The sequence below is a fragment of the Astatotilapia calliptera genome, chromosome 19, assembly GCF_900246225.1.
Source record: "Astatotilapia calliptera chromosome 19, fAstCal1.2, whole genome shotgun sequence".
NCBI classification, from domain to species: domain Eukaryota; kingdom Metazoa; phylum Chordata; class Actinopteri; order Cichliformes; family Cichlidae; genus Astatotilapia; species Astatotilapia calliptera.
Window position 1 is genome coordinate 29,795,949 of NC_039320.1, and position 62,722 is coordinate 29,858,670.

Sequence of the window (62,722 nt, forward strand, 5' to 3'; positions counted from 1 at the left end):
TTAACATAAATTGTATTGCACCATCAGTATTATGAAAATACATCTTCTGTAGAAATTTACATACCTTGTTGGGAGGAATGAAATCAAAATGTTCCCACACAGGGGAGGACATCCTCCTCTTCTTAGCTGGCTCCATTCTCTCCTGACTTTCTCTCCTCACTCTCATAAACCTCCAAACTCTCTCTAACTCTCACTAACCGCAACTCTCCATCAAACACCCACATTTTGAATGAAGTCTGAGGGGTTTATATCTGTCATAGCTCGCAGCAAAGTTCGAACCACTTCATGAACCAGTCACGTGGTACAGTCGGGCAGCGAGGCTTCAGACGTCATCATTTACTCGACACAAGCTTCGAAGCCTCGATACAGAACGTCCCATCACTAGTCTCTACTGTTGTTTACTGGGTGCAGCTGGGTTGGGAAAGGGTCGCCATGGCCATGAGCCAGGGACGCTTCTGGGACCATTGTTCTGGCCCCTATTTGTTTGTTACAGGACACCGACGCAAGGGGAGCTGTGGCGGTGGTCGCATGATGGATTCGGGTGCAGAGCGCAAGCTGGGCTGGGATATGATGGGCCCGTGGAAGGACAAGAAGATGGGAGGCTCTTCCTTGTCTGCCGAAGATGGGGCTGGCGTGGACTCTGCTCTAAAGCCGGAATTCCTGGCCTGCTGATAGACCCATAATGAACATGTGGCGTAATTATAGCAGGGGGTTTTTAGTGAATGTAGAAAATGGTAGTTTTACGGGTTTTAGAATTGCTTTATTTTGTTTTAGTAGATTGACAACATTTTATTACGTACATTTTAAGGGTATTTTTAAAATTGTTGTATTTGTGCTCCCTGGCCTAGTAATAAACTGTTTCTGATCAGACCTGCTTTATCTCTGTGCCCGTGGTAGCTGACTCGCTTGCTCCCCCTTGTATTTTAAAGAATCTTTCTTTTTAGCATGACATTCTGGCACGATTGCTTTAGTGTCCCCATGTGTTACATCAGCACACTTTCAATGGAGCAGAGGTAGAAGATGATCAGCAGCTCCTTCGTCAGGTCCATTTTTCTGAGGATTCTCAGAAAGTGATGCCATGGAAAAAGACTTTCGGACTGCCTCGAAGAGATTCTGCCAAACCATCAGGCGTCTCAGGAGGGGAAAGCGGTGCTCTACCTGCACTGTGTATAGTGCTGGCGGAGCGCTGCTGACGTCGACTGAGAAAATTGTCAGGTGGTGGAAGGAATACTTCGAGGACCTCCTTAAGCCCACTGACACGTCTTCCGAGGAGGAAGCAGAGTCTGGGGATGAGGGGAATGACCCGCCAATTTCCGGGGGCGAGGTCACTGAGGCAGTTAAACAACTCCTTGGTGGCAGAGCTCCTGGTGTTGATGAGGTCCGCCCCGAGTTCCTGAAGGCTCTGGACGTTGTGGGGCTGTCCTGGTTGACACGCCTCTACAATGTTGCGTGGAGATCAGGGGCAGTACCCCTGGACTGGCAGACCGGGGTGGTGGTCCCCATCTTTAAGAAGGGGGACCGGAGGGTGTGTTCCAACTACAGGGGGATCACACTCCTCAGCCTCCCTGGGAAAGTCTAAGATAAGATAAGATAAGATAAGACTTTATTGATCCCACAATGGGGAAATTTTTTGCGTCACCTCAGCTCAGGTACAGATACAGTGGGGCAAAAAAGTATTTAGTCAGCCACCGATTGTGCAAGTTCCCCCACCTAAAATGATGACAGAGGTCAGTAATTTGCACCAGAGGTAAAAGTGTAAAAGCGAAGCTCTCAATTTACCGGTCGATCTACGTCCCTACCCTCACCTATGGCCACGAGCTGTGGGTAGTGACCGAAAGAACGAGATCGCGGATACAAGCGGCAGAAATGAGCTTCCTCCGAAGGGTGGCTGGCCTCTCCCTTAGAGATAGGGTGAGAAGTTCGGCCATCCGGGAGGGGCTCAGAGTAGAGCAGCTGCTGCTCCACATCGAAAGGAGCCAGCTGAGGTGGTTCGGGCATCTGACAAGGATGCCTCCTGGGCGCCTCCTGGGTGAGGTGTTCCGGGCATGTCCCACCGGGAGGAGGCCCTGGGGCAGACCCAGGACACGCTGGAGAGATTATATCTCTTGGCTGGCCTGGGAACGCCTTGGTATTCCCCCGGCCAGCCGAGAGATATAAGCTGGAGGAGGTGGCTGGGGAGAGGGAGGTCTGGGCCTCTCTGCTTAGGCTGCTGCCCCCGCGACCCGGCCTCGGATAAAGTGGATGAAGATGGATGGATGGAATTGGAAATGAGAGCACATAGATTAGCAATTTTCACTGTGATATCAAAATGAAATCTTACCTTCAAACAATCCAAATCACGAACCTTTCCAATCTTTATATCTTTATATCCTAATTCTTAAGCCTTCCAAGTTTACCATTCCTACTAAATATGATAAATTAGTCAGTGTTCCTGCTGTGTATATGTTTAGTTTAGTTCTGTGTCTTTGTTCCTCTATTTAGTTATTGCTTCTCATTTCCTGACATTGCTTCTCACTGTGCCATTTATCTCTTGTCCAGTCTGTTTGGTTTTACTTCCTCCCCTGCTTCTTTGTGTTGTCTGCACCTGTGTTAGTTTGCCCCAGCTGTCTGCACTTCCCTCCTACCTTATGTGCATAAGCAGTCTGCTGGTTAATTACAGAACAATCACCTACTAAAGAAGTACAGGTGAATGAGCTTGTCCCTTACTGCCTCGCTTCAAACCAAGACATTCTGCTCGAAAAGGTAGTTGAGCTCAATGCAATGACGCAATTCATTTGTTGTCAAAATGAGTTTTCATCTGCAGCTCCTCACACTGTAGAGGGCCCAGATGTCCCCTCTGCTCACTCTATCTCCTCCACACAGAGCCCTCTGAAACAGCTCTGCCTTCACCTGAAATCTTCGCCGCTGAGCTGGAAAAAATTCAAGGTTTTTTAACGAATGTATGTTAGTTTCCAAGCAGCTTCACTGAACGTGTGAACCTCAGATTTTGCTAAACTAACCTATAACCTATACAATCTCTTGACAGGCAGAATCCTACAATGAGCACAGGTTGTCATAAACTCAAATTCTGAGTTGTCGTATGCCAAATTTATTAACAAAGGGTGTGTTTGTTAAAACACCTACTTTGATGTAACTGCTCACTGCATGTACAATTTGCTGCAGCAAAAGCAAATTGTGGTGCATTATTCAGTGGACTGAAGGGTGGAAGGAAAAAACACTTGTGATGCTTTCTTCCATGGCCTGAGTAACCTGCAAAACATTTACCTGTTGCCCTTGATTAGCTTGTTTCTTTGTATGTCAGGCTTGATGACAACCTCCGAGAACTGCTGCTCCCAAGCCGCTTCCTTAAGAGCAACGAGCCAGTAGAGACCACCCGGTGGATGCCTTTAATTGTCTATGTTAGATATATTGCTAAGATTTGCAACTGATAACAAATGAGTGTTCTATGTCTTGTGTTTATTATTATTATTACTTACTATTAGTTACTGTTGCCTTTCTATCATATCAAAGCAATTTGACTATTCTCCTCTGACCTCGGGCATCAATAAGGCCCAGAGAACTACTATTCAGTGAATATTTTTCTTTACTTTGGTGATTCTCTGTAAACCTGAAAGAAATCCCAGTTTCTGAAATATTTAGACCATTTAGCACCAGCAACCATGACACACTGAAAGTCACTTAAATCACCTTCCCTCCCATTACGGAGCTTGGTGTGAACTTCAGCAGGTGGTTTTGATGTAAAACATTTCTTAAAATGTATTTTCACTTTTGTTACATTTTAGATACCAAATGTAGATTAGTAATGTGTGAATATGGGAGTGCCAATTTCATGAAAAATGAAATTAAACAGACTGTAAAATACACATAAAAGTGAAAATTTCCCTCTTGAAGGGAAAACTAGTTTATCTCTACTTTGGATTTACATGTCAGTTAATACTGCTGCTAAAATCAATAAACACCACTTAATTCAACAGTACAAAATGCAAAATAAACATTTATTGAACATGGTGCAAAAAACTAAAAACAAAAGGAAAACAAAGTGTAGGTATCCAACTGCTCCAGCACATGACGGAACATTCATCACATCATTATGGCTGGAACCTACAGGACCCTGTCCAAAATATGGGAGCTCCTCTTTCACACACTTGAGGAACATAATATTCCTCCTCTGGATGCTCTGTGGTCTTCAAGGAGATTAGTAATCCACAATTTTTCCATCATTTCAGCTGCAACACTACCTGCAAGACATGAAGACCATTAAATCATTACGACTGGGTTGGGGACTTTGTGTCAACTTTCCCTGTGCCTGGGTGCGTTCTTCTTGGTTTGTCCCACAGGCCAAAGACAAGCGTGTTATGTTAACTAATGATCCTAAACTGGCAGTAGATGTGAATGTGAACACAAACTGACCACATGTCGAGGGTGTATCTGGCCTTGTGAGCTGTGTGAGGCTCTAGCCCTCTCGTGACACTGAATTCGATCAAGCAGTTAAGGAAATGGATGAACGAATGGAAGTGCAAATATTTACTGTTTGCACAAATACTTTGGAAATAATTTCACACCCAAGATACTTGCATATGTTTAAATAGATGCTGCAAAGGGCTATACTACCATATGCGCTCCTAAGAAAACTGTATATAGTAGTGTTATAGTAGTGTGTATATATCTCTAATGCATTTAATATGTTTTACCTTATTAGCAGACTCTAATGAACTGATGAGCATGCCTAGCTCATCTCTGTTCATCTCCAAAGTGACAGGCCGGAGGACTCCATTTTCTCGCACATCTAGACTGAGACTGAGCAGAGGCGTGTGGAGAGATGATATCTTATCACTGGACAGAGCTAACTGAAGGAATAGACGAGAAAAACAACATAGAAGAGATGAAATGTCTGTGCTTACAAGGAAATCTGACAATGAGTATGATCTTTGTCAAACCGATGCTACCAGAATAAACAACAATGTTAAGAATTCAGCTCACTGACTCATGCGGCTGTCTTTGACCAGTCAGTGGGATAAAAATTGCCTTCTACAAACACAAATGAAACATGAGCTACAAATGATCCCAGTGTTGCTGACAGGTCGACAGGCCACTGTGCTCTGCCAATGTTTGTTTAGAATTATTTTTGCTTGCCTGAATATGTGATTGCATAAAATTATCCATATAATCCCTTATCAGTAAAGTTTTATATGGTGGTAGTCATGAACAAGAACAACTATCTGGAAAGGTTAAGATTTCATATTATCATTTGAAATAGTGATAACCACCTCTGCGAGAAAAAAAACTTCTGATTTCTATATGATCGAAAACCTCAAAGCAAAACTACTAAAGTTTGGACACACCTACTCAATCAAAACTAAGATGTCAAAACTACAAAATAAAGACAAAACATTTAGCTGATTTATTTGAAACGTAATATTTCAGATTCTAGATGACCCGGTTCACGAGGCTGGGTTTTTTCAGTAACTAAAACATGTTAAGTTTTAGAGCCTCTGCCATTTTCAGTGTAGTTAAGGCTATCACTTGTGTTTTGTAGAGGGAGTGTTGGTACACATCACTAACAACAACTACTACAGAAAGCCATGACTACACTACCAGTAACATGTTTGTTGGAATTTAACAAATATTTTATACAATCTGTAGAAGAATTAATGCAAAATTTCAGCTCTCCAGTTGTAACTATTAAAAATAGCCCTATCGATTCATCAGACTCATTTTTTATTGAAGAGGTTAATGAAGCAGAGGTCACAGAGGCTATTAAGAAATTATCAGATTCTAGGGCAAAGGATGTTTATGGCTTGGATACTTGTTTTATTAAAAAATATAGAGATTTCATGACAAAACCATTGACACATCTTATAAATTTATCAATAAGAAATAGGACATCCCCAACTGACTGGAAAAGGGCTGCAGTTACTCCGGTCTTTAAAGGAGGCGAGCGTGATTTGATATGTAATTATCGTCCAATTTCCATACTCCCTGTTCTTTCGAAGGTGCTTGAGAAGGTTGTGGCAGCACAGTTAATTGATTACTTAGAGACTAATCAACTGCTTCATCCAATGCAGTTTGGTTTTAGACAAATTTTCCACAGAAATGGCAAATTGCTGTTTTGTTGAAAATATTAAGTGTAATCTGGATAATGGTAGTGTTGTGGGTGCAGTGTTCAACCATGACATACTTCTTTCTAAGTTGATAAAATTTGACTTTTCAAAGAAAGCAGTTGATTGGTTTGAGTCCTATCTCCACAAAAGAGAGCAGTGTGTGAGGGCTGATAAAGAAGAGTCGTCCATGTTGGAAAACAGAATGGGTATTCCCCAAGGATCTGTTCTTGGCCCGTTGCTGTTTAGTTTGTTTATAAATGATTTGCCTACCAGCTGCCCAAAAGCCAACTGCCAACTTTATGCAGATGATGCAGTTATACACGTAGCACCTGGTGAAGCAGCAGACACCTTAACGGTACATCTAAATGGTGTCCAGCAATGGCTGGAACAAAATCATCTTGTGTTTTTCGATTAGGAAACGAAATTCATCTGATGATTTTAAAATCAACCCAGGGAACGAAGAAATAAAGGAGGTCAAAGATTTTAAGTTTTTAGGAATAATTTTAGATTCACATCTTAAACTTGACAAGCATGTAAAGAAGATCTCTAAGACGGTCAACGCTAATCTGAATTGTTTCAAGTTAATTCGGCACTATATACCCACTTCAGCAGCTCAGTTATTCATGCATTCTATGATATTTTCGCATTTTTCATATTGTATGACAGTTTGGACCCAAGCAGCACCATCTACACTTCAGCCTGTGGTGTCCTTATATAATCAAACCTTAAAAATAATGGATAAAAAAAAATCGGTTCGGTGGCATCACTGTCACATTTTACAGAAATATAACTTACTTAGTTTTAAGAGTTTTAATCATTGGTGTTATCTTAAATTAGTTTTTAAATGTATAAATAGGATGGCCCCAGAGTGTCTCAGTAGATACATTCAGAGACAAGACAGTAATCGTGTTACTAGGAGTAAGGTGAACGGCAACTGCAAGATATTATATCGCAGATCTACATTCGGTCAGTCAGCTTTTTCTATAAAGGCTTGCCACCCGTGGAACACACTTCCAACCAATATCAAACTGATTACAGACATTAGATCCTTTACATTGAAGGTCAAAGTGTGGTTAAAGGGAAACCAAAGTTGTAGTCATTTTATCTGATGATTTTAATTTTATTTTAAATTATTGTCTATCAATTGTAATTGTATTTGATGTAATTTGGTTTTATGAAAATATATGTTTTATTGTAATATGTATTTATTTAGATTGTGAGCCCAACAGGGGACAACTGTTGTAAATTAGCAGTAGCTATAAACCTGTGTGCGGTACATCAGTCTCATGTCTTGCACTTGAACTATGTATAACTGCACTGTCCCTTTTAAATAAATAAATTCTAAACTATGAATGAACACATATGGAAATATGTAGTAAAAGTGTGAAATAACTCAAAAAATGTTTTATATTTTAGACTGAGAAGCAGTTACAGCTGAACGAGTCTCCTCCTCCTCTACTGCGTAGTACTCACAGGAATCAGACTTTTTAAGCTGATTCCAGACATTCCTGTGCTGGGAGTGCCAGGTCGAGATCCACAGCTGTAAATATTCAGATGCTTTTGCTTCTTTTCATTCAGTTTTGAATGTTAAGCTACGATGTGATATTTAAATTAGAACGATATCTGCAGTAAACAGTAAGTCAGTTTCACTAGCTGGCACCACATCCTGGCTAACGATGGGCGATGAGGAAGTGTGACTGGTGCTGTGGTTTGGGGAAGGCCTCGAAGGGGACTGGCGACGGCTCTCGGGCCGGGCAGATCCCCATGTACTAACGAGAAATGAATGAAGGAAAGGAAGAGAGGAGAAGACAGGGAAAAATGGGGGGGCAGGGTGGGGCATGAAAATGAGAACAGCAGGTATTGGAGAAGGGGGGCTTTTATAGCCTGAGGCCGGAGGGGGCGTGAAGGAGGAGTGGTCCCGCTCCTGAAATTCAGATGATATCTCCACTACATGCTGAAAAATAACGAGTCACCTTAAGTTGCCAATCAAAGTCCTGCAGAGTAGCAGAGGAGATGGAGTTGGTTCTGTCCAGCAGGGCGCAGCGGATCTCCTCTTCTCTTGCTCTGAGCACACTCAACACAACCTCAGCTTGGCTGCTGCTCACATCTGACAACTGGGACAGCACCTGCAACACAATCGGCCAGAGAAGACCTGAAAATCTCACCTAAAAGAACCCCACTCACCATGCATCGAGCTGGACTGTACCTATTATTAAAAGTAAAGACAATTTCTTCCTATATTAAACTAGGGTCACGCTGATGGTTGAAACCAAACATTCAAAGTCTCCGTTTCATAAAAGCTGACTCGTGACATGTAACATTTGTAAAATCTGAACAGAACCAGCTGTTTAAAATAGATTAGTTCTGACATAGTGCTTGTCTAACCTACATGAGCTTTATACAACATGCTTCAATTTCATATTCACCTTTCTCGCTTTTGATCCAGTGACTGCATCAGAGAGAGCAACTTGGGGTTCAGCACCTTCCCCAAGGATACTTTAGCACGTAGACCGAAGCAGCCAATCACCAACCTTCTCTACTTCCTGACTACAGCTCACTCCCACACCTGCTATTCCCACCTGGTCATTCGTCATGTTTTTTTAGCAGCAACTTTGATCACAAATGGCTGTATTATCATGTTGGATGGATGGTAATGCTGAGTGAATGACCAATCGACTGCATGCAGCAAACTGTGGCTAGTTTGTTCAGTCCCTATGTACTCAGAAACTATCATTGCACCAGAAACCACACACTCCAGTTCATATCCTTTCCAACCTGTTTCACTTTCTCACCACTTCATCAGAGATGTTGTTGACCACTGCCAAACGGAACAGAGCTGTCAGCGAGTCCAGCAGCTGCAGCCACTCCTGCAGGCTCCAGGTGGCGCTGTAATCCCCCCTGTGAGGAGGCTCCCGCCCACACAGACTATCCACCACCCTGTGGCACAGCTAAACACAAGGAAATACTGTGAGGATCCTAGTTTGGCGCTTGGTAGTGCGACACATGAAACATTCTACTAGGCCTATTAATTTACATATTTGACATTATTGTGTTGTTCTTTTGACTGCTTCCCTGTAGGGGATCATGTGCCTCGGTTTCACCCCATCCCTAACCTAATCCTGTCCTCTGAGGTCTTTCTGTTTGGTAGTGTGTCATCAGTCACAGTAAGTAGGAAGGATGGAAATGCCCTTCATTTTCTTTGCACTAATAAACACTGCCATCTGTAAGCTGCAACCACCAACGAGTTTTATTTTTTTATATTCAGACATATCATCATTATTGCAAATTTCTTTGAAATATTGCGATATGATTTTGTGGCTGTATTGCCAACCCTTATATAACAACCCTCATGTAATAATAATAATAATAATATTACTTTGTACTTTCTTACTTTGAGCCTGCACTTTTTCACTTTTACTTTAAAGTAAAAACGTTGTTCAAGTACTTTAGGTCTTACTGAGTGTTTTTTCACCCAGGCATCTGCACTTCTGCTGAAGTAAAGAAAGTTTGTACTTTTGTCACCTCTGGTGATGACGAGCCAAAAACATTAACAGCACCAAAGAGCCTCCTCTGTTCCTCTCAGCTCGGATGCAAATGAGTCGAAAGTTGCACTTCCCCATAAATATAATTTGACACCTTATCACCAGCTACATCAGTCATGTGACTTTTCCTCCAGCAATCCACCCACGGGCTTTCACCCTTTGTGCTTGATACACGCACCAACGCTTCGGTATCATCTGACCCATCACTACTCAAAGCGCTCTTCACACAAACACATTTTTTTCCTACGACCAACCCTTTGATCAGTATATGACAGATGTCGTGCCAAGGTAGGTTGCTTCCCCGGCGTCGGGAGCGCGGATGCAGTTGACTTCGCCTCCATTGGAAGTTTTACGTTAGTGAAACAGTGAAAGATGAGTGTCGCTGCGTTACCGTTACGTTTGTGGGTTACAACTGAAAATAACACATTTATTGTGTTCACGTCTTATCGGAAAACATATTTCAGCTGATAATTATTTGCTTCCTCCTGTAACTTTACTGTATAAAGAGCTAAAACCTTCAAAATTTCAGGAGTAGTCAGTCATTATAAGAAGTGTTTGTGAACAGAAAATCAAGAGTGAGGGACACTGTTTGCCCCACATTTGGACAGCCCGGCGCGTGCTCCCCACCTTGTCACGACACCTGTCTCTAATTCCTAAACTGCAGCCACCCCATTATTAGTATGGTGCTAGAGGTATAGATGCTCATTCAGATAACACGATGTAGCGAGAACATTCAGAAGCAATATGTGGGCAATGGATGGGCTGCTAAACAAATGCCTTCGCTGAAATATCGGAGCTCTCATGGAGAAATCTAAAACATATCTTAGTATTTACCGAGGTACAATCGCCCGTGGCTCTGGTGGACATTTAGAAAACTAAATCACATTTCACGACTTACTTTTCGGCAGTCCTTGTTAGCTAATGCACTCAGTAAAACCACCATGTTTTCAGTTAGTTCCGCCATCAGCACTACTGATCAGCTGATGTCAGTCACGTGACTTACATGGATGCGTTCAGAACGCTTCGGGAAAAATAAACCCAAACATCGCAATCGCCTCCAAAGAGTTCAAGCAAATAGTTAATAGACAGAAAACCCAGGAGAAATGTTTTATGCGGATATATATCAAGAGTAAAACTGTCACACTGATGACAGCCTAATAATGTAGTGTAGCCGCGACCGCTGAAAATGTGGAAACATTTTCAGGGAATAGCTGCAAATGTGAATTCCCACAGTACTTCCGTCAGATCATTTGGATGAAAAAACGGAAACCCCCTGGTTCATAGATTAAAGATGGTTCGCAGACTATTTCAGTTAAAGCTACTAACATGCTCCTGCCATTGAAGACAATATGACATTTGTGCCTTTGCATTGGGAATTCGGTTGGACGACACTCCGCTGTAGAGCGAAAGGTTTCGTGGCTGAGCGACTATTTCTCACATCCTGCTTTGTTTCTCGGTACTGTCTGTCGACGATGTGACCGAATCTACAGGCTGCATTTACTGCTGGTAGTAACTTAAAATTGGGCGGCGTGAGGAAATAAACAGCAGGTACGTGTTTTCTGTCGATAACTGCTGGAGAAAAATGTCTGTTTTTCAGATAGAGGCGTGAACGCACTCGGGGACTTTGTCCATTCATTACAGTAGCAACGAACAACTGTAGGCCTCTAAGTTGCTGGACGGAGACACTTTCTTTTGTAGTTGGCCGAGTATCGATACCTTTGTGTAATCGCTTAACACAGCTTGAGTGTACAGCTGATTGTGGTAGCTTAAAGCTGTTTCCACAACTTCGAGTATGGAGTCGTTTAAAGTCTTTACAGTCTCTTTCACTTCTAAGCAGAGGCAGACATTGATACACCCGGGGCTTAGCCTTAAATGGTAGTATGCATGTGTGATGGGGGGATTAATGAAAAGAAAAGAAAGATTAATTGGCTCTGTTTTGAGTTTTGTTCAAAAAAGAATGACTTCATATAGGGAAAAATATATATCACATGTGCTGGACACCTTAAACTAGTTTTTTAATTAAGCAGCAAGGCAGAACAAAGTCGGGGCTGCATCAAGACACGAGGACTAAACCCCAGTTCAACCAGACCCAGAACTGATCCTGAATTAAAACAGGACTACAACAGTTCAAAATCAGGACTACTGAGGACTTAACCAAGACAGAACCAGAATCAGAACTAGATGATAGCACTAAAAATCATCATAGACCTGCACTACACTTATTTTTTTAATTCTACCAAAGTCCAATATTTAGATTGAGAAAGGTTTATATAATTATTTATCCTTGTTGTGCAAACAAGCTGCAGAACTTAATAAATGTAGAAGTTGAAAAATAACAAACCTAAAAAGAAACACTGGGTACGAGATACATGAGGACCTGTGATACGCTGATACTTTTGGTAAACAACCATGTGACTAACATGTGAGTCTCACCTGCTCTTGTTCATCTCTGTTCTGTCCTCGTTCTCCTCTCTCTCTCTCTCTGTGCTGACAATCATCAAATATACAGTTGAAACCAGATATTTACAAACTCTTCGGATAAAAACACTTTTTTAATTGTAACATCAAATCAGACTAAATGTTTATTTTTTAGATAAATATAAAAACATATTTGTTAACTTTAAGAGTAAAGAGATAAACTGTCTGTATTTCTTAATTGCAAATGGCACCAAATTGTATTCAAACTTGAGCCACACTTATGGAGCTCCACAGTTCTTTTCCTGGTGTTTTGGTTGACATCTCTTGATGTTCCCATGTCAAAGAAACAGCCTCTGTGTTTTGCCTTATATGCATCCACAGCTGTGCCACCAGTTTACTCACATGGACTCTACTAACCAATCAGAAGCTTCTTCAGCTCAGAATGGAATCTTCTGCAGTTTCTTATTAATTAACAATAAACTTAGAGCTTCTATTTTTATCACTTTCATCAAATTTAGGAGCACATATACACTGTCTCTCTGTATTCTGACATTTAACTAATTCAAAAGATATTTCAATATTTATTTATCCAAAACAAAACAAGTTTACTCTAAATTGATGTTGTGCAGTAAAAAAATGTTCTTGTGTTTTCCATAAAGTGTAAATATCTGGTTTCAGCTGTGAATATACTGCTGTGTGTTGAAGTTCCTCTTGTTTTGCATAGAAATATACTGAACAACATACAAAGCATAATATATAAAATAACATCTACCAGAGTTTTTTCTTTGAAAGAAGCTCCTTATGTCCATTCTTGTATATCAGTGCATTACTGAAACCGATTTATTTAGCCGTGGAGGGAAACAACTGAAAATATGAAATAAACACACGTGTAAGCTAAAACTCTCTAAAGAAACAGCATTGTTGTTGTTCGGCTTTTCATTTGTTGATTCACTTGAAGAGCAAGTAACGTAACATGGGTCAAGTGATCACTTTGATATCTTTCATGATTCACCGTCATATTTACATTATTTGTACAGTACGAATGATTTGCTTTGGTACCTGGTCGAACTTCAGTTCTCCTCTGTCTGCCTGGCTGCGTTTCTCCAACAGCGCACTCGCAGGCAGCAGCTGCCCCGCCCCCTCGCTCAGTCGCTTAGTGCCTGAGCTCGGATCATACCAATATTAGGGGGGATTTACGCACAGTCGTAAATTCCCACAGTGTGCACTATGTGCTTCGAATATTGTGTGTAGTTTTTGTTTTATACAGTTGTCAGCCAGGCATCTAACTATGAAAAAATTACACTCCAAAAGACCCCGGGCTTCTGACAAAACAACCCGGGCTAAGTTGTGCAAACAGGCGTGGCTTAACGGTGCCGTGCAGTAAACGTTCGTTTTCTATTTGAGGTGCTGTAAAGACTTAAATGGGGACTTAATTAATCTGTGGTGTAAAGGTTATTAGTCGTAAAACCGATGGTCATTAGGGTCAATTGTTTAAAACAATTACCACAACTCATGTTCTGGAAAGGCCGCAAACGGGTCAGTTATTTTTGCAGAAGTAGTGTAGAAAAACCGCTGTATGGTTCGCACCAGGACGTGCACACCATAGTAAGCTGAAGCTTGATTTAGACTTCTGCGGGAAATCGACGTCCTAACTCCGTAACCGGAAACTGCTCCGTACACCGCAACCTTCCACGCCTTTAAAGTCATTTTTGTGTGCTGTGACCCGACGTGTAGCTACATTTCTGTGGAGGTGCACGTCAGGTCACGTAGAAGGTTGCAGTGTAGGGTTTAAATGAGTTACAGTTACAGTGAAAGTTACGACGTGAGAGTAATAATAACACGTGTGCCTTCTGTGCCTTTTGTTTTTCATTTGGCGTGTACAGCAAAATGTGCCATAAAACCCTCACACAACAAATCAATTAAACTGAGCCCTTTTCAAAGTGATCAAACATTAAATTATTTTCAGGATTGTAACCATTTAAATGCCAGTTTAAGCATTTGAATTGTTAGTATTTTATTGATAAAACTCACAAAATCCAAAATATTTTCCATATAATAAATAGTTTGGTGATGGGGTATTGGTGGCGACTAGAGTCTTGGACATGTCAAAGATGAGCAACACAATTAATTTGGTTGCATTACTATTTTTTTGTCTAGTGCTCTCCACACGTTTCTGGACAAAAACGCTCCATTCACTCCTGTTCAGTATAAAACCATGCATTCTGTCATGTCAGGGTTTCATTTCAAAGAAAAGTGGTGATGTTTGACATTTTTACTGCGTTCCACCAGTTTCAATCATTTCCCCTGGTGGGCCAATGTATGACATTCTTGTATTTTTGCCAGTCATATTACGGAGCCGTGTGACCACCAGGGAGCCCCGAGAGTGATTTGGAAAGATTTATTGTGCAAACCACAACAACACTGATAACTTCAATAACAGAACCTGTGAAGTGTGAACAAATTTGATGGGCTTTGAATATGTGTGTGTTTGAGAGAAACAGATAAATGGATTGAGAGAGGATGTGTGTGTCTGTGTGTGAGTGTTTGTAGAAAAAATATTGCTATATGAGGAGTTTATGGTAGATTTTGTGTGTGTACATTTTTCTTCAGGAAGGTGTGGAAAGGATGCAGAATTTAAGGATGACACAAGGATTAATAATAATAATTCACAATAATCCTTAACATGCCCGGATCATCCAGTTAACTTCAGTAATTAACTTTCTCCAAACCATCAACGTGTATTTCAGACCCCATTCCTACAAGACTGCTCAAAGGAGTTCTACCATTAATTAATCCTTCAATCTTAAATATGACCTATTTATATCTATTAATGGGCAACATACCACAGACCATTCACTTAATAAGCCATAACGTTACCCAGCAGCCTTGGCCCAATTAAATTCTTGAAAGAGTAGTTATCAAACAGCTTAATGATTATCTGCAGAGGTTTTAGAACTCATTAGAGTACAAAAAGCATTAGTGAATGTTAATATGATCTTATGGGCAAGAACAGTGGACTCATCTCTATGCTTATCTCGGTAGACCTCAGTACAGCATTTATTACTGTTGACCATCATATTTTATTACAGAGACCAGAGCATATTAAAGGTCATTAGCTAACGTGTTTGAATCATATCTGGCTAACAGATGGCTAATATCTAATCCAGTTTGTTCATGTAAAGGAGGAGTCTCCTCCAGACACTAAGTTTAATTATAGAGGGTGCTGCGCTAGGCCTAATTCCTAATAATGTACATTACACATGCTCCCCTTAGGCAGTATCATTCAAACGCATAGCACACATTTTCATTGCTATGCAGATGACACCCAGCTTTGTCTGGTGACACACACTGATTGAACTGGAAACATGTCTGAAACACATTAAGGCCTGGATGACGACCTGCTTATAAGAACTAACAATCTGTGATGTTGAAGCAATAACGTGCAACTAAAAGCGTGCTTTTGAGGTGAGTCCACTTAGAAAAGGAATAAAAACATTTCAACATATTTAAAATGCATTAATAAGTAAATAAACACACATTTTCTCTGTCGGGGCAGCAGGGGCTCTGCTGCTGGTGGCAGCCCGGCTTCTTCACTTACAATCAGCCAAAGTCGCTCCTACAGTTAACCTCTGGAGTAGCTTGCACATCATCTTGCTGTACATTGTCTCAACAAATTTTTCAGTGTTTTCCTGAATTGGCTGAACCAAAAAAAGAAAGAAAAAAAATTATATTGCTTATTTGTTTGTGTTTTCATTTTTCGCTATCATTGCGAACCCTCCTTCAGCTTGTTTTATTCGTTTTGTATCATTTTGCTGTTGTGAGGAGGAATGCTTCCAGCTTTACATCCAGGTACAGAGTGTAGATGTGCCAGTCATTCCACTCAAAAGTGTTATTTAATGTTTCATACTTTTTTATACAGCAAATGGGGAACTGAGATCCTCTGCTGTTCAGAAGAAAGGGTTTTATTGCCAAATGTTGAGCAGGTTTACAACATTAGGAAATTGCTGCGGTGCTTCAGTGCAAACATACTGTCATAAAAATATAAAAATAAGAATAAGAATTAAAAGTGCTAAGTGGATAGATATATACATGATATATACATGAGTGCAGGTGGTGATCAGTGCCAAACATGGAATGATGCAGTGGCAATAAATGGCAATAAATCTGCCATTCAGATGTGCTACTAGCATGTCAGGCCTCCTCTTAGATGCTCAGAGTTTCCGTGTATTTCCAAACTGACATTGTATCATCATGAAACATAAGGGGAACTTCTTTAATGGCAGGATTCTCGTGGTGTCACATCGTTGGCATTATGCTTTTACCCCATTGATAAGAAATACAGTTTTCCTTTATCATCTATATTTTTACTCAGTCAATATGTGAACGTCTGTATTTATCAACACAATACACTCAAAATTGACTTCATCTGGTTATCATGCATAAGGAACCTAAAATCTTTACACACACACACACACACACACACACACACACACACACACACACACACACACACACACACACACAGGTTTGAATGGTTTAAACATCAGAATTATTAAATTCTAACGCTTATATTCTTATTCAGTTTTACTGAGTCTTGATTAGATTCCTGATTTGATTAAAGCTGGATTAACTATCAGTAGAAACTCACACAGTCACAGCACTCCGTGTTACGTTACACCCACAAAATCTGGATTTGATCAGAATCAGAATACTTTAATAATCCCTAAGGAAATGATGCATGTTACAGTTGCTCCAAGACAACAACAGTAACACACTAAACAAATTAAACAATACAATATATTACAAAGTTTAGAGCGAATTCTTATATTTTGTAATATATATAAACAAGTAGTTCAATATAAATATCAAGAATATTACATAGGCAATTGACATTTAACTCTAATCTGTAAAATAATAATTTTGTCGTTTCTCCTTCTAGGATGGTGACTTTGTAAAAGATCATCGTGAAGCACACAGAAGCCAAAGGCCATAAAAAGCCTGGCCTCGGTACCCTCACAGCCTACCTAGCACATCTGCTGCATAGATGGAGCGGCTGCGCTGGGTGCAGCAATGCTGTCGGCAGCTGCTAGCAGGAGACTCAAGGCGGGGTTGGTACTCTGATGGGCTGCCCAACAGCAGCTTGCTGGACACCCACAGCCCTCGGGGGAGGGTCTGTGGGAAGCAGAGGACGGTATTTCCCCGCAATGGGCGTCACCAACAGGATTATGAACGTGTATCCAGAAACTACAAAAGCAATGCAATCTCCACTACCAAATACACCTTCCTGACTTTCATTCCCATGAATCTGTTCGAGCAGTTTCACAGGTCAGACCTGACAGTTATTTTGTTTTTCAAACATACACATATATATATATATATATATATATATATATATATATATATATATATATATATATATATATATAACCATTTTTGCTTATCAGCACTGTACTTTTCATTTCTTTGATTTCCTGACTTTTAACAATTTTAGTTACTACAGAGGTTGAATTTAAATTCTTTACAATTTGAGATTTAGATAATGTCGAGCTTCTGGGAGGCTCACCTCTTTGTTAGCTGTGTGATATGTTTTGTCTATTACACATCTTTTCAATGTAGTCTTTGTGGATTAAATTGAGTCAACTGTTGTTGGTGCCATATAAATAAAATTGAATGAAACTGAACTGAATTGATATGTAAACTGGATTAACAGAAGATCCGTACTGGTTATCCAGTACAGCACATCCATTATAACTGGTCACCACTCATTTGGCTTCACTACTGCAGTGACTATATTTTGTTACTTCCATGTACTAATTTGCTCCTCTCTCTGTAGGGCTGCAAACCTCTATTTCCTGTTCTTGACATTGCTAAACTGGGTGCCAGTGGTTGAAGCCTTTCAGAAGGAAATTACTATGATTCCTCTGCTGGTGGTTCTCATAATTATCGCCATCAAAGATGCCCTGGAAGACTTCAGACGCTACTTGTTTGACAAGAAGGTTAACAACAATGTAGTTCGAGTATTCTGTGGGTAAGTGAACCTTTTAGTTTAAGGACCAGTTCATCAGGAAATGCAATTTTCTTACTTGCATTAATATAGATAAGAATAATCCGTGGACTAGAATAGAATAGAATAGGCCTTTATTGTCATTGTACATTTACAGCGAAATAGTGGGTGCCCCACACCAGCTGTGCTGGAATAAAATATAAATAGCAATCAGGAGAAATCTTTACAATCAAGAGGGATATGTGAGGCACACATTAGAGAAAAAGTTGCATACTGCTTGGAAGTAGTGCAACAAATAGGAGTCCTTATGTGAGCGGCCTGAGTGATGAGGGTAACTCAGATCATCAGGATTCAGATTGGTGAGATGAGTGGGCAGGGGTGGGGAGTGGGGGGATAGTGTTTGGTAACCAGAGGAAGAAGCTGTTAGTGAGTCTGGAGCTATGGGACCTGATTGACCTGAGGCGCCGACCGGAGTCCAGCAGATCAAACAGGTGGTGGGCGGGGTGTGAGGGTCGCCTGTGATGGCGCTGGTTTTCCTGAGACAAGAGGAGCTGGCGATGGCCTCAGTTGTGGCTCCTGCGTAACAAACATCCAGGCACCCTAGGAGGAGAGCACGCTCTCTCCACTGAAGAGCCGTAGAAAGCCAGCAGCAGCTCCTGGTCCAGGTTACTCCTCCTCAGGACACAGAGGAAGTGCTGCAACTGCTGGGTCTTCTTTACCAGGGCGATGGTGTTTGTGGGTCCACCTAAGCTCTGTGGAGATGTGGGTGCCCAGAATCCTGAAGGTGGAGACAGATTCCACCCGTTCTCTATTTATAATGACAGGAGCACAGATTGCAAAAGTACAGACTTTGTTTAGTTAAGTAGAAGTACAGATACCTGTGTTAGAAAATACTCCAGTAAAAGGTCCTCATCATTGAAAGAGTGTCCACTGGCCTGTAGGTGTAAATAGACTGCAGAGTCCTGGCCTGACGAGGTGGCTCTTCTGTGTTGTGCCATCCTCTTAGCCAGAGGTTGTTTGGTTTCCCCGATGTATAAATCCTGGCAATCCTCCTGCACTTAACAACTATGTTACTCTGTTTGTGTCGGGGGACCTGATCTTTGGGGTGGACCAATTTTTGGTGCAGTGTGTTTTGGGGTTTAAAAGCCACAGAGACCCGGTGTTTAGAAAAAATGCGTCTCAACTGCTCTGATACTCCTGACACATACGGGATCACTACAGGTTTTCTCTTGGGCAGCGGTTGTCCTTCTCTCCTGGATCGGCTGGAGCTTTCTTTAGGCGCCTTCCCAGCTTTGACAAAAGTCCAGCTGAGATAACCACATTTACTCAGGGCCTTCTTGATGTTCTTCTGCCTCCCTGGCTGCTGTGTCTGTGGGGATGGTGTTCGCTCTGTGTTGTAGCGTCCTGATGACTCCCAGTTTGTGCTCCAGTGGATGATGAGAGTCAAACCTTAAATACTGATCTGTATGTGTAGGTTTACGGTACACGCCAGCTTTAGATGTCCCCCATTACTGATGGAAATCTCACAGTCTAAGAAGGCTAACCTGCCACTTTTCATATCCTCCCTTTGATGTCTTGGTCCACCAAGTTAATGTGATCAGTGAATTGTGCAAATGTCCTGTTTATCAGGTTGGGGAAACCTGCAGTCAGCTGAGATTGAAGAAGTCCCATTGACGTATCAGTCTTTACTTTGAATTCTCTGCATTATTGCTGAGTACTTCTGAGTACTTTCATGCAACATTTCAATAACACAAGTTTGTATATTTTGGTATGCAGGACATTTCACAATATGAAAAATGATCAAAACAGATAATAAACAAATCCCACGTATGATCCATCTCTGAGTGAAGTTAGCGCTCTTTCTTTTCTCTCCCTGTCAAATACAGCAACTGGACCTTTACCTAGCAACACACCGTGCGACAAACTGCAGACAGTTTGTGTGTTTGCTGATGTTTGTTGAGCTGATAGAAACGGTGAATTTAAAATGACCTGACACTTAAAAAGAACATCACTCCCCTCATACTTCTTCCTCTTCTATCCCGCTAGCTAGATTTTGTAGTTCCGCAAACACAACAGGACACCTGCACTCATTCTGGCCCTCTAACTCCAGGGTATAAACGCTGTAAGTGATGCAGCTGAACCAAAAGTAACCAGTCTGTTTTGAAGTAGAAAGTACAGATATTTGTTTCAAAATGTAGGCAGTAAAAGTAAAAAGTTAGCAGAAAAAAGTAAAGTACAGATGGCTCAAAATTTTATGTACGTACAGTAACCAAGTATTTATACTTTGTTGCTTCCCACCTGTCTGTGCCTCATGAAGTCCGTTAGGAGTTCTTTTGTTTTAAGGACATTCAGCTATACTAAATGAATGAACTTGTTAAAGTGCTGCCTGTAAAGGTGTGAGCTGGGCAGGAAGTGAAGCTTTCTGTATTCTAATGCCCATCTGGTCGAGCCTTCCTGTGTGGAGTTTGCATGTTTGCTCTGCCCACAATCAGCTGTTTTTGCAGCAGTATTAATTTTCTGTGCAAATCTTATAAAGCTAAGCAGTGACAGTGCTCAAGCCCTCTGACTGCTTTCTTAATCCTGTGCTCATGGCAACCACAGCATTCATCGCTGAAAGCTTTCACTGCACTCTCATCAGTCAAATGAAGACATGCTCAGTCTCTTATATAACCAAGGTCTGAAAAAGCTGAGCCTGGCTCTCAGTCACAATATACATTTAAAAAATAGATGGTTTCTGTAACCTCTGCCAATGGGGACATGGGTGCTGCCAGTGACTGCACTGTAGATCTCACATTTTACAGTCAAACATAGAAAAACAATGTAAAACTCCTTCTGCTCAGTGGACAAGGACTCATCTGATCTTAAGGGGACTGTCAGGAAACAATCTTTGCTTTGTGACTCTGCTGTCTGGTGTATCTGATCTGTGTTTTCTGGCAGTTGTAAAACTTGAACTTTGAGTTTCTTTACAGCACTGCTTCCCTTTAGAGGAGTGGCAGTGAATTCTGTAAGACTGTCAGCTGTCTTTTGATCATTCCCACCTTGCCTTCCACAGCCGTGATAGGTATGATAGGAAAAGGAAAACAGTTCTACAGCAGGATGAGTAAGAAGAAAGAACAGAATAAAAGCTGAAGGAGAATATTTTTCAGATTAGAGCTGTATGCAGTCATGGAAAATTAAGGCTTACGATTAGGGACAAATTGACAAACATTATCGGCTGCAACAGTGGACTCATGAACAGCACGGAGCAACCATCCTGCCCTCATGCTACCAAGGAGCACCACCGGATGAAGAGGACCGTGGTACCTTCCTTCACAGAGAATGAGGAACTGAAGGAGCTCCTACAGCTGTATAAAAGCAACAAGATCCGGACAACAAAGTATTCCTTTCTGTCCTTTCTGCCCAAGAATGTTTTTGAGCAGCTCCACCGGTTCGCTAACGTCTACTTCATTTTCCTTGCTGCACTAAACTTTGTCCCTGTTGTGGAAGCCTTTCAGCCAGAGATCGCTCTGGTTCCTATTGTACTGGTGCTGTCATTAACAGCTCTGAAGGATATCTGCGAAGATTACCGCAGGTTTAAGACTGATCGTTTGATCAATGGGCTTCTGTGTCGTGTTTACAGCAGGTAGGGTCAATTTTATTATAATGGCCCTGAATATACTGGTCCCTTTAAAGATGGTATGTTTTGTCATGTCAAGCACTTCAGTCACTTAGCTGTAATATATTCGTAGGTAATATAGTATTAATAAATTTTTTTACAGTTCCTATGGTCACAGATGAACCTTGAAATATCACAGCATTGGCTAAAAACATGTACATATCAACTATATTGTAGTCTACAGGGAAATTATGCATTAGTGTATTTCACCCTGCTCTGTGCTGTTAAACCAGATGTGGTCAAAGGTGGGTCAAGACTTCCACTAAAGCAGGTTCCACAAAACAGGAACTGACAAGTCCAACAACTCTGGATGTTTAACTTTTCAGAAATATTCATAAGTAACTTCTAACAATGTAACTTATATTTGACAAAAAACATGACAGTGGGTTTTACAGAAAGCAGCGTTTACAGTATTCACAAATAAACTCAACTTTGTTACTCACTTCTGCTGATTACTAAGTACTAATACTAATTTTCAAGTATTTGCACTTTACTTGAGTATTTATGTTTCTGACAACTTTTTACTTTCACTCCCCACATTTCTACACAAGTATCTGTACTTTCTACTCCTCACACTTACAAAACAAGTCATTACTTTAAGTTCAGCTGTATCATTTATAGTTTATACTCAGGGCTTAAAGTGGGGCAAAGGTGTTGTAGTCAGAAGTACTCGTCTAAAAAAAAGAAAAGAAAAAAGTTGTGATTGCTGCACTTCAGCATCTAGCCCCACAGAAGAAGAGTGAGCTTGGAGGGAGCAACATTTAGTTTTTTAACTGTTAGAACATTTCAAATGCAACATTTCTAATATTAGCTCAACATCACCAAACGACGAATTGTCTGTGTGCAGTTTGCTGCACAGTGTGTTGCTAGCTAAAGGTCTAGCTGCTGTATTTCTAAGGAGAGAAGAGGGATTACTTCACTAACAGATGGACAAAGTTGCAAGAAAGACATTGCAGGAAAGAAGAGAGATCAGATTTAAAGCTAACGGCTGCTCAGTGACAATTAATAAACCGCAGATTTAAAGAGTGCATGTAAAATAATCATTTTTCATTACACATATATATTAGGGGTGCAACGATACACTAAATTCACGGTTCGATACTTTGGTGTCACGGTTCGATATCTTTTCGATAAAAAAAAAGTTCATGCCTTTTTAATTTGTCATTTATTAAAATTATAAATATGTATTTTAACTCATAAGTACAGTTTTTAAATTTAATGTTGCTGAAACAAAAAAATAATGAGAAAAAAAAATCGGATCGAGAAATCACTCATCTTTGGAAAAGAGAGTTTATTACAGAGAAATGTCTCCTTCCAAAATAAAAGCTCTACTATACTCTTCTTCTGGGCTATATTCTCAGCAGCATATTAAACATATCAGGTCCCCATAAGGAGAATCCTGTGCTAACGGCTGTCTAAATGACTCGGGTAAAGTTAGTAGCATGCTTGTTGTTTTTGTCTGCTTCCACTTGTCTTTGCACTAGGATGATGTCGGAGTAAATGTGCAGTCATATTCATTTTGTTCCCACTAGTGCTGTCAGCGTTAATCTGAAATGACGTTAACGCCACAACACGGCAAATCTCCGTTAACGAGCTACCGCGGATCGCCCCGTGTGTGGGGCTGGACGGCGTCAACACGTTAACGAGCTAACTGCGCTAACGCACTAGTTTCCAAGAATTGAGCATTGCGTGGCAGATCCGACATACTGTTTTACTTTAGTCCATGACAGCTTACCTTCAGGGTCATGTGTCACATGAAAAGATAGTTCCAAACACCAGATCTGAATGAGATCCTGTGCAGCCTAGACGCAGTAGTCGAACGCAGATCCACTGAGCACTCACAGACGGCATCGTCGGAAGAAAAGTTGATAAAATAAATTTAAAATTTTGTATTGTTCGATACACATGCGTACCGAACCGAAAGCACTGTATCGAACGGTTCAATGTTGTGTTTAGAATACCCCTCCTGACTTGACTGACAGTTTGGCAGAACTGCTTTAAGCCAACCAAAAAGTCTTCTGCCATCATCTGGCCGAAGGTTTTTGCCAGAGATGCTGTCTTGCTTGGCCTGCTGGTACCTGTCAGCAGGGTGCTGGAGCCTCTGGGTACTCATTGGCACGGCTTCTTTAATCTCCGGTGTCCACCACCTGGTTCTGGGATTACAGCCACAAGAGGTGCCAACAAACTTGTTTTCTTTGATTGATACTTAATTCTCTCTCTCTCTTTGTCCCATAGCACACAGCAATCCTACGTTGACCAGTGCTGGAAAAATGTTCAAGTTGGGGACTTTGTTCATTTGTCCTGTAATGAAATTATCCCAGCTGACATGTTGCTGCTGTATTCCTCTGACCCTCATGGGGTTTGTTACATTGAAACTGCCAACCTAGATGGGGAGACCAACCTGAAACAGAGACAAGTCGTTTCAGACTTCCCACTGCAGGTAATACATTTGACACGTCTGACAGATTTTTTTTTTTTTTGGTGAAAGTTTTTTTTTTAAATAACTCAAAAACCGTAGAAGGTGTCACAGTCTGGCAGAGGCAGACTGTATGGAGTGATGTAGAGGACCCAAAATGCAGACAAAATGGAACAAAACTTGAATTAACAACGAGCCGTTTAATGAGGCTGGTAAAAAAGGTACAAACAAAGGGCAAGGCAAACTGAAATAAAACTAACATTAACCTAATCTGGGAGAACTAAACAAACAACATGAAAAACCTGGACATGAAACATGGCGTGAATAACAGACAACCTGACAAAGAATGAACCGAAACACACAGACTAAATACACACAAGGGTGATTAGGGGAAGTGGAAACACATGGGGAAACAGCTGACACTAACGAGACAAAGGAAGCAAAGCTGACGTAGGACATGGACCTTCAAAATAAAAGAGGAAACATGAGACGCAGACATGACAATACAAACTTGACAACATAAGACAAACAGCATGAAACACAAAGGGCAAAGGGAGGCTAAAACACAGGGGTAGAAGACTCAAGGGGAATGAACAAATGAACTTAGATAACCTAATGAACTTAAACATAAACATAAAAAGAAAAACTAAAAGTCAAAATGCTGGGTCAGAAGACCCAGGATCGTGACAGAAGGTGGTTTTGTAGGCACACTCATGCTGCTCAGTTTGCTGTGACAACAATGTCTGCAGGACAAATGGTGTGGGAGAAATTCAGCCTAAAGGGAAGAGAGGTTGGTCTCTCCATTCAAAGTCAATGTGACTCTATCAATAGAAAAAGTGGAACATTTCAGAAACTATCAAATCTCAACAGTCTGAATAGAAGCTCGCAGCACACAAAGGAGCTGTTGCTTTGCAGCAATGCCACTAATAAGAGGGACTCTTACACAACAGTGTGTGCTAGTCTTTTCTTTTGTGTGTTTGTGTCTTCGCTTACTTGACTTTCTACATGTATTTATTTGCATGTTTGATAGAAAGTGTCTGTGTTGCAGGGAGAAGAGTTCACTCCTGAGAGTTTCCACAGTCGTATTGAGTGTGAGAACCCCAACAATGACCTCAGCAGGTTTAGAGGTTACATGTGAGTCTCTTTTTATTCGAGTGTTTTAACACATTTGTTTATTTGTCTGTTTGGAGTTGATGTCACCTTGTCGTGGAAACACGGTGACGATCAAAAATAGACTTTTGTCAGCTGCCTGGCTGGATTATTTAGGAACACATTGTACGGCAAATATTTTAATTTGACAAGTGAGTGTCTTTTTTTATTATTTGATGTCAGCCCTTTTTACTTTTCCATGTGTCAGGGTTTCCTCAGACCGCCTTTTAGTTTCCAGTTCAAGTGGTCAAAATGAGCACTGCTCATAGAGAGGCTGGTATTCACTGTATTGTCAACTGTTTTTGTCTTTGTATGAGTTTGTGTGTGTATTTTGTTTCACAGGGAGCACTCAAATGGGGTTCGTGTAGGCCTCCATAGTGGCAACCTGTTGCTCAGGAGCTGCACCATACGCAACACTGAAACGGTGGTAGGCATCGTAGTCTATGCTGGTAAGCTTGCAGTTTTATTTTGTCACATCTGAACATTAACAGTTACACTGGCTTTTTTCCAAAGTTTAAAACAAATTACATCCATAAAAGAAATGGAATTTCTTTTCATAAGAAAAACTGAAAATGTTGTTTCAACACAACATTTTACTCGTTAATTTGCGCATATTGGCCTCTTACTTTGTTTTTGTTTTTTTCCCCATATATTTTTATTGAAATTTTTTATAGTGCAATACAAACAAATGCTGAACACCCTCACATTCACACACCCATCCATACATCAAACCTGCCTACATCACATTCAAATGTAGAAATGAGCATCGTTCTCACAGTAATACAAAAATACAATGGGTTAGGATGGACAACATTTTCCCTTCCTTCCCTTCTTTTTCATAAATGTCCTTCATCCCCACTCCCTAAAATATCCATATATGGCTTCCACATATTCACAAAGTCCCAGTGTTTGCCCTTGGCAATATATGTTAGTCTTTCCAGGCCTAGAGAGATTGCAATTTCCTTCTTCCAGAGTCCCATGGAGGGAGCATCCATACTCTTCCAACATAGCGCAGTGGCTTGAAGTAGTCCGTAGTCCAGTAATTTAGTTTTTTCCCCCGATTGCTTAAATTCCCTTGGATATATTCCAAGTACACAGAGTTTTCCTTTTAAAGGGATTTTTACCCTAAACACTTCGGACAGATATTTGATAACATCTTTTTAGGACACTCCCATAGACAATGAAGAAGAGTCCCTTTTTCAACTAAACATTTAGTACAGATCCGGAATATCATTGGACATATGATGAAGCTTGACAGGTGTTATATAGGTTCTCATGAGAAATTTATATTGCAGTAGTTTAAAGCGTGTGTTTGTTTGTTTTTGTGCTTTTAAGCAAGCCTGGTTCCAGTTGTTTTCATCTATGACCTCTTGGATCTCGCTTCTCCAAGCATCCAGTTTATCTGCTGCTGAGTCTTTGGAGGAAAGCATCAGTAAATTATAATATACAGAGAGAAAACCTTTCCCTTTTGTGTTCTTAATGCATGCCTCCTCTATTTTTGTTAATGGTGGAAGTTCAGCAATCCTTTGCAGTTTTGATGACAAATAGTTTTTCAATTGTAAATATTTAAAAAAGTGCTTTGGGGGTATTAAATATTTTATACATAACTGATCACATGTGAGCAGCATGCCGTCTGCATATAGGTCTTTCATTTTTTGAATGCCTTTATTTTTCCAAATTTTAAATCCTCCATCACTTTTACCTGGTGTGAACTTTCAGCCACAGGAGACCAATAATACACAACCAACTGGCTGCAACAGTTTACAGGAACATCTGCACCTCGTATGCACTAAATTTCCCACTGAGAGTCAACACCAAAGGTAGTTGAGAACAACAGGGCTAACGTCCTGACGATGGAAAAACTGGAGAAGTGTGGCTCAAGCAGATTTCGAGATATCATAAACTCTTTTTATTTGAAAAACTTGTATGTTTAGTTATAGTAAGTTTTTATGTGGTAAAAGCGGTTTAGCTATCTCTTTTACTTGAACCTTATGTGCTCGAAGTCATACTAAACAGAACATTAAGTTATGCTCATTCTAAATGGAGAATTTCCCACTTACAAGTTGTTATCCATGAGACTGCAGTTTCGATAGCAGATCCGTCCCTGGCTCATCACATTCAGCTTTAAAACACCAAGACTGGGACAGAGAAAACGTCCAGCTCGAGGCTTTATATGGGAACCGTACCAGTGCCTCCATCTGTCTTTTCATACTTATTGTCCATGGTAACCCCACGCCCAGGAATCATCACTGTTTATTACTTTGTGAAATATAAATATATAAATAGGGTTAGGGTCAACGTTCTGTTGATCTGTATTCTTAAACTGTTCCAGGAAAAGACAATTATAAATAGCCACTGTTCATAATAAGTCTCATCTTGGCTTCTCGATGCCATACATGATCAAAGAAAAGCCAGAGACCAGAAAATCTTTGCCAAAGATTTGGCGAAAATGTCCACTGGTAATGACTCGATTCAATTTTGACTGTTGGAAGTTGCTCTGTCTTGTAGAGTAACAGGAAGTGAAGACATTTACAGTTGTGTGAAAAAATGTTTGCCCGAGTTCCTGTTTTGTTTTGTTTTTTTTACATGTTTTTTACACTTGAATGGACATGTTTATTATTAAGGGGAAAAAACCCAAACCCACATGGCCCTGTGTAAAAACCTACAGTAATAACTGTAAGGCCTGATTACAGCCATGCCCGTTCTCAATCAAGAAATCGCTTAAATAGGACCTGCCTGACAAAGTGTAGTAGACCAAAAGCTCCTCAAAACGTCCTTATTAATGGTTTTTAAACACACAAATTACCTGATTTCCCACTTTAGAATTTCATGAATTTTAGTTAATAAAAAGCTGCCATGTCTCAATATTAAAAACTATTTACAGCAAAAACAATGTTATTAGTTGTACATACTTATCACTTATTACTTTGCAGAGTTTGACCAAAGCGACTGAGGAAGCTGCGTTAAAAGATTTAGAGGCTGTAAAACATGTTGACTTGTGTATGAATAAAGAGTGCTGTTCCCGTCTTGCTTATGTAGTTTCAACAGATAAAGTCTTCATAGATGGCTGTGTTCTTCTCTTGTTATGGACTCAGGTCATGAGACTAAAGCCATGATGAACAACAGCGGGCCGAGGTATAAGCGCAGTAAGCTGGAGAAGCACCTGAATACAGACATCCTTTGGTGTGTGGTCCTACTCTTCGTTATGTGCCTGACTGCTGCTATAGGTCTGTACTGACACTGCTGTATCACAGCTCTCACTTGACAACAGCTTTGACTGGTCACAGTATTCTTCTGATGGAAACTAGTGCACATTGTATGTTGCCGATAAGAGCAGCGAGGAATGGCCAGTAAGGATTTCATTTGTGTTCAGGCCACGGCCTCTGGATGAACAGCTTTAAAGAATCCATCTTCCAGGTCGATACTGAGACGCCTCCTGCCCTGGCTGGATTCTATATATTCTGGACTATGGTCATTGTGTTGCAGGTATGTTAACTTCAGACTTGGGCCTCTCATTTGCTGCTAGTGTGGTCTTTTCTAGGATAACCAAAACAATTTTAAAATGACACAAACTTGATGGTGTAAAATCACAGGAACCTGTGCTTGAATTTTTTAGAAGGATTAATGCTTTTTGTTCAACAGGTGCTGATCCCAATTTCTCTATACGTGTCCATTGAGATTGTGAAACTAGGCCAGATCTACTTCATCCACAACGACCTATCCTTGTACAACAAACAGCTGGACTCTAGGATCCAGTGCCGTGCTCTCAACATTACCGAGGACCTCGGTCAGATTCAGTACCTGTTCTCTGATAAAACAGGAACACTGACAGAAAATAAGATGGTGTTTTGCCGCTGCAGTATCTTTGGAGTTGAATATCCTCATGAGGAAAATGGTAGAAACCGCTATTATTGCTAGAATGCTTTGAATTTCATTGACTTCTGTTGTTAACATATTTTCAGCATTGAAGGGAATTCTGTAATTACAGTAGGAATGCAGCTAGGACGATGAGTGCTTACACAACAGCATTTATACAGACAAGATGTTCACCTTGTCTTTAGTGCCTTAAACTTTTGTACAATGTTGTCTTTAGTTGAGGTCATTGTCTAGAATATCGTTGTCACTCAATATCACAAACTAAACTTCTTCATGGAATTCCACAGACACAAAGGAGTAAAACAAAGAACAGCATGAAACAAAAACATTTTCATCTGAATGTTTTTGCTTCTCCGTAGTGTATTTGTTTTTGATCATTATCCCTCTGTGAAAACCACCTTACTGTCGTAGAGGACTGTGTGTCTTGGAGCTGTGTTGTCAGGGGCTTTGTTTTCTGTAAGGTCTCACTAGGCAAAGTTGTCCTGGGTGAAGGCCAGGTGAAAAGCAATTCATTGACTCCTGTGAAATGAAGAAAACCAAGCAATCAGTTCACGCTGGCCAGGATACAGTTGCCACACCCCCACCCTGAGGCCAAGTTTGGGTTGGGGGCCCAGGGAGAGTGCCTGGTAGGCGGCCTTTAGCCTGTGGGGCCCGGTCAGGTGTAGCCTGAGGAAACAACAAGGGTCTGTCTATCCCCCGGCCTGCTGCCTGGTTTTCCCAGAGGACAAGAGGGTTGCTTTCCGGCACCCTTGGGTTGTTGAATGGGAGTGGACTGTCAAGCTGAAGGAGTTTTATTCAGCTTGGTTAGCCTGTGAGACTCTGGAGGCAGCTAACAATTAAAAGCAGGCCAGGTTTGGCAATGGCTGAAATTGCTGAACTCAGGTGTGGGAGTAGTTACCGGTCACCTCAAAGCAATTCTTTGAGGTGACTAAGGAGGCGAAAGCAGTGCTCTGCTCAAACATGCATAATGCAGTTAAGGTCCTGCCAACTTCAGCTGAGGATATAGTCAGGCAGTGGAAAGACGAGTTTGAACATATCCTCCGTCCCACAGACAACCTTCTATAGAAGAAACAGACTTTGGGGACTAGGGGCCTATGCCAGGATACTGGAGAAGAGAGGCTGTCCATTACTCTAACTTCAGATTCAGGGCAACAGTCGGTTTATGTCCTGCTTGTAGAACACTAGACCAGACCTTTATCCTCTCAAAGGTATGTAGTAGGAGTTACACTTTGTGGTCCTAGAGAAAGCATATGACCATGTCCTGTGGAAAGTGCTGTGGGTATATGGGGAATCCCACTCCCCTAATGCACCTTCCACATGCGTACAATCACACTGAGAACTTGGTCTACATTGCTGGTAATATTTCTGACTTGTTGTGGGTTTTGGACTTCACCAGTGATTGAGTTGATCATTTTTATCAGTGAGGGGAGGTAGACCCAAGACACACTGGAGATTATCTCTCTCAGCCGACCTGGAAAAGCCTCGACATTCTGAGGAGCTGGAGGAGTTGTTGGTTTATAAGCTACTCCCCCTAGTGGCCGGGATGGATGGATGGATATTCATTATAATTTATTGGCGATTTCAGTTAAGCATTAAATAGAGCTGTTCTTCTAATTTAATGACATACGTCAAGTTTCAGTCTGCTGCTGTTGCTCCATGGTCTATGCTCTATTGTTGTTTAATACAATGAAAGAAAGAGGGTCTAAATGGTATCAGCAGAGATTTGAAGCACTTTGAGGTGACAGTTGTTGTTTTTTGGCACTATAATGAAACTATACTAAACTAAAAAACAAACAAACTTAATTTAATTAAATTAACATCAAAATGCTTGAACTGGAGGAGAATAACATCCAGTAAATAAAACATTCTGACATCTGATCATAAATAAGATAAGATAACCTTTATTAGTCCCACACGTGGGAAATTTGTTTTGTCACAGCAGGAAGTGGACAGTGCAAAAGTTATGACGCAAAAATTAGAATACAATAAGAATAAATACAGTACACAACTGTACAGAATAGAATAAAATAATATACTATATACAGTAGAATAAAATAAAATAAATATACAATAAGATAAAAATAGAATACAAATACAAATGCTATATACAACTGAGTAAAAATACAACGATGACAGAAAGGATTATTGCACTTAGTATTATTGCATATGTATGGATGGTGTGCTTGATCAGTTAAAGTCTTTATTATGGAGTCTGACAGCAGTGGGGAGGAAAGACCTGCGAAATCTCTCCGTCCCACATCGTGGGTGCCGCAGTCTCCCACTGAAGGAGCTGCTCAGTGCTGTCACAGTCTGCTGCATGGGGTGGGAGACGTTGTCCAACAGGGATGACAGCTTAGCCGCCGTTCTCCTGTCACTCACCACCTCCACTGGGTCCAGAGGGCATCCTAGAACAGAGCTGGCCCTTCGGATCACCCTGTTCAGTCTCTTCCTGTCCCCAGCAGAGATGCTGCCGCCCCAGCAGACCACACCATAAAAGATAGCAGAAGCCACCACAGAGTCATAGAAGGTCTTCAGGAGTGGGCCCTCCACTCCAAACGACCTGAGTCTCCACAGCAGGTACAACCTGCTCTGCCCTTTCCTGTAGAGGGCGTCTGAGTTATGAGTCCAGTCCAGTCTATTGTTCAGATGAACACCAAGGTACCTGTAGCTGTCCACAGCCTCAATGTCCATACCTTGGATGTTCAGTGGTTGCAGTGGAGAATGTATAAAGATTTATTAGATTTTAGACAATACAGCACACATTATCCTTAAACTACAGGCATGCTAATGACAGCCTGCATGGTATCATTGTTGATGTGTTGTTATGTGTGTCAGCTCGAAGGCTTGAGGTGTACGAATCAGAAAACACCGAGACGGCTGTTTGCTCTGTGACTCTGAAGTCAGGCTACAGTGGGAAATCTCTGAGCTGTCGCTCTCTCAGCTGCAACCGCAGCTCTGTGTCTCTTCACACGCTTACTGCTGAGCCAATGGAGGAGGATCAACTGTCGGGTCACGTCCAGCCCAGGACCGGCGCCTTCTGCAGCCGCATGGTCAGATTCTCTCACACACATCAGACATCATGTTTGCATTGTTAAAATAATACTCATGTTAAAAGATGTTTTTATAAAACAAACATTTTGTAATTTTATAATTTATGGACCCTGGGGTATATAATCAGAGGCCATGTCTACTCCAAACACAATGCCAGCTAAAAGTCTGAACAAATCTAGTCAGTCCTTTTTTAACTGTGACGTTATCAAAACTTTGAAATGGCACATGTTGAGACTTGTGTTACAGTAATACAAAGTAGTTACTGTTTACTATAACAACACACACTGGCACACTGCTTAACCAGGTGCGTGAGGATCCCCTAGGCCGGCGATTTTGGGCAAGTGTTGGTTCACTACCCAACGACACCAACATTCTCTGCTATCACAGAGAAGACAAACACCTTACAAATGTGGTGACAGTAGTGCATGTGGTCAAACAGTGTTGTTACCTGAAATGACTTCTAATTAAAAGATGAGCCTCATCACAAGTCATCTCCTTATGCTGCAAACCTAACTCATGGTCATGGTCCAGATTAGAGATTAGCAGGTATGACATCATCACCGTCTGACTAATCACTTACCAGAAAATGTCTAAATCTAATGTCTTTGTGTTATATAATCTATAAAATCTGGATCCTTAGCTTTATTCCTTAAATTCTTTTTTCCTACTGGCTGCAGTTTTATTCTTCTGTCGGTATTAATATACAATTCTAGGATTGGACACCTATTTGTACTTGTTGACCTAAAATATAATAAAACATAGTCTAGTCCTATCTTTGTGCTTATATTACTTCTTTACTTTCAAACTCTTAAAAAACACCACAAGCCTGTCCTTTAAACATTCTTTTAATGAAATACTGATCGCATCACATCCTGTTTGTGAAAGACAAATATTACATTTTGATAAGTCTGTTACACAGTCAGCACCTTTGCCAGCTTTCCTTCCTGTCCTCAGATAGACTTTAATCTACACCATCTGTAGCTGTTATGCTGCTGCAGTTAAAACAGCGCAGAGTGTTTAACTGCTTTTTGCCGATTGAACAGTTTCTCTTCATTTGTAAATTCAGTTGCTCTGCTGTCAGGACATCCGTCCATGTCTTGTGATTGGTCAGATGTTGGAAGTGGCAGTTCTTTAATTTGAATGTGGGAGAATCCTTGAGTAAATATGTAATAATCAGCTCTGTGTGATCATTTCTCCTGACTGCAAATATTACTGTAAGTGAATCCTGATAATCAGAAGATTCCCTCGGTATGCTGACTTCACTTCATAGTTACGGTTTCAAAAGCAGACAGTTCAACATTTATGGAATGCACATCAAAAACTCGGCTTGGAGACCTTATAAAAAGTTGGTTTTATTAATTACTGGTAAATATAGTGCTGTTTTTGCCCCCTTTTTGAATTCTTAGTTTTTTGCATATTTCTCACACTACATTTTGCATGTAGTGAATTCCACTGCTTTTACATATTATTCCTATTGTTGGCATGTTGGGTAAGCACCTGCCGCTCCTGTGTTCAGGCAAAGGAGGTGGTACCAGACCCCGCACTTGGCAGGAAGCTGAACTGGCTGACAAACCACTCCTCATCCGAGACTCCATCCAGCATGGAACTCACCTACATAACTGACTTCTTCCTGGCTCTGGCCATCTGTAACAGTGTGGTGGTTTCTTCGCCCAACCAGCCTCGACATGTGGTGAGTAAATAACACATAAAAGATGTTTCCAACATTTGTTTTGATTTACAATGAAATGACTTACATGGTGTTGTTGGAACAATTTGCTCTTTTGTCTGTACTGACGAGCCTATTTAAACATTTTGCTTAGTTTAGTCTGTAGAGTGATGTCATTCAGTGTGATGTTTAGAGGTCCTCGTAATCTTTAGAATATCAGTGTGAAAGGACTTGATATTTCCTGACTTGGATTAAAATGTTGTTCAGACATTTTGGATAGAAAAACAAATGTATGTCAGGACTGTGATGATAAAAGAACTGATTCCCAGTAGTTCAGTTCCTTGACATTGTTGTCTGCCTGCCTATTGAATCCGTTTATCCATTCCACTTGCACTTGTGCTACAATCAGCTGATTTCAGATTGTATGCTAGAGGAGGAAAACAGTGGCACGGTCTACAGTGTAGATATAGACATGATAATAAAGTGGAAACTGCATCCACGACAGAAACAACTGCATTACGCTGCTAACACAACTTCAGCTCTTTACAAGTCCCTGCACAGACAGCACAGACTAAACCTAAGCTAGCCAAGAACCCAGATTTATGTTAAAGCTGAACAAACACCAACAGTCAAGCTGCCAGACCCTGGTGTTAAACAGGTAATAAAGGTAATAAATGGATGAGCAGTCAGGCTGCAGCCTTGGTTTCCAACATGTTTCTACAGTAGAATCACTGTGGCAGTTAAAGGCTCTTTGTCCTGTTTTCATCTTTGCTTTGTGCTGCCGGCTTTGTGTTCATATCTAAATACCAGTGGCTTTCCATCAGGACTTGTCAAATATAAACATTATTGACAATATTTAAAATGTACCAAAGTAAAGTGATTTCTCTCTTTGATGACAAACAGCGCTGCCATAAAGCTCCTCGCCTGTCGATTAGAATGTGTATCCATCATTAACATTACTGTCATCTTGTGGCTGCAGTTATTTATACAGCGCCAAATCGCAACAGCAGTCACCTCAAGGGGCTTAATATTGTAACATCCATCCATCCATCCATTCGCTTCCGCTTATCCTTTTCAGGGTCACGGGGGGCACTGGAGCCTATTCCAGCTGTCATAGGGCGAGAGGCAGGGTACACCCTGGACAGTTCGCCAGTCTGTCGCAGGGCCAACATTGTATTGTAACATAAAGACCAATAATCCAGAGAAAGCTCAACAATCAGACGACCCCTATGAGCAAGCACTTTGGCGACTGTGGGGAGGAAAAACTCCATTTTAACAGGAAGAAGCTGAAGGCTGTGGCTCTGACCGTGTCTGGTCTATAATAAAACAGGGAAGTTGAGCAGGTGCAGGGTCAGCAGCACTTTTATCTGTTTTCATCTTTGTTCTGTAAAAGTCACTGCATGCCACTGCTAAGAGAAAGATAATATGTGTGTCCTGCATGTATATATGAGACAATGCGTTTCACCATTTTATGGAAAAATGCAAAAATAATGTTACAAGTAGTGTAACAGATTACTTACATCCCTTTAAAGAAAGGTGTTCTGCGTAATACATTATGTTTTTTGAGTAATGACCCAAACACTGACCATAACAAGCATTTGACGATACTACATGCTGTTAATATTCACGGATGTAAAGTCTTTGATACGCTGCTTACAGATGATGGTGACCCTCAAACAGAGACAGCGAGAACTGATAAGGAATCAAATATATAAGTTACATCAATAATGGAATGATAACTCGACTGAAGACGAGTGTGGACATGACTTCAGAGTCCAGACTCAAAGTAGTTCAACATGATTTTTTTGACTCCAGACGATCGGACGTGTTCTGACAATACGGCACGCTGAAATATGTTTGCATATTAAAATAGTCCTTACTTTCTCTTAATCATCATATAAATAACTTAAAGAGCCTAAATGCCTAAAAATGTAAAGGTTGAACATGATTTTGAACATGAAAATCACGAGACGTGATTTTCCACTTTACATCACCACAATATCTATTTTTGAGTCTAATGGATATTTATTCCTCGTCAGTTGGCACAAAATACTCCACAGTAACAAAGCTGTAGCTGGTTTTCACTTTGTGCAGAGATTCGACTAATGGGAAAGATTCTGGCTTGATTCATTTACATTTTAATTAAAAATACAGTGTTCAGTAGTGTAAAAATTCAAAGAATAATTTCAGGGGAAACCGTCTTGACTTTTTTAGCACGAGTTCCAGCAGCTGACTCTGTTTTCTTGTTCCTACAGATACCTGAAGAACGGACACCTCTAAAGTCTCTGGAAGAAGTTAAGTTGATGTTTCAGCGTTTCAGTTTCTCTCCCTTCTCCGCTCTCTCCCCTTCCCAAATCAAAGGCAGCCCTCACAGCTTAAAAAGCAGGCTATTTATTAGGGGGAAGAGAGGCTCTCTCACTCTCTCCACTCCCGTGAGCAACACCACAGACGTGTCAGGCTCAAGCCAGGAAAATGACTCTAAACCAGACTTATCTGCCAGAGAGGAGGAAGAACAAGATGTGGAGGACCAAGAGACAGAGGATGACTTAAAGGATACACAGACAAACCCTGATGAGGCAAGACAGAGCATGCAAGACCTGACCAAACAAGTGGAAGAGATAACCGATGAACTGGTGTATGAGGCAGAGAGTCCAGATGAGGCAGCTTTGGTCCATGCAGCACGAGCATACCGCTGTACCCTGAGGGGTCGCTCTGCAGAGAGCCTGCTCGTGGATCTGCCAGGAATCGGCTCCCTGGCTATCCAGCTGCTCCACATCCTGCCCTTTGACTCCAACAGGAAAAGGATGTCCGTAGTGGTTCGCCACCCTCTGACGGGACAGGTGGTGGTTTTCACCAAGGGTGCGGACTCAGTCATCATGGACCTGGCTGAAAGCCCCACAGGTAATTAAAAGGAATATTTAAGATTGATTTCCTACTGATTGATGATTTTAGAACAAATGACATTTATAATAAGAGCAATGTCTTTCATCAGTGTTCCTTTGTGTTTTATATGTGTGTTTGTTGTTCTCCGGTGCAGATCAGACGGAGGTATACAGTCACATCAAAGAAAAAACCCAAAAACATTTGGATGCTTATGCCAGAGAAGGCCTCCGCACACTCTGCATCGCTAAAAAGGTAACATCTCTGAGAAGTGAAATCAAATAGCTTTGTACAAAATGTCCATGAATACACTCTTTCACAATGTAGTATTTAATTTAATGGTTTCTCACTTTAGCTGGATGCAAAGATCTTTGATGCACAGACAGCCATAAATCAGTTTGAAGATTTAACACTTTCCTGATCTTTTGTCCTCAAGCTCCTTGTAAATTATCAAGGAAAGACATGATGGAGAACTGATAAAGCAAAAGAGAATTGCAGTGCTTAGAGAATCCAGTTAAACTTACTACACAGGTCACATGTGATGTTGAGATTTTTAACATGGATCTGCTCTTCTGAAACTGTGTTTTGGACGTGGACATCAGAATGCAAAAAAACATTGGATACGTTGCCCCGTGCATTCTTGTTGTTTGAAGCAGGTCACATAAAAGAGACTTGTGAAAAGGGAAGGTAAATGCTTTTAAATTTAGCATTTAAATTTGTTACTAATCTTGTCCAGTCATAACTTAATATCTGATCCTTCAGTGTAACTGAAGTTTTCATTTCAATTATATTTTATTTATTTAGCACAGAATCGCAACAACAGTCGCCTCAAGGTGCTTTATATTGTAAGGTAGACCCTACAATAATAGATACAGAGAAAACACAACAATCATATGACCCCCTATGAGCAAGCACTTTGGCGACAGTGGGAAGGAAAAACTCCCTTTTAACAGGAAGAAACCTCCGGCAGAACCAGGCTCAGGGAGGGGCGGGGCCATCAGCTGTGATTGGTTGGGGTGAAAGAAGGAAGACAGGATAAAGACATGCCGTGGAAGAGAGACAGAGGTTAATAACAGATATGATTCGATGCAGAGAGGTCTGTTAATACATAGTGAGTGAGAAAGGTGACTGGAAAGGAAAAACCCAATGCATCATGGGAATCCCCCGGCAGCCTACGTCTATTGCAGCATAACTAAGGGAGGATTCAGGGTCACCTGGTCCAGCCCTAACTATATGCTTTAGCAAAAAGGAAAGTTTTTAACAAATGACAGTCGTCCAGCCTGGAAGTAATAAATGCATGAACTAGTTTTTCAGCGTCACTCTGAGACAGGATATTTCTAACTTTAGAGATGTTGCACAAATGGAAGAAAGCAGTCTTACATATTTGTTTAATACGTGCGTTGAAGGACATGTCCTGGTCAAAAATGTGTGTTATCTGGCTTCATGGACAGATAGAGCTGCGTGTCATCTGCATAGCAGTGTAAATTTATGCTATGTCTTCTAATGATGCTGCCTAAGGGAAGCATGTATAATGTAAACAGAATTGGTCCTAGCACTGAACCCTGTGGAACTCCATAATTAACCTCAGTGTGTGAAGAGGACTCTCCATTTACATGCACGAATTGGAGTCTATTAGATAGATATGATACAAACCACTGCAGCACAGTACCTGTAATACCTACAGCATGTTCTAATCGCTCTAATAGGATATTATGGTCGACAGTATCGAACGCTGCACTGAGGTCTAGCAGGACAAGCACAGAGATGAGTCCACTGTCAGAGGCCATAAGAAGATCATTTGTAACCTTCACTAAAGCTGTTTCTGTGCTGTGATGAGCTCTGAAACCTGACTGAAACTCTTCAAATAAACCTCTGCAGATGATCTGTTAGCTGTTTGACAACTACTCTTTCAAGGATGTTTGATATGAAAGGAAGGTTGGAGATTGGCCTATAATTAGCTAAGACTGCTGGGTCTAGAGATGCTTTTTGAGTAAAGGTTTAACTACAGCCAGCTTGAAGGCCTGTGGTACATAGCCAATCATTAGAGATAGGTTGATCATATTTAAGATCGAAGAATTAATTAATGGCAGGACTTCTTTGAGCAGTTTTGTAGGAATGGGGTCTAAAAGACACATTGATGGTTTGGAGGAAGTAATTATTGAAGTTAACTCAGAAAGATCAATTGGAGAAAAAGAGTCTAACTTAACATCAATGGTACTAAGAGTAGCTGTAGATAATATTACATCTGTGGGATGATTATTGGTAATTTTTCCTCTAATGATAAGAATTTTATTTGTGAAGTTCATGAAGTCATTACTAGTTAACGTTAAAGGGATGGTTGGCTCAACAGAGCTCTGACTGTTTGTCAGCCTGGCTACAGTGCTGAAGAGAAACCTGGGGTTGTTCTTATTTTCTTCAATCAGTGATGAATAGTAAGATGTTCTGGCTTTATGGAGGGTTTTCTTATAAAGCAGCAAACTATTTCTCCAGGCTAAATGATCATCTTGTAATTTTTCTGTTGAAGGTTAAAATTTTCCTGTAACACTAATGATTTTAACTAAGCTAACACAAGATGAAGGCTAAGTTTATTTATATAGCACATTTAAAACAACAGAGTTCACCAAATTGCTGTACATTCAGACTGTGTCACTGCACAGTCTGAAGAGGATGGAGGAGATTCCAGGAGACAAGCAGTTAATCTAGTAAAGCTGCACAGGGCCTCCTTGCACTAGCTGTTCCCTCGTGCAAGGAGGAACAGGATGATAGCACCGCCAGAGGCCTTAGAAACGAGCTCCAGCAGACCACTGGTGTGAAAATCTTTGACCCAACTGAACTGTCTGTCTGAACTGGAGCTTTGTGATTCTGTTCCCCACTGTTGCTTCTTGGTCTCATTTCCCATTCATATTGAAAGATCCCACAGTCGGTTTGAATACATGACAGACAGCCAACTACTGACTTTGTAGTTACTAATATTTGCTTGATCTGTTATTGATTACCTGCAGGTTCTGAAGGAGGATGAGTATGACTTGTGGCTGAAAGCACACATGCTGGCAGAGAGCAGCATAGAGAACAGAGAGGAGCTTCTTCTGGAGTCAGCTCAGAGGCTTGAGACCAACCTCACTCTGTTGGGTAGTCACTGCAGCTCAGACTTAAATCATTCGATGTCAGAGCTGAAATACCAGCACTTAAAGCGTATGCGTGTGTTTTCAGGTACCACAGGGATTGTAGACAGACTCCAGGAGGAGGTTCCAGAGACCATTGCTGCTCTTCAGAGGGCTGGGATTAAAGTTTGGGTTCTCACTGGAGACAAACAGGAAACAGCCATCAACATCGCTTATGCCTGCAAACTTCTATGTGCCAGTGACAAACTGCTGACAGCTAACTGTGGAAGCAAGGTCAGTGAGTGAAAAAATCTTTGTTATTTTACTGTAGAGCATGTGCAAAAGGGTGTAAGGTCTTCTTCACACACTGTGCCCTTTGCATTAGATGGAGGAGTTGTACAGGGAGATGGGTGCGTTTGGCTCATCTCAGTCTCTCACTAAACATGCTCCTGTGACTACCCAGCAGTCACACCATGACACCCCAAGTATGACGGATGGAGTGTTGAGTGCGAGAGAAACTGACCTGAAAGATAGGATCATGGTAAAGCTGGACCCTCCGTAGTGGGTTACATAGAATATGTTAAGTACCCTCTGAAGGTCTACTAGAAGATGTAAATGCACCATAATGGAGAGTCCGTACTGCAACCATCACCAAAAAGAACCAGCTGATCTACACCACAGCAGCAGTGATCATGGAGATGCTTGGCTATATGATGAACAGCCCAAAGGAGCAGCGCAGTTCATGGAGAAGGAGTCGAGAGGCCAAGATCAAGGTAGCACGGAGGGAAGTTGAAAGTAGAAAGTTGAAGAAAGAGGTACCTAAGAGCTGCCCGTGCCTTGGAAACTCCCAAACAAAGACTTACAGCCTTGGCCAGCCACTTGAAGAAGCATACCACAGAGACAGAAGGCAGGAGCGTAAACCAGCTGTACTGTAGTGATAGCTGTAGCTATACCAAGTGACAGCAACATCAGGAAGAAGGAAAACCAGAAGTTGGAGAAGTGCCACGGGCTGAGAGAAGAGCTCGAGAAGATGTTGAGGGTGAAGGTGACGGTGGTCCCCGTGGTAATCAGAGTACTCGGTGCGGTGACTCCCAAGCTAGGCGAGTGGCTCCAGCAGATCCCGGGAACAACATCAGAGATCTCTGTCCAGAAGAGCGCAGTCCTGGGAACAGCTAAGATACTGCGCAGGACCCTCAGGCAGAGGACCCGAGCTTGAAGGATAGACCACCCACAGGGCTAGAGGGAAACTTTTCATATGATTATTTTATTATTTTTATATATTTCAGTCATGAAACCCTCAAAACCCTTTCTTATAAATCCTGTCTACACTCTTATAAATGCTTATTAAAAACTCATTTGTTCGTGTACACAGTGAATCAACTGTGTGTGAGATGAATGTAGTGTACAGCAAAGAAGAGCATTAGAGCATGTCCTCTTTCTTTTTGTTGGTGAGGAACATAGTGATGGGTTGTTTCTTCTGGACAAGGTTTCTATAGACATTTGTAGACTCATCCATCGACCAGTACTTTTACCAGTGCTAATGAACGTGTTCTATTTTTATTTATATTGTTATTCATTGTTTTAGGAAAGAAAATGCTTCTTTTACTGCATAAAATAATAAAAATCTAAACAAATACAAGTACCAATACGCAGCAGAAACCGCTTTCTGCAACTCGGATAGTTAGCCAATCATTGGAGCTGCTGAAAGATTCAAATTACAGCAAGCTGTCCATGCCTGAGGGCTTGCTTAGTGATAGGTTTGTAGCATAAACCTATTCGCTGGAACGTTCAAGACAATTTACTACACAGCGAAAGCAAGACACTTGCAGCCTCAGGAGTAGGAGTGGGTTTAAGAACATCAATTTCCAGATTCAAATAGATTTTATATTGAATAAAGCGATATCGATTCATTAAATCCTGACATCGATTTTTAAATATAAATGTATTTTGCCAGAAACACCAGAATCTCAGCTTAAAGCTCACAAAACTATTTCAACAACCGCCAAACAGCTAAAAGAGCAAAAGAGCAGGTAAACGAATTCACAGTGAATTTCAACTTTTACATATTATGCCAAATTACAAAACGCTTAGCTGTGTCTCTAACAAAACCTCTGTAACGACGCTCTGCTTCACTTCACTGGGGGTTATCTACTATAAAAATCCAGCCCAGGAAAATCTCCTTCATATTTTTCTGTGTTTTATCTTCACTTTGTTTGACATAAATGTGCTGTGATGCTTGCACCTCTGGTGAAGTCTCACAAGACTGAGATGCTCTAGCGTGACCTTAAAAAGGCAGTTCATGCTCAGAAACCCTCCAGTGTCACTGAATTGCAACAATTCTGCAAAGACAAGTGGGCCCAAATTCCTCCACAGTGCTGTAAAAGACTCGTGGCCAGTTATCGTAAGTGCTTGATTGTAGTTGTTGCTGCTAAGGGTGGCCCAACCAGTTATTAGGTTTAGGGGGCATTCACTTTTTCACACAGAGCCATGTAGGTTTGGATTTTTCCCCCTTATTAAAAAACACCAACAATCAATCAAATCCAATAAAACACTGGGCAGGAGAAGCCATGTCTGAACTCACTCGCAGCAAGCAGCCCACCAATTTCATGAAAGAAACAGTTGCTATATAACAGCTACGCTCCGCTCAGGCACATAACGGTCCTTTCTTTTCCTTCAGGATGCTTGTGCAGCTTTATTTGAGGATCTCATACTGGAAGTCCAGGGTGGTGAGAGTTTGACTGCCCTTACTGGAAATGGGGAATCCATGTCCAGCAGCTTCATTCTGGTCACAGATGGCCGGACGCTGGGTTGGGCCTTGGAGGACGAATTGAGGAGCAACTTCCTGGAGCTGAGCCGGCGATGCAAGGCAGTGATCTGCTGCCGTTCCACTCCACTGCAGAAAAGCCAAGTGGTCCAGCTGATCCGGGACCATCTTGGTGTCATGACCCTGGCTGTGGGTAAGAACTCAGCCAACAGAAAAGCAGCTTGGGGCTGATTGTTTATTATTCCATAAAGACATTTCATAACCCTTTGTCTGTTAAACATTTGAAATACAGATGATCTGTCATTGCATGAGTACTGTCAGCTTTATTTATCACATCACTGCTTGAAATAATTTGACACGAACTAGTGGAAAACAATGCTGCTGTTTCAGGTGATGGAGCCAATGACGTAAGCATGATTCAGGTGGCTGATGTGGGCATTGGGATATCTGGACAGGAGGGAATGCAGGTATTAACAAAGAAAAGAAATGACAATAATACTAGTAATAACAAAAAATACTGTCAAACCGAGGTCTTTACAGAATACTATGAAGCTACTGTTTGTTAGTATCGGTTTAGTTCAGCCTCCCATCCAAGACCATGACAGAGAACTCTTTGAGAGCTGTAGCTTTCTGTGGTTATATTAGACTCAGTGTGATATTGCATTCGCCCGTATCATCTGGTTTCACTCACCAGCAGGCGCTAAATGAGGCTAACGCTTGCGTTTTTTCTTCTTCTTTTCATTATTTTGCTCTGTGGTCATTTTTTGTTGTTTTAAATCTTTCTCCAGGCTGTGATGTCCAGTGACTTTGCTATTTCACGGTTTAAACACCTCAGCAAGCTGCTGCTGGTTCACGGCCACTGGTGTTACTCTCGTCTTGCAAACATGATTCAATACTTCATCTACAAGAATGTGGTAAGAGTCTTTTTTGACAGCTTTATAAAAAAGGTTATAAACGGCTTGACTGACGTTTCGCATTAAGGCGGGTGTTGAACTCACAGCAGTTACACTGTCATCCCTAAACTCACCTGCTCACAAGAAAACAACAGCAAATCATTGTTTTAGTCTTACAGCAGTTTTGTCTCTGTCATGTTGCTGCATCCAAATATTTGTTTCCGGTTTATTCTGCCTATTATACTAACGACTACATTTAATAAGACTTAATATGACTTTGGAGGGTTCCTGTTGTGGGACAGGTCTTCTCCCCGGCCACTGAGTCCAGCTCTCCCAGCATGTCTCAAATCTGTCCTGAGGTCAACACTAGTCTGACAAACCCAAAACACCTCACACAGGTTTGAGGCACCCAGCAGCCTTCCTACTCTAGCTTGCAATGATGCAGAGGACTTGTTGATATTGAGCTTTGCCTGTGCAGAGATTAGTAATGACACCTTAAAGTAAGAAGGTTCCTGATTAGAAAGAGAGCTGGGGGCCTTTTATATGTGGACTTTGCATGTTTTCCTTACGTGTGAGCCAAAAGGACACATTATTAGCTTAAATCAAACATACGATCAATGAACAATCATTTATCATCGTATCACTGAAAGGATAAAGAGCTGGTGCAGTGATTTACGACCACGACAAAGCCGTGGTTCTCTGTGTCAGCATGGAGCATGGTTGTTCACTGAGCTCCTTCCCTCCTTGCACCAAAGCTGCTCATGTTCTGCCTGAAACTAAAGAATCTCCCAGAAATGGCACTTATTCGTTACAAAACACAGAAGATTTTAGAGCAATTCGTTGTTCACACAAGGATAAAAAAAGTATTAAGTAAGGAAATTCCTCACTGCTGACTGTGTGTTTCTTACCTGCAGATGTATGTGAATCTGCTGTTCTGGTATCAGTTCTTCTGTGGTTTTTCTGGGAGTGTCATGACCAACTCCTGGGTGCTCATCCTCTTCAATCTAATCTTCACATCAGCTCCTCCGCTCATTTACGGAATTCTCAACCAAGATTTACCTGCTGACACTCTGATGGAGCTGCCCGAGCTCTACCAGGATGCACAAACTTCCAAGGTCACTGCAAACACATACATGCCACAGAAATGACGTACAAACTCTACAAAAGGCAGTTGCTGTTTAAGGATTTCATTTGTTTTTTCATTTTTGTCAAACATTTTCTAGAGTATGGTCATTGCTCCTAACAAATGTATTTTCTGAAACAGAGCAGCTTATGAACACAAAACCTTAGCGGACACAGTTAGCATCATGAAGTCTCAGCAGGTTTGCATCACGTCGATGAAAAAAGAAAACTGCTTAAATTATGAAAAGTTTATTGATCGCTACATTTATTTGGCTTTCAAAGTATTTTAAATTACTGAATGTAAACTGGTTCTGCACTTGCTATGATGAAACTCTAATACCTACTAATGTAGGCTTCACACTAACCGGGCTGCTAACTCATAATGTGCATACACATGATCACAGCAGTCCTGTATAACAGGAAAACACATAAATTCACTTTAATTAATATGTCAACAGCTACATTTCTGCGATCATTTTATTATTTGCACAGAAAGAGGAAACAGAAGATGGAAAATAGGGCACTATCATAGCCATACATGTGTACATTACATATAGTAGAAAAATCACAATGCACAAAAAGAAATGCATACCAATATGATCACGTCACAACATACTTCTGTTGGTCCTTTTATCTGTGTGCTACCGCTGACCTCTGGCCTAGCTCATTACCTCATTATCGTTAAGCATGGGTCATTTGTTTTTCATTGAAGTGTCGTGGCCTGTGTTAGCCAAACAAGTATTGCATGTGTGACATCAGTAACACTCATATTTGTTTAGAAAGTGTAACAGATGATTGTGATGTCTTCACAGACGTTTGTTCCATACATGTTCTGGATCACGGTCCTGGATGCTTTTTACCAAAGCCTCGTTTGCTTTTTTGTGCCTTACTTTGTAAGTACACCATGCAAATCGTTACTTATCACATTCCTTCTATTTACATGCACGTGGGTCTGTCTGTCTTCTCCTCATGTTCTAAGATTTTCATGTGAGAGTGTTTTAGGGGACTTTTTTCTGTTTTCACAGGCATACGCAGGATCAGATGTTGGGGTGCTGTCCTTTGGCTCACCGATCAACGCATCAGCACTTTTCATTATTCTGCTGCACCAAGTGATCGAGAGCAACACGCTGGTCAGACTCACCACCACCACTCAAAATCATTTATACTTCAGCTGGGCTGTGTCTCAGTTACTTTGCCTTTACAATAACAAGTGTGTAGCTTAAAGGTTATGTGTGTTATATTAGGGGGTACAGCAGGGGTCTCAAACTCACGGCACAGGTCACCACTACTTGTTGACCTGATGAAATCTAATGCAGTTTGTCCCTTGAAGATTTGTTTGCTGTTGTGTGCAATCTTAAAATAAATTCTTTAAATGATTTAATATGAAGGCAAGATGAGCAGAGAGCACGAACATGCTGAGGGATTGGCTGTGTTAGTTCAGTGAGAGTCGCACACTAATGTGTACACTTATGTCTGCACTTTGATTTGTTACATACGAACAAAATTAGTGCTGCACGTGTCTGTCCGCAAAGACAGGACCAATGTGTTTATCTGGTAGTTCAATGAAAGGCTTCAGTTAGTTAAGAGTGCGAAACAAGAATCTGCATTCACGTTTGCAGTTTGTTGTACAATATTTGAAATTTAAAAAACAAAAGAAAAACTACACTTTTTGTTGTTTGATTGTTTTTTGTACGACTTGAACACTAAAGTGGCCCTCAGCTCATTTAGGTTTGCGACCTTTGGTGTAGAGCGTGAGGAAAAATGTAATCCAAGTCAGAACTGAAAATGGAAAGATTCAGGAGCAGCTCTCTCTCTTTAGTTGTGCTCTGGAGTTTTGAATCTTTTTCTTTTTTGCAGACATGGATTCATATGGTCGTGTTGGTGCTCAGCTGCACTTCCTATTTTGGTTTTGTACTGCTCCTCAGTGGCTTCTGTGTGACCTGCAGCCCCCCTGTCAACCCTCTGGGGATTGAGTTACTCCAAATGTCCCACTCTCTTTTCTACATCACATGTGTTCTCACTACTGTGGCAGCTCTGTTACCCAGGTACGCGCACACACACACACTGCAAAAACTCATGTACAGGTAGTGTATTTCCTTTGGGGGCACTTCATAACTCATTAATAATAAAGAGCTTTACTCTAATGACACCTGGAGGTGCCAATGTCGTCATCACCGACACAGCTATACACTGAATTTGTTTTGTCACTCCAGTGGTTTCCATATTTCAATTAAACAATGTGGCAGAGTGGACTCAAACGCAGGACTCGCAGGCTGGTTGAGGATGTTTATTGTGAAGGCAGGATGAGCAGGACATGAGACGACTGGCTGACTGAATGCACACAGACAGAGGCGAACACAAGAAAACCGGACGCACGTGGAAAATAAACAGAGACAAAGTACAAACTGAAAACACTGAGTCAACAGCCCAGGAAACCTGACATCACTTTCATTGCTAAAACATTACCCAGATATCCAGGATCGTTTTTAAATACAAATATTTTAATTTGTTTATGACCAGACATATGCTTCAGGTAAAATAGTGCTGGTTACCATGGTTTCCAGGGGTCTTTTGGAGTCTCCAATTTTCTATTTTTGGAAACACTAATTTTAATTGGACCAATCAAAATTAATACATAATTAAAATATTGCAGTATTTTTAAAGAAACATATATAATAAGCTGTAGGCAACAGCACTTTAAGGGATCCTGTTAGGAAAAGGTTTAAATATTAACCTTTAATTATATGGTTTTAAAACTGAAATCATACAATTCCATGTATTATATATATGTGTAAATAGTAAACAGCCCGACACACATAACTACAGTTGTAAACAAAAAAAAAGATTCTCACAGGACTGGTTTTGGCAGTCCGACAGCTAGATGCAGTTCACCTTTTAATATTAAAGTTCATTACAGTGAAATTAGGCAAAGACTGAAATAGGGCTACAACAATTCACTGAGTAATAAAATCACAAAAAATTCTTTGCTACAATGTTTCGTTTCACACGAGGCCCTGTAGTGTGTCGACGTGTTAAACGACACGACCGCGAGTGCTTTACCCGCATTTGCTACTAAAAACAGACCTGCACTATAACGTTTTGACAACATGAAGCCCACACAGCCTTCAGTTTGAAACAGAAACGCTGCTAGCAGCCGCAGTGATGATGACTCTGGGACAGTTTAACATGGAGCCGGTGTTCTGAGAAACCATCCTACTCTGGCAAAACGTCCTACCCGTATTATAATTTGACGGTGACCTGCGACTAACCATAACCTTAAGAAGTATTCCGGATGGGTGAGAGAAAAGGAAGTTAATTTGGCGTTGGTGTTGTGCGCATGCGCCGCGTCTGCGCAAAAACATTGGGTAGGATGTTTTTCCTGGTAGGATGGATTCCCAGAATCCATCTGTTTACTGCGGAGCCCCTCTGATGACATGGTCCAAAAAATAAATATATTGAGGCCACAAAATACTATTTCAAGGGCACCAAATAGGTATAACGTGCGCATGAAATGCTAATTTGTGCCCATGAAACACTTGACCGATAACCGTGATCCTTCCCTTGCAGTTGGTTGACAATAAAATCTATCCTGGTGTCCAGGTCCTACTTACGTCTGTAAAGCAACTGGGCTCTCGATGTCCTGTTTAAATGTCTCTCCGTAATAATGGTTCCTTGCATTGCCAGGCTTTTCAGAATGCATTTGTAGCTCATTCCCAGCCTAAAATAAAACTCAATCATACAGTCTCTGTCCACGGTGTATAGGTTTAGCCTACTTATGCTTATGTCTCTACGCAGCTGTCCAGGAATTGTATCAATATGTTGTGCGCACGTTATCTATTTCGTTGCCACAAATGCATAATTCGTTGCCACGTTATATCCAATTCATGGCCACAAAAAGTATTTCGAGGGCACAAAGTAGAATTTTGTGGCCACAATTTATTTATGTTTTGGACCATGTCATCAGAGGGGCTCCGTAGTTTACACACCACGAAGAGGTGGAGGCGTTACAGAGAAACCGAGCTCAGGTTGAGTGAAAGAAAACGTGTTTCTGGCGTCCAAAACAGGAGCACAGTTCCAGTGATGACCATTAAAACCTCCATCCATCCATCCATCTTCATCCGCTTATCCGAGGTCGGGTCGCGGGGGTAGCAGCCTAAGCAAAGAGGTCCAGACCTCCCTCTCCCCAGCCACCTCCTCCAGCTTGTCCGGGGGAATACCAAGGCGTTCCCAGGCCAGCCGAGAGATATAATCTCTCCAGCGTGTCCTGGGTCTGCCCCGGGGCCTCCTCCCGGTGGGACATGCCTGGAACACCTCGCCCAGGAGGCGCCCAGGGGGCATCCTTGCCAGATGCCCGAACCACCTCAGCTGGCTCCTTTCGATGTGGAGCAGCAGCTGCTCTACTCTAAGCCCCTCCCGGATGGCCGAACTTCTCACCCTATCTCTAAGGGAGAGGCCAGCCACCCTTCGGAGGAAGCTCATTTCCGCCGCTTGTATCCGCGATCTCGTTCTTTCGGTCACTACCCACAGCTCGTGGCCATAGGTGAGGGTAGGGACGTAGATCGACCGGTAAATTGAGAGCTTCGCTTTTACACTCAGCTCCCTCTTCACCACGACTGACCGGTGCAGCGTCCGCATTACTGCAGCCGCAGCCCCAATCCGTCTGTCGATCTCCAGCTCCCTTCTCCCATCACTCGCGAACAAGACCCCGAGATACTTGAACTCCTCCACTTGGGGCAGGAACTCATCCCCGACCCGGAGTGGGCACTCCACCCTTTTCCGGCTGAGAACCATGGCCTCAGATTTGGAGGTGCTGATCCTCATTCCCGCTGCGTTACACTCGGCTGCGAACCGCTCCAGTGCGAGCTGGAGGCCCTCACCCGATGAAGCCAACAGAACCACATCATCCGCAAAAATCAGAGATGAGATTCTGAGGCCACCAAAGCGAAAGCCCTCCGCCACTTGGCTGCGCCTAGAAATCCTGTCCATAAAAATTATGAACAGAACCGGAGACAAAGGGCAGCCTTGGCGGAGCCCATCACCCACCGGGAACGAGTCCGACTTATTGCCGGCAATGCGAACCAAGCTCTTGCAACGGTTGTATAGGGATTGAATGGCCCGTAGCAATGGGCCAGACACCCCATACTCGCGCAACACCTCCCACAGGACGCCCCGAGGGACACGGTCGAATGCCTTCTCCAGGTCCACAAAACACATGTAGACTGGTTGGGCAAACTCCCATGCACCCTCAAGTATCCTCGAGAGGACAAAGAGCTGGTCCAGTGTTCCGCGACCAGGACGAAAACCGCATTGTTCCTCCTGTATCCGAGGTTCGACTAGCGGACGAACCCTCCTCTCCAGCACCCTGGCATAGACTTTCCCGGGGAGGCTGAGGAGTGTGATCCCCCTGTAGTTGGAACACACCCTCCGGTCCCCCTTCTTGAAGATGGGGACCACCACCCCGGTCTGCCAGTCCACAGGTACTGCCCCTGATCTCCACGCAACATTGCAGAGACGTGTCAACCAAGACAGCCCTACAACGTCCAGAGCCTTCAGGAACTCGGGGCGGACCTCATCGACACCAGGGGCTCTGCCACCAAGGAGTTGTTTAACTGCCTCAGTGACCTCGCCCCCGGAAATCGGTGGGTCACACCCCTCATCCCCAGACTCTGCTTCCTCCCCGGAAGACGTGTCAGTGGGATTAAGGAGGTCCTCGAAGTATTCCTTCCACCGCCCGACAATTTTCTCAGTCGACGTCAACAGCGCTCCGCCAGCACTATACACAGTGCAGGTAGAGCACCGCTTTCCCCTCCTGAGACGCCTGACGGTTTGCCAGAATCTCTTCGAGGCAGTCCGAAAGTCTTTTTCCATGGCCTCTCCGAACTCCTCCCACACCCGAGTTTTTGCTTCAGCCACTGCCCGAGCCGCATTCCGCTTGGCCTGTCGATACCTGTCGGCTGCCTCCGGAGTCCCACAGGCTAACCAAGCCCGATAGGCCTCCTTCTTCAGCCTGGTGGCTCCCTTCACCTCTGGTGTCCACCATTTGGTTCGGGGATTACCACCACGGCAGGCACCAACCACCTTGCGGCCGCAGCTCAATGCAGCAGCTTCGGCAATGGAGACGCTGAACATGGTCCATTCGGACTCAATGTCCCCAGTCTCCCTCGGAATGCTGTTGAAGCTCTGCCGGAGGTGTGCGTTGAAGATCTCGCGGACTGGGGCCTCTGCTAGACGTTCCCAGCACACCCTCACTACGCGTTTAGGTGCACCAGGTCTGTCCAGCGTCCTCCCCCGCCACCTGATCCAACTCACCACCAGGTGGTGATCAGTTGACAGCTCAGCCCCTCTCTTTACCCGAGTGTCCAGAACATATGGTCGCAGGTCTGGTGATACGATTACAAAATCGATCATCGACCTACGGCCTAGAGCATCCTGGTGCCACGTGCACTTATGGACACTCTTATGTTCGAACAGGGTGTTCGTTATGGCCAAACTGTGATTAGCACAGAAGTCCAATAACAAAGCACCGCTCGGGTTCAGATCAGGGAGGCCGTTCCTCCCAATCACGCCCCTCCAGGTCTCGCTGTCGTTACCCACGTGAGCATTGAAGTCTCCCAGCAGGACAACAGAGTCTCCAGGTGGAGCACCTTCCAGCACCCCCCCCAGGGACTCTAAGAAGGCTGGGTACTCCGAACTGCCACTCGGCGCATAAGCGCAGATGACAGTCAGGACCCGTTCCCCGACCCTAAGGCGCAGGGAACAAACCCTCTCGTCCACCGGGAAAAACCCCAACGTACCGGCAGCAAGCCGAGGGGATATAAGAATACCCACCCCAGCCCGCCGCCTCTCACCAGGGGCAACTCCAGACTGAGACAGAGTCCAGCCCCTCTCCAGGAGACTGGTTCCAGAGCCCAGACAATGCGTAGAGGTGAGCCCAACTATATCTAGCCGGTACCTCTCAACCTCACGCACCAACTCAGGCTCCTTCCCCACCAGAGAGGTGACATTCCATGTCCCTATTGCCAGTCTTGGCAGCTTGGGGTCGGTCCGCCAGGGCCTCCGCTCCTGGCCGCCACCCGGCTCACAATGCACCCGACCCCTATGGCGCCTCCTGCGGGTGGTGGGCCTGCGGGAGGATGGGCCCATGTCTCCTCTTCGGGCTGTGCCCGGCCGGGCCCCATGGACTAAGGCCCGGCCACCAGACGCTCGCCCTCGGGCACCCTCCCCGGGCCTGGCTCCAGGGCGGGGCCCCGGTAACCCTATCCCGGGCAGGGTAAACTGTTCCCTCGATATTCTTTTCATGGGGGTCTTCTGAATCGCTCTTTGTCTGGTCCCTCACCCAGGACCAGTTTGCCATGGGAGACCCTACCAGGGGGCAAAAGCCCCCAGACAACATAGCCCCTGGGATCCCTGGGACACACAAACCCCTCCACCACGATAAGGTAGCGATTCAAGGAGGAGACCATTAAAACCTTTACTGGGAAAAATCTAGAGTGCCGAGTCCTTCATCAAAGCACCTGATCAACTCCAACGTGAAGAAAAACGAACTTTGTAGCTGCTCCATTCACACACAGAGAGTAATCTGCAGTAAGCCTCAGACGTTATGCAGATGACCTGTTAATTTAATAGGTCATTAAGTTAATAGGTCATCCAAAGAGTTAAAAGCCAGAGAATAAAAATAGGCTTTTAATCTGGACTTAAAAACGGCACTGATGTAGCCTGTCTAATATTAAGAGGAAGATTGTTCCAAAGCAACGGGGCCACAGCAGAGAATGCCCGGTCTCCTCTGAGTTTCAGCCGTGACTTAGGGACTGAAAGCAGCAGTTGCTCAGCTGACCAGAGGGAACGAGTGGGAACATAAGGCTTTCAACAAATCAGACAAATAAACGGGTGCCAAACCATTTAAAGATTTAAAAACCAATAAAAGAAGTTTAAAACGGATCCTAAATTTGATTGGAAGCCGATGTAGGAGGCCAAAACCGGAGTGATGCGGTCGAATTTCCTTCTACCAGTTAAAAATCGAGCCGCAGCATTGTGCACTAATTGTAAGTGTGACAAAATGCCCAGCTCCTATTAAAATGGAATTACAGTAATCCAGGCGTGATGTAATAAAAGCATGAATTACAGTTTCTAATGTTAAACATTGTGTTAATTCAGTTGCATTAGAATTTAAAAATATGAAAATAAGAGCTTTTTTTCATAAGCCACATTTTTTTTACACATGCCATTAAACTCGTTGTTGTTAGATTGGGCCCGGGCATTTTGACTAGAGACCGGCCCACCAGGTATTAAAGCCATAAAGCCTTTGAATGAAAACAGACGCTGTTGTGACAGTGATGTACAGTCTTGTTGGTATATGTACGATTTCTATACATTTTACGTCAGATAAAAACTTTGTTCGCAAGATTCAGATAATTATTTAATAACAGCGAGACATTTTAAATGAGAATAAGAAAGTCTTTCTTTGTGCCCCCCTCTCCCTGTTAATGCCCTACCTGCCCCCCTGGCAACACTTTGCTAGATCCGCCCCTGCACAGTTACCAGCTGTCAGCTACTTAGAAAAGGATCCTGGTGTTATTTGTCTCTCAGAAACAGTTCATAACTTCAACTCATTCATGTGACCTAAAAGGTAAACCTGTTTCTCCATCACCTGTTCAGCTCTGATGGTTCAGTAAGGACATCTCCTGGTCTCATCTTCATGTTTCCCTCTCACCAGATAACCAAACCGACATCATGACCAGCAGCTTTACAGCTGTGGCTCCAGCAAACATCAGCTGATACTAGAAATTAATATTAAATAAATTCTAACAACAGCTGATCAAGCTTAAACGTGCTGCTGTTGTTTAGCGCGACATCCGCTGGTTTCCTGTTTCTGGCGCAAAGTGGGCGATAAATAAACAAGAGAGAAAAGCTGATCAGCTGATCATTGATCAGTTTCATGATAAGTAGCAACAGGAGAGGGAGGGGGAGAGGATGAGAGAAGAAGAAACAGCTGTGCACAGAATAATTCCAGCTTTGTGTCTTTTCCATTGTAGCTGAAGTCCGGGACAAACTGTTCCTTTTCACCTCAACACGAAACGCGTAATATTTTCTCTGAATGCGAGACGATTCAGTTTTTTACGGAATGGTTGGAAACTCTAATAATTAACCTTATGAATAAAATAAAGTTCACTATCAGTAACATCATAGCACCACCCAGCTGTATAGAAACTCCGTCAAGCTGGCTAGAACACAGTACGAGTTATTGTAACTGACGGTAAAAAGTCAGCACAACGAGAATAAACTGCACCTAAACTTAGTTCATATCTGACCCAGATAGACTGCAGGTCATGACTTCTTACCTGAAGTTCAGTTCACCTGACACTCGGACCGGCGGCCGCCTCGGGTCTCTGCTCCTCCTGCCTCCCCTTCCCTCATCCACCTGCCGCCTCTGTGGAAGCTCCGCCATAGCCACCACCAAACAACTGAGTTATTTTTACATTTTACACATCTGCCAGCATCTGGCCAATCCACCACATTTTATTGTTTATATAGTTACAAAAAAACAAACAAACAAAAAAACATCGGCCCATAAAAACGAAAAATCACCATCGGCCCAAATGCCCAGTATGCCCGACGGCCAGTCCAGCTACGGGTTGAATACTTAAATATTATTTACATTACTTAATGTGTTCATCATCATTACATCTGTTTTCAGCAGCACAAAAACTTGCTCCCTAATTTGAAAGTTTTTCAGGCAGACAGAGCAAAGGTACATTTATCTTATTTGATTTGACCTTTGACAGTACATGAGATTATTTATATAATTTTGCATTTAAGAAAAAGTTTTCTTTAAAAGTTTAATTTAAATATGGTACGTACATACAATCAAAGGGTTGAGGGGTTTTTGACAGGTGTTGTATGCAGTTCAACTTTCTCTTTTGAATAGTTACTATTTCTCATTAATAAGACAAAAGTATTTCTTATCTGATTACTTGATTAAACAGTGGAATAATAAATGGATTACTTGATTACTAAAATAATTGATAGCTGCACCCCCTACTGGTGCTGAGCAAGTGTGGCTTGCTTGTAAGAGTTTTCAGGAGAAAGTCTGTTCATGTAAAGAGAACAGCAGTATGGTTTAGGTTGCATCCGAGCAAACGAGAACAGTTTGTTATGCTGCAGCTACAGGACCTGGGCACTTTGCTGTCACTGACGCTGTGCAACAGGACAGTGACCTCAAGTAAATCAGCAACTCTACTGAGTGGCTGAAAAAGAAAAGAAACAAGGAACTGAAATTGAAATGCTGCGGTTGGATGTTGAGAGAGCGCTGCAGAAACAAATGCCTGGAAATCTCAACAACTGAAGAAACAAAGAGAAGAGTGCAGCAGAATTCCTCCCCAGTGATGATACAGACTGTTAAAGGACTTTCTATAAGCCACTGAATCATGAGTTGTACTCAGTTTTATTTGTTCCTGTGAAAAACTATTTTAATGTGACTTTATATGATTAAAAACATACTTTACATAGTGTGTGTAGTAAGTAACATATGCATGATGCATGATTTTACACTGATAGCCAGAAGGCCACCTATTCTGTGTTTATTTATTGCATATACGTCCAAGCCCAGCTAACCAGCTGGATTTCATGGTTTTGGGGTTTCAGTAGGGGCTCAGCCCATTCACTCCGTCTAACACAAACATATTTATATCCTCCTCACTTAGTAAGTCTGAGGGTAGGCTAAACAAACGGCTGCATCAGGAGTTCGTTCCAACAGCGGACCAGGAGTGGCCTACCTCGAACGGCCTGGTCTATTTGTTTAAAGAGAAGAAGAAGTAATAAAATGTCATATATTGTGCATATTTTGTTTGGAAGGGCCAAACTTCCTTCTTTTGGTCCGCATTTTTAAAAAACCCAGAGGGGTTTTTTGGTGTGTGTGTTCCTAAAACTGACTGGAATGAAATGGGGGTTGATCAAACTTAGAGTGGGTTAGTTTTATTTTCCCTTATCAGTGAGTGAGAGTACCTTAAGGTGACGTGTTGTTGTGATGTGTTTTTGTCTTGAGTATAGTTCTTTACTCACAAACTAACTGAGCTGTTTTCAGTCAATGTTGAGGGTGTAAGGTTTGACGTTACTTAATTGTAAGGCAACAAACGTGTAACAGCACCATCATATATGTCAGGAGCCAGACTTGGCTGGCACTCCACAAGGAACCGCTTGCTTGTTAAAGTCTAATCAAAATGTCACGTTACATATTGTTTTCTAAATTAGGACTTTTATCAGCATGAAGCAGAGTCTAAACCGAACCACTGCTTTAGAGCGAAGTCGTTAATAGAAAAAGAGGCGAAATCAATGAAGTTTGAAAATGTCACGTGCAGCCACAGCTCTAGAGGACTGACTGATGTGCTCTTCTCTACAGGCTGTTTTTTCAAGCTTTATGCAACACACTGCACCCATCTACAGTTTTGAAATCAGCTCACATGGATACAGTGGACTCTGAAAATTACCGCAGGAGAATGCAGCGCTGGAACATGGCCCACTCCAAAACCAACAGGCTCTCGGCGGGTGCCGACAACGCTGGCCTGGAGCCCAGCTTAGCGTGAGAGCTACGCACATGCAGAGAGTTGCACTTGATACCTCTACTGATGCACAATCTCCCCTGAGAAAAGTATACCTGAAACTGAAGGAAAGGTTTCTGTTGATGTGCCGCACTGAAGTGTACATCACAGCCAGAACAGAAGTTTTGGTTCAGTAAAAGACTTTGACTCCAAAGAACACTGAATATAACTGGCTGCGTTTTGTATGAATGAGAAGTATGCATCTGTGATTTTATGAATAAAGTATGTGAAAGTAATCCATCCATGTGATTCATTCAGCGTCTGTTTAAAAATCACACCCAATGTTTATCTTTATATAATCTTTCTTGAACAAACGCACTGGTGTCGTGCTTGGGACGGGATTGGAGCTCACACACGGTTCATGTGTAAGCTGTGGTGACGCGTTATCTTGTATGTCAGTTGGATTCTGATGAGATTTGGCAGAGTGCGAGAATCCTGTGAACCTGTGCGGCACATCATTTGACGTAAGAAGTTAGGTGTGTAGGCAAAAAATGGCACCAAATTTGACCACGGTCTGGAGAAATTACTGACGGCTGCTTTTGCAGCAGAGCGTGAAGCATTTATCTGTCAAGACTTAATACTAGACCGTCCCGTTATTTTCTTTTCTTATGATGCTCAGCATTCAACAAAGGCTCTAATTAACCTCTGTACTTGAATGACAGTAAGACAAACACTGATCAGTTTCTCAGGTTTGACTGATCAATATTTAAACATTTATTCTATTTTTTCGTCATAGCTTTCAGCTCCTTGTTTTTATGCTTTGGATTATGTTTGTAATGAATCCAACCAGGTTTTCATCTGTCCTGCAGTTTAAACAGAAGCCCTCGTTTAAAATCACAGTATTGATGTAAGTAATTGCTGTGCCACTAAATGAATAGATACACAGCCTGGAAACAGAAAAATAGATTTACATGTTTCAAAACCAAATTTCAAAAACATATTAAGGATTTTTATCGTGAAGACTTGTCTGAACCAAACTGAATTTAACCAGATAAACACACACACACGCACACATAGTAACTTACATATAAAATGATATATAACTTATAAAAATAAAATATAAAACAAGCAAACACAGAAGTCAAAATAAGACGTACATAAAACAATTATTATACTAAATAAGATTAAAAGGCAGATCCAGTTTAAATACGCACTCTCCTCTTCACCTCTCCTGTGCACATTGGATGGATTCAGGTATTTAAAGTTACCTGCCTTCACTACCTCTGCTCCTTGCATCTTCACTGAATGTTTGCCTCTCATTCACATGCATGTATGCTGTCGTGCTTCTGACTCATTCCTCCTCTTTCATACCTCGACCTTGTCAGACTGTCTTCCTGCTCCCAAATCTCAAGCATCAAGGAGACAGTAAACGTAGGCTTTCTTGCAAGAGGGTGGAATAATCCATGTGTTTCAGTATAATTTAAATCCATTAAATTATGTTAACAACAATATCACATAAAAATATTATTAATAATATTACATTGTTATATGAGTAAATTTGAGTTGGCCCAATTTCGCTGATTAGCTGCCCTGTTTTATCTAAACACTTCTCAAAAATGTGGGACAGCTGATGTTTCAGTTGCTGTATGGCCTCAACAGATCAGAGCGACCTTCTGATATTCAAATTAGGCACCGAATGGGAAATGAAAAAAAAGGGACTTTGACATGACTGTTGGTGCCATGCAGACTGGTCTGAGTGGTTTAGAAACTACTGTCATTTTTCTATGGTTTACATTGGATTGTAAAGAAAGAGAGAATATATTCAGTTGGTGGCAGTTCTCTGGGCAAAAATGCTTAGTTGATGCTAAGGGATGGGGAGAATGGACAGTTTGTTTCAAGCCCAAAGGAAGGCAACAGCTAACAAATATATGAATATATGAAATGAAAATAGGATATTCAAGACCTTGTATGTGATGACAAAGGTTTTAAATTCAATTCTGGATTTGACAGGGAGCCAGTTCCTCACAGTTTTACTGGAGACTGGAGGAAGATAACGAAGAGGAGTCTCCATTTACATGAACAAAGTCTACAAAGCCAGAGTCTATTATATAGATATGATTCAACCCACTGCAGCACAGTACCATTAATATCTACAACATGCTATAATCACTGTAATAAAACATTATGGTCGACAGTGTCGAACGCTGCTGTCTAGCAGGACAAGCACAGAGATGAGTCCACTGTCAGAGGCCATAAGAAGATCATTTGTAACCTTGGTTGGATTTTAGACTTTTTAACTGACAGATCTCAGTGTGTGTGAGAGTAAACGGCTGTTTTTCCAATCAGCTGAATTCTTCCACTGGTTCACCACAGCTTTGTTTTCTCTCTCCCCTGCTATATATTTTGTACACTAATGACTGTCATAGTACACAGGCTGAAAGGCATTTCATTAAATATGCAGATGACACAGTCATTGTACGCGTCCTTCATGGTGAAGAGTATTCCCATGGACCTGCTGTGGATGAGTTTGCTTCTTGGTGTGATCAGTCCTTAAAGATCAAAACCTTACAAACTAAGGACATGGTAATTTACTTCAGGAAGCCCCCCTCCAACAGTAGTAAATGGTGCAGCCATTGAACTGGTGGATAGTCATAAGTATTTGGAGGTTGCTCTTGATAAGGCTCTGTCCTTTGAGTCATATTTTGACTCTACAGGGAAAAAAAGGTAAAACAACGATTGTACTTTTTAAGGAGATTTTAACGTTTCACCTCAGATGATTACCTTTTTTATAAAAGTTTTATTGAATCTGTTTTAATCAGCTCAGTGCTGAGGAAGGCAACCTCTGTCATGTCATGTTCAGACCATCCTCTCTTTAGAGACTTTCACCTGTTTCCCTCAGGTCGCTGGTATAAAGTGCCGCAGGGAAGACCGAGAGACATAGAGTGTCTTTTATACCTGCTGCTATTGTTATGCTCAATAACACTAAGCCATAAGTGTTGTTGCCATCACTACTGCACATTGCACTTTGTTGCTACAGATAAAATTTGGGATGTTCTTCCTCTTTTGCTTGTTTGGGGGTTTTGTGTTGTTCGGTGTGTGGACAAACTGCAAATCAATTTCCCACTGGGGACAATAAGTTTCCTTTAACGCTGACCTTCACTAAAAGTGTTTAGGTTTTGTGATGAGCTCTGAAACCTGACCCAAACTCTTCAAATAAACCATTCATCCACAGATGATCAGTTAGCTTACAACTGCTGTTTTAAGGATTTGGAAGATAAAAGGAAGGCTGGAGATTGGCCTACAATTAGTTAAAACAGCTGGGTCTTTTACGTTATGGTTCAACTAATACCAGCTTGAAGGCCTGTGGTACATGTCTGCTTAATAGAGATCATATTTAAGATTAAAACATTAATTAATTGAATGACTTCCTTTAGCAGTCTTGTAGGAATGAATGGATGCCTTTATTTTGTCGGTTGCAGTTGCCTGCATCTGAAATTGACCTTGCTGACCGTACATACAATACACCAGGGGTCAGCAACCTTTCTGATGATGAGTGCCATCTAAAATTTCCTCAGAGGTCAGTGTGCCATATGACTGCATTAGCAATAAATGTAATAACAGTTACACACTATATAGAAGAACTTCATAGAATTATATTTGTTCGTAGATGCTGGCAAAAAAAGACACTTTTTATCCATATGAATATGGATAATATGGCATGTTTGCTACAGTTTTTCTCGATTGGTTTGGCTCATTTCTTGAAACAGAAATTACATTCTCAAAATAACACAGACAAACCTCCAAACCTCTTGGCAAATGTTCACAACAGAATGGCATTTCTCATTCATTTTATCAAATGGCAAATGCCTTAGTACATGTCTCAGTTGTCTCAGTGCATCTTTGCAAATGATTAAGTACACGTAGCCTACAGTTATACAGTTAGCCCACATTTAGCACATTTTCCAAATGAATAGATCCTGTAGATCTAAACTGATTAGTTGATTCTCAGTCTAATGATTATTCCTCCAAAACATGTCAGCATGATGTCATTGTATAAGTACTCGCATGCACAACTGTCTGTTCAATTGTCAAAATTGGTCAAGAACATAATACCATGAATACCATACATGAATTTCTTTGAATATTTGATAAATTGATGACAGTCATTGACAGTCAGGTGAAACTAGACTAACGAAGGGGGAGCGTCACACACAGGTGTGTTCCATGATTGTGTGCTGCCAAACACAGATATATAGAGCTTGACCAGAGCCAGTCCGAGGCTCTGAACATGGATAGACAAGGCCAAGCAAACGGACAAGGGGAAGCTCTTCCTCAAGGAAGAGGAGGAGGAGGAGGAGGACTGAGAATGCGTGGTGGAGGAATAGGGGGAAGAGCCCGAGGAGCGCGAAGACACTGTGCTGTCCCGAATGAAATTCGGGCCACGATTATAGACCATGTCATAAACCATGGCCTCACAATGGCAGAGGCAGGTCGTCGAGTGCAGCCGAATGTGCCTCGCTCTACAGTCTCCTCCATCATCCAAACCTTTCGCAGGGAAAACAGGTATGTACTCTATGTAATCTATGATGGAGTTACATGCTGTATAGGACAGGGCACTGTGCGTGAGGCAAAGAATGTATAACTTACTGTAGAGATTTTGTGTGCATCTGCCTACAGTAGTAGGTCTATACTAGCAGGTGGAGAGGACTAGTGGAATGTTGTGATACTAAATATGACAAGAAATATATTGAACTAATTACTGTAAACTATGGAATTACATCCTTTATACAGTTTAGAGTAGTATTCCAGTCACTGTGCAATGTTGCATTAGGATTGTGGTGAAGTTACTGTGAGTAAAACAATAACACAATTACACTGGTAACTTACTGTATTCTGTTCTTTGTGTAGGATTGGACGACAACCTCACGTGGGTGGCAGAGGACAACTGCTCAATGAACAACAGGAAAGACAGATTTGTAGCATGTAGCTGACTTGTAGCAGAGGGAGTGTTCGCCCGGGACTCCAAACAGGCTAGGACCGCCACTGAACACCACAGGCTGCTATGTCCATCCCTTTATCATCTTCTGATTGCTGGACAATTTCACAAACTTCAGACTATCTCTTTTTTTTTTAATTATATTTTTATTGAAGAGAAAAAAAAGGACTTGTTACAATAAAGTGCATTGACATTATTTAGCCAAAAAAAAGGATAAGAAAAAACAACCTTTTTCTTAGTCCTTTTGTTTTACATTCTGATAACAAAAAAAAAAAAAACTCATTGGCTTGACAGTGTGTTACATAATGCAGCATATTTAACTTATTTACAACGACTACATTAGGTACATATTATGAAGTTGAGGGTCAACCTGACATTGTACAATACATGGGAGATACACCAATTCAGGGCTGGTCTTACCTAAATTCAGGGCGGATGGGGGACACAAAGCTAATCCATTTATTCCATATTTTATAAAATTTGTCTTTTCGAATTTTTAAAAAGAATGTCAATTTTTCCATTTTAAATATTTCGAAAACCACATTAAACCACTCCTCAAGTGTTGGCGGAGTTGGATTTAACCACTTTCTGGTTATTGATTTTTTGCTGGCCGCTAATAGCGCTTGTAAGAGTTTTGTGTCCCCTCCCCGGACCGAGCCAGCAACCAAGCCCAAGTACAAATTTACAAAATTGATGTCAAATTTTTTCTTAAAAACCTCACACAAAGTTTTAGGGATTCCCAGCCAGTAATTTTTTAAGTTAGGACAGTCCCAAAAGATATGATAATGATGTGCCTCTTCTGATCCACATCTCCAGCATTCTGCTGTCCCATTTTTATATTTAGTTTGATGAGGGGTTTTGAAAAATCTAATAATGTTCTTCCAACAGTGGTCTCTCCAAGATAAAGAACTTGTTGAGTACCAATGAAAATTACAAATCCTCTCCCAGTTCTCGTTTGTTATACCCATCCCCGATTCCAATTCCCATTTAATCTTAACATTTTGAGTAGTATCCTTCCTTGCTTGAAGGAGCACATCATATAGTTTGGAGATTGCCTTTCCCAGAGAACTATCATATGCTAATTTAACTATCTTAAAAATTTCTGACTCAACCATATTTGGGTTTGGGATATTGCAGTGTTTATTAAAGTAATCCTTCATTTGAAGAAACCTGAAGAAATCTACTTGTCTTAAGCCGTTTCTTATTTGTAAAGACTGGAAACTCTGTAGTGTCCCTTTATGTGTGAAGGAATGGAATGTTGTTAGTCCACTCTCTATCCAGGACTGAAATCTATTATCACTTTCATTTGGTTTAAAATCTGTGTCATAAGCACACCATCTAAATACTTTTAGTATTCGTTCACTACCACATATTTTAGTCACTTTATTCCATATTTTTAAAGTGTGGCTAATCCATGGTCCTTTATCTTCTAAACGGTCTGCCAATTTTTTTTATCCGCAATTGAGGCTCGTAGTTGGAATTTAGGGGTTGTATTGAATTCTATGGATTTCCACTTAGCTTTCAAATTCGGGTTACACCATTGCAGCAGGGGGA

At 41.8% G+C, this 62,722-nt stretch overlaps 2 protein-coding genes across 4 annotated transcripts; one reads left to right on the forward strand and one right to left on the reverse strand.

Moving 5' to 3' along the window:
* Positions 1-3,971: 3,971 nt before the first annotated feature.
* Positions 3,972-10,672, reverse strand: commd8 (COMM domain containing 8). 2 transcript variants are annotated; one of them, XM_026151469.1, is made up of 5 exons: positions 10,542-10,672; positions 8,894-9,049; positions 8,075-8,227; positions 4,692-4,847; positions 3,972-4,238 (listed from the first exon to the last, which is right to left on the reverse strand). In XM_026151469.1, the coding sequence occupies exons 1-5, from the start codon at positions 10,605-10,607 to the stop codon at positions 4,218-4,220; spliced, it is 552 nt and encodes a 183-aa protein (XP_026007254.1). In that variant the 5' UTR covers positions 10,608-10,672; the 3' UTR covers positions 3,972-4,217. The 2 variants fall into 2 exon arrangements, with proteins under 2 accessions (XP_026007254.1, XP_026007255.1); XM_026151470.1 differs by lacking the exon at positions 10,542-10,672 and adding an exon at positions 10,478-10,537.
* A 244-nt stretch (positions 10,673-10,916) lies between these two features.
* atp10d (ATPase phospholipid transporting 10D) lies at positions 10,917-56,468 on the forward strand. Of its 2 annotated transcripts, XM_026151467.1 has the most exons (23): positions 10,917-11,191; positions 17,001-17,386; positions 17,895-18,089; positions 23,956-24,160; positions 25,185-25,270; positions 25,628-25,734; positions 28,381-28,512; positions 28,659-28,771; positions 28,928-29,180; positions 31,997-32,211; positions 33,729-33,902; positions 36,134-36,779; positions 36,916-37,013; positions 39,761-39,887; positions 39,969-40,153; positions 42,537-42,816; positions 43,014-43,090; positions 43,412-43,537; positions 44,431-44,631; positions 45,451-45,531; positions 45,664-45,768; positions 46,496-46,683; positions 56,034-56,468. In XM_026151467.1, the coding sequence occupies exons 2-23, from the start codon at positions 17,106-17,108 to the stop codon at positions 56,215-56,217; spliced, it is 4,059 nt and encodes a 1,352-aa protein (XP_026007252.1). In that variant the 5' UTR covers positions 10,917-11,191; positions 17,001-17,105; the 3' UTR covers positions 56,218-56,468. The 2 variants fall into 2 exon arrangements, with proteins under 2 accessions (XP_026007252.1, XP_026007253.1); XM_026151468.1 differs by lacking the exons at positions 28,928-29,180; positions 31,997-32,211 and having other exon boundaries at positions 10,919-11,191.
* Positions 56,469-62,722: the final 6,254 nt, after the last annotated feature.

Bases quoted from the DNA above. Each gene is read 5' to 3' on its own strand.
- commd8 (XM_026151469.1), bottom strand. From the start codon at position 10,607: ATGGCGGAACTAACTGAAAACATGGTGGTTTTACTGAGTGCATTAGCT. The intron at 8,228-8,893 runs GTGAGAAAGTGA...ATTGTGTTGCAG, and splicing joins ACAACATCTCTGATGAAGTG to GTGCTGTCCCAGTTGTCAGA. The intron at 4,239-4,691 runs GTAAAACATATT...CATGTCTTGCAG, and splicing joins CATTAGAGTCTGCTAATAAG to GTAGTGTTGCAGCTGAAATG.
- atp10d (XM_026151467.1), top strand. From the start codon at position 17,106: ATGGAGCGGCTGCGCTGGGTGCAGCAATGCTGTCGGCAGCTGCTAGCA. The intron at 25,735-28,380 runs GTAAGCTTGCAG...TTATGGACTCAG, and splicing joins AGGCATCGTAGTCTATGCTG to GTCATGAGACTAAAGCCATG. The intron at 33,903-36,133 runs GTGAGTAAATAA...TTGTTCCTACAG, and splicing joins CCAACCAGCCTCGACATGTG to ATACCTGAAGAACGGACACC.